The sequence below is a fragment of the Panthera tigris genome, chromosome B1, assembly GCF_018350195.1.
Source record: "Panthera tigris isolate Pti1 chromosome B1, P.tigris_Pti1_mat1.1, whole genome shotgun sequence".
NCBI lineage: Eukaryota > Metazoa > Chordata > Mammalia > Carnivora > Felidae > Panthera > Panthera tigris.
In genome coordinates, this window is record NC_056663.1 from 88,938,867 (window position 1) to 89,010,955 (window position 72,089).

The window sequence follows — 72,089 nt, forward strand, 5'->3', positions numbered from 1 at the left end:
GTCTTTTCAGAACCTGTGCTCTGTTGGTCAAACCATATACCTTGGAATTAAGAATACACACCTTAGTTTCTTTTACACTGAAGACTGTTTTGGAGGCAGAGTGTGTAACAGTAAATGTTTAGAATCTATGTAACCAAGAGTGTAACAGTAAATGTTCAGAATCTATGCTTAAAATAGTATAACTTGAAGGTAAACCTGAGTCACTGAATTTATATCCTTTTAAAATAGAAATTTAGCGCTATCTTCATGGGCAAACAGCGTCAATTCTAGTCCCTTCTCATGTAAAGATAGGAGTGACAGATGAGAGGGAGAAATTTATTTTCTGTGGTTTGATTTGGGTGGTTGGTTGGTTGTTCTTTTAACATTCATTTTAAAGCTATAGTTTAGTTGTTTCCTCTTTTCATAATTTTCTTTATTAGGGGAAGTCTAACTTCAACTTTTGAGGTAAAGGAAAAAAAATAGAAGAAACTTACATTACTCCTCAGAGCCATAAGCATAGGTCTTTACTCAAAAGCTTTCTGTTAGAAGAAGAAGTTGAGGACTATCTCCTCAAAGCCTTTAAACAACAACTAGGATTACAACCTGGTATCCAGCTAGAGGAAAAGAAGGCAGTGCAGGGGTCGAGAGCAAGCCACCCCAAGGTGGGGCACTTTGGAAAGATGATTATTCTGAGTGGAAGGCAGTGAAGATGCTACAGGGCTCAAGAGAAACTTCTGACCCTCCTTAACCACATAGAAGAATTTAGAAGAGATAACTATTATCTGAGTAGCCAATTTGTATGTCAAGGTGAGCATCTAACTGCCCAACAATTCTTCTTATGGCCCTGTGAGTACATTTTTTTAAGTTTATTTATTCTTGAGAGAGAGAGAGAGATTGAGAGCACTAGTTGGGGAGGGGCAGAAAGAGGGGAGACAGAGAATCCCCAGCAGGATCTGCCTTGTCAGCACAGAGCCCCACATGGGGCTTGAACTCAGGAACCGTGAGATCATGATCTGATGCAAAATCATTACCTGAGCCGAAATCAAGAGTCAGATGCTTAACCAACTGATCCATCCAGGCACCCCAAGTGCATTCCTTTCCTCTGAAGTCCCAGACCCTTATCCCCCCGCTCCTTAGTTCAGAATGACATGTATACCTCATTTTGCCTAACTGCCTTTGGAATTCCCATGTCTGTGTGGATTCCCCATACCTATGCTATTAAAGTTGGTTTTCTCCTATTAATGTGTCTCATGTCAGTTTGATTCTTAGTCTAGCTACAAGAACATCACAGGGTACAAGACATTCTTGCTCCCGACAGCAGCAAGTTTGGTAGAATGTGTTCAGTGCCTGCTTTAGTGGCAACAGTTTAATCTCTGTCCCTAGAAGACTGGTGTCTGTTGTGTCTTTCTCCAGTCCCTATGAAGGTACTCAAGGAATTTACACTTTCATACACCAAACTGAGGTGGATAACTCAGATTATTAAGCTGGGAGAATCCTTAAGGATTCCTTAAAGCATAGCCTTGTACAATGCCACACAGCTACTGATTACTGGGAAACCTTAAACAGAGAAAACCACATGTGCGACAAACACACATGGAGTAGATAATTTAGAATTGGGGCAAGGAATTCTAGTTGATGATTAACTTCATTTTATTCAAAACTCTTTGAATTTGTTTAAATGTCTGTCTCATACCCACTACTGCTTGATTTAAACTGTATTTTACACAATGAATGCTAAAGAACATTTTATTTGAAATGAGCATGTTGAGTAAATTTCCCAGGGAATATGTCTGTGGTGATAATGAGTGCTTGAAATTAGTCTTTTCTACCTACCATTACCTGACAATAATAGAGTACCAGTAATAAAGTTATTCGTTTTATGTTTGTCACCGGCTATTGTCAAAGCAAACAACATTGACATAATGCTTAATACTTATCCTAATCACTGTTTACCTTAAGCTGTCAAACAAGATTCGCTCCATTTCAACATCACTTTCTAGTATATTGTATTGTTTAATGTTCACATTTAAACATTTTATTTACTTTCTATACCCAAAGCCTCAGCTCTTTTGGTTTCAGTATATAAATTATAAATTTGAGTCTTGCCCTTGATTTTTTCTTCTCTCTCACTCTCCGTTCCCAATCACTGTTCTTAAATTTATCTATTTTGCTCTACCTGTTTAATACTACTGGAGATAATTCTAGGATAAATCGCTTTCAAGTCAAATTTCTATTAATGCCACAGTCGTCTGATTCCTTTTTCGCGCTTCTAGTTTTGTATTTTTCAAGTCTAGCTATCACACCTACACAAGAGCGATGGATGAATTTTAAAAATCCATTCGAGTGCTTTTTGTTTAGTCATTTGTAATTCAAGACAGGATCGTTGACCTGCTATTTTATAGTTTTTGGAAGTATAATTCATTTATCAGGGGGCGGGGAAGATGGGTAATTAGACAAACAAATTGGATTTGATTAAAGCTGTTGACAATATGAAATTCCATTGCATCAAATTGGTCCATATCTTTCTCTTTTTGATTTGGTCTTCGAGATCTCTCCCCAACTTGTTCACCAGTGCCACTCCCAACATACACACAACCACCACCCTGTCCCAGGAAACACACGCACTAGAATTACTGATCTGCTTTATTTCCCTGAGCGCATCTTGTCATTTTTACCCACCATATGTCTGTTCTTGCTGCTCCCTCCTCAGTCTGTAATTCTTTCACTATCCCTCACCTGACTAATGCTTCTTGACTTTTAAGGTTCAGATAGATAGTCTCTGATCCAGAAAGCTTTCCTTAACCACTGGAGAGTATCTATCATTAAGAATGAGATTAAAAGTCTTTTTTCGGGTGCCTGGGTGGCTCAGTCGGTGGAACATTTGACTTTGGCTCAGGTCATGATCTCACGGCTCGTGGGTTCAAGCCCTGCATTGGGCTCTGTGCTGACAGCTTGGAGCCTGGAGCCTTGTTCGAATTCTGTGCCTCCCTCTCTCTCTGCCCCAGTCCACTCGCATTCTGTCACTGTCTCTCTCAAAAATAAACATTTAAAAAAAATTAAGTATTTTTCCAGTGTTCAAATAATTGTTAGGGCATTCTCTATCACCGCATTCACCATATATTATGAGTACAGTCCTCATGTGTCATTCCCACTAACTGCAAGCGTTTTGAAGATACAGATGATTACTATTCATCTTGTCTTCCCTGGCATTGGCACTGTGATTGGCACATGGCATATGATTAGGATTGAATAAACTTTCCCAATTAATATGTATATAATACATATTGTATATATATACATGTTGTGTATATATACATATATATTGTATATATATGATGTATATAATATGTTATATATTTGTGTATAATCATGTATATGATTTACATAATGAAAGAAAATGTATAAATTTCTGCAGTATTACTTTATTCCTAACACCTGGTGATAGGAAGACATTTCATACATTTTGAAGGCACTTCTTGACAGATGTATTTCTTTTTCTAAAAATGTTGGTTGATGAATCATCCTTGCTTATTTAACAGTTAAAATACAACATAGAATATTTTAAAGGATTAGGGACAAGGAGAATGATTTCTCAAGTAAATTAATATTGTCTTTGGAATTCTTTCAGACTTGAATGGGTTCCACTTGTCTCCCCACATCTATTTACTAATTTCTAATCAAATGCCTGATTTCTGATTTGTTAAATTCTTTTTGACAGGATTTCACTTCCATTCACCCCTGGTCATACGTTTCTTTGTTCTCAAAAATTAATGCATCTTGCAGCTCACGATAAAGAGTTCCACTCTTGGCAAATTGAGGAGTTTTTGTAACTAACACTCTGATACGTATATAAATAATCATGATTTTTATATTATCATGATTTTTTTTTCTGGTGTTCCATGGCAAATCAAGCTTTTCTAATTATTTTCACATCCCAACATTATAAAATTCAAGCTTATTTACAGTTACGGATGTGATTTGTGTTTGCTTTTTAGTTCTTCCATATTAGTCTGTGTTTTAATTTTTAGTTGCTCTATCTTTTGAAAGCAGTGATTGTTTTGTTAAGCCTTTAGTTTACTTTGAAAAATCAGGTTATTACACATTCTTCAGCTTTGTTGCTGTATTTTAATGGTGTATACTCATTCTCTCTTGAACAATTATTTATTTCATCACTATTCATATCATAATTTATATGATATTAAACAAATTCTTTTAAATTTCCCATGTTTAAATGAGTTGGACATCTTTAGACTATTAGGAAAAGTAGTTAGGATTATCCTCTTTTGGTTTCTTTGTGGGTTTTTTTTTTCCCATGTGTACAATGTAATGATTTCCTTTCCTACTGTGTGTATTAGAAAATGATTGTGGAGTGCCTGGGTGGCTTAGTCATTTAAACATCCAGCTCTTGGTTTCAGCTCAGATCACAATCTCGTGCTTTGTAGGTTTGAGCTCGGCATCGGGCTCCACACTGACCGATTGGATCCTGCTTGGGATTCTCTCTCTCCCTCTCTCTCTCTGCCCCTCCCCTGCTTGCTCCCTCTGACTCTTAAAATGAATAATCTTAAAACAAAGTAAAAGAAAAAAAGAAAGAAAAGACAAGAAAATGATTGCCACAATAAGCCCAGTAAATAAGCATCACTATGCATAGTTACAAACTTTTTTTCTTATGAGAGCTTTCAATATCCACTCTCCCAGCAATATTCAAATACACAATATAGCATTATTAATTTTAATTACTATGCTGTACATTACATTCTCATAATTCATTTTATAACTGGAAATCTGTACACTTTGACCCTTTTCACCTGTCACCCCTCACCCACCTCCAGCAACCTCTATTCTCTATATTTATGAGCTTAGGTTTTTTTTTTCTTTGTCGTATTTTTTTTTTAATTTCACATTTAAGTGAGATCATATGGTATTTTAAGTGTTTGTTTCAATTCCAGTTAGTTAACACACAGTGTAATATTAGTTTCAAGAGTACATTATAGTGATTCAGCATTTCCATACAGCATCCTGTGCTTATCATAAGTGGCCTTACTTCCCATCGCCTAGTCTACCCATCTTCTCACCCATATCCCTCTGGTAGCCATCAGTTTGTTCTCTGTAGTTAAGAGTGTTTCTTGGTTTGCATCTGTCTGTTTTTCCCCCTTTGTTTGTTTTGTTTCTTAACCACATAAGCATGAAATCGAATGATATTTGTCTTTTCTCTAACTCATTTACTTCACTTAGCATAATACTCTCTAGCTTGTTCCATGTCATTGTAAATGGCAAGATTTCATCCTTTTTTAAGGCTGCATGATATCCCATTGTGTATACATATACCTTCCTTTCTTTATCCATTCATCAGTGGATGGACACTTAGGCTGTTTCCATGATTGGGATAAAGTATATATTGCTGCTATAAACATCAAGGTGTATGTATCCCTTTGAATCAGTATTTTTGTATCCTTTGGATAAATACCCAGTAGTACAATTGCTGGATCGTAGGGTAGCTCCACTTTTAACTTTTTGAGGAGCCTCCATACTGTTCTCTGGAGTCATACAGTATCCACCTTCTGTCTCTGCTTTAAGTGTGGAGTGTTTTCTTGTTTTCTTTCTGTGCAGACTTTCCTCTCTCTGTCAGAAATCTCTGCCTTCCACCCAGTGTTCCAGTGTGATGGCTCTACAGGATTTGTGTTTCAAGATGGCACTCTCAGTGTTACATAATTTTGCTGGTAAAATACTTTATGCAATTGCCTTCCTGTGGATGTTACTGTCCAATATCAAAATATTTTTATTTAATTTTTTTTTTTGATTCCCAGTGTCCCTGCCCTGTTTATTTTTCTGTTTACATGCAATGCCTTCAGGGTTACGCATCCTGGTCTGCAAGAATTCACATACCGTGTATTTCTGATGTTCTCAGAAGCTTACACTGTCAGAATTACACTTTATTTTCCCACAAAGCATCTTCTTTTTTTCAGTTTAGGCAGCACTTGAAGCTCATCAGGATTTTACTAAGTCTCCACTCAGAATTTGCTTTGCTTTTGGAGTGTGTGTGTGTGTGTTTTGCTTAGTTCTGCTTGTTTTGTTTTTGGTTCCCCAGAGTATAGAGTACATTAGTAATTTCCTTTTACTCTTTATCTTGGTTCCATTAAAAATGTCTACTTTATAATGCTATGGCATTGTGCTTAACACCACCTGTACTATCAAAGGAATTCAAGGATGACATATTTAATTAGAACTACATTCCTTACACACTTAATTTTATGCCTTTAAAATTGCAACACAAGTAGCATAATGTCCTTGCCTTAATATCAGAACAGATTTATATGCATTTAATATATCTATTTGTTCCTTAAGTGAAAAGTGATGCGACATAAACATCATTAATATCAATAAGTACAGACTACATATTTATCCTCTGGTTAAAAAATGCTTTATAGTTTCTAAAAATTGTGAGGTGCAAAGAAATAACTAATGTTGTATTTTATTAGGGTAAAGCATTATTTTACAAAGTATGTTCTGTGAAATATCCATTCAGTGAATACCAGTGAAAATTTAAAGTATTTCTTCACATTCAGAGACTAGACAAGGTGTTTTCTATCACTGATTACATTCGACATCGTATGCTGGAGATACTAACCAGCACTAGAAGAATTGTAAAGAATGGAAAGAAAGAACATTGCTTTTTGCAGAAGACAAGACATATACAGAAAATTTAAAAATCCAGACAGACAATGTGAGCTAACAGATTTATTTAACAAGTGTATTGGACCCAAAACCAATATACATATATCAATAGTTTTCCATTATATTAGTTATAAAAATTAGACATGTAATAATATTAGTATGAAATTTTCATTTTTGAAATTAGTAAAAAAACTATAGTGTACCTAAGAAAATATTTAAAGTAAAATGATAGTAGGTTCATGGGGAAACCTATTACTTCTTACTTAAGAAAACAAAATTAAGCATGCAAAGATACATACCATATAAAAGAAAAATTAAGTGTCATAAAAAAGATCATTCCTTTTTATATTGATTTATAAATATAATGCAATTCAAGTTGTATAAAAATGATTTTTTATATTAATTGTCAAGTTATTCTTGAATTAGCAAGTTAATCAATAATATTTAAGACAATTTTGAAAACAAATTAAGGAAGACTAATCTGCCATACCAGATATTAAGGTTTACAGAACTATAGAACATAAAACTGTTATACACATTGACCACAGTGTTGAAATTTACAGTGGCCTTGTGACCCTGGTTAACGACCATGGTTAAAGAAATTCCCCTACCATTTTGTGTACCAGGAAATAGCTTACTGCAAAGAAACAGACTGCCCTATATATGACTTAGGTCAGACTCATAGATGTCCTCATTGTTAACTCCAACAGGCCAGATCCTGAACCTCCAAATTTCCATTTTGGGTAGTATAAATGATTAATTGAACTGTATTGGCCCCAATCAGTTCAGACTAAATATTTGGTATCAAACTTTGGTTAAGTTACTATTCCTCCTAGACTTTCAACCAACGTGAACCAGTAGATACCTTATTAACAGCTTCTTCTAACAATAGGCTGGATCGCGGTAAAAGATTTTCTAATCTACTATCTGATTATACCACTTCATTCATATCACTTCCCTACCACTTGTTCTAGAAAGTCTTGTTTTATGCCTCATTATAAAAGCAAAACCTTTTTCTGCCTAATCTTTGAGATGCTTACAGAGCTTAAACTCAAAGTGTTCACTCTATTCCAATCGTCCTTATTTGTCTATTCTATTAGCTCCTTCTCTGCTCTTGCAATAACTCTTTCAAATAGAATCTCCCCCTATCTACATCTGGAACTGTTTATTATTTAACATTGACCAATAGAACAAAAAGGCAACCCAAAGACAGACTCAAGAATTTATACATTTTTTTTTTATTATAAGGAAGAAGGGATTACAAGTCAATGGAGAAAATAATAATTACTTAATAAATTATGATGGGAAAATGGACTAGTTACATGGAAAAAGTAAAATAGAAGCCTAGCTCATTATACATACAAATTACTACCAGATGTGTTGAAAGATGTAAACATGAAATGGAAAATTGTGAAGTCATGAGAAGAAAATACTGAATACATTTATAGCCACAGTTAAAGAAAAATTGCTTTAGACAAGTTCCAAAAAGTACAAATTATATGATAAAGGTATATATCTGACTTCATTAGAATGCATTTTTTTTTCTGGGAGACGGGGAAAGATATATTAAAGAAATTTAAAAAGCAAGAACCAGTCTAGGACAAAACATTTGTAATGTATAAAGCAAGAACAGATGGCATATTCAGAACATATGGAAAATCTACTTATTCTAGTCCTCTTGCCTTCTCCAAAATTTTCTAAACAATCCAGTCTAAAAGTCATTCAATCCTGGGGTGTCTGGATGGCTCAGTCAGTTGATTGTCTGATTCTTGATTTCAGCTGGAGTAATGATCCCAAGGTCATGGATTGACCCAGTTGGGTTGCCTACTGGGCATGGAGCCTGCTTGGAATTTTCTTTCTATTCCTCCGCCCCACAGCCCACTTGCACTCTTTCTCTCTTTAAAAAAATAATAGTAATAGTAATAATTAATAATAATAGGGGGACCTGGGTGACTCAGTTGGCTAAGCACCCAACTCTTGATTTTGGTCGGCTCAGGTCATGATCTCACAGTTTGTGAAATCAAGCCCCATGTCAGGCTCTGTGCTGACATTGTAGAGCCTGCTTGACATTCTCTCTCTCTCTCTCTCTCTGCCCCACCCCCCTCTCTCTAAATAAACTTAAAAAAAATAAAAAAGGAAATAAATTTAAAAAATAATTAAATATATATATGTATATATATGTATGTGTGTATACACACATATGTGTACATGTATACACACATACATATATGTATTTTAAAGGCATTCAGTACATAATTAAGGAGGACAGAACCTTGGTGACACAAGTAGAGCATTGGAGCCTGAGCACAAGATGGAAGGAGAATGTCCATGGTGGGGATGGGGGGCGGGGTATATGGCAGTGGAAAGGAGCTGACAAAGTGGAAATGGGCTAGCAGAAATCAGTCTGGGCATATTGAAGTATGACCCCCAAAAAAGTGAAACCCAAAAGATGGCCTTGGAGGGAACAGACACATTTGTCATTGGGATAGAAGGAAATATGTCCAAAATAATGTAACAATTTAATAATCATGTGTAACAAACCACTTTACAGAAGCTTGCAATAGTACACATTTATTTCTCAATGACAAGTATGTGGGAAGGTTGTGTCTATGCCTCTTCTTCTGGGATTGGCTGAGATTTATTCTAAGCTCTTTGCTGGGCTCAGGTCAAATCCAATCATCTCCTATTGGCTAGTGAGGACAATTTGTATCATGCTGAATGGAATGGCTGAAGAGCAAGAGGCAAAGCAAAACAAGGGAAATTATTTAAAACGCTGCTTAACATGGGTTTGCTATATCATATTGCCCAAAGCAAGTCAGTACCTGAGCCCAAAACAATGGCTTAGAGAATATTACTCCTTGTACTCTACAGGGAGATAGAGCAAACTGATACTTGTATCAAATGGTGTGGATTTATTCTACTGAAATTTGTTCAGGGGAGAGAATTAAATCAGTAATACAGTCTACCAAAATTAGGTACACACTAAATTTTGACTTTTTAGGTAAGGGGCAAAAAGATGAGCCTTATTTTTTTTTTTATAAAAGGTAAAGATACAAGACTTAGATGTATCTTTATAAAAGATACCTTTTATAAAAGGTAAATATTACCTTTTATAAGAGGTAAAGATACAAGATTTGTCTGTATTCACTAGAAGTAGTGAGATAGTGAGGTAAATTATTTGAGGAAAATAGTGAAAGCTTTAAATATATGATGAAAGGAATGAAGATGTGCACATAAAGATGCCCAAGCAATTTTGAGTCCCTGGTAGAGGTTGAAGACCATGCATTTGATAATGCCACCAACTCAACGAGGTTGGGACCATGGCTGTAAGAGTGGTTGCTGAAGGAGAATACAGGTAATGATGACTGCACTTGGAAACAAAAGAGCTTGAAATTAGGGTACTGATGGTAGTGCCTACATAGCAAAACTGGTGACAGTATTTTCATGAGTAAATAGCTTATGACGCAAGTATAAACGTTATGTTGTGAAATGATAATATCAGTGGAAAAAGAAAGCTTGAGAGCTTCAAAATAATGGGTGAATCTTATGAAATTGCCTTTTGTATAGGAGAAGCACAGTTAAATATTTTCTATTTCATATGCTGCAACCTATAGTTAGCTTCTTCCAGACAGGGAGAAATAATGGTTTGGAGCTACAAGAATCCATTACACTTCCATCTCTACTCTTCCTTTCTGATTATGTTAAGTTTGTGGAAAGTGGTGGAGAATGAGGAATTTCCACTAAAGACAAATGGGAAAAAAAGAAAAAAGAAAAGGAAAGAAAAGAAAAGAAAAGAAAAGAAAAGATAAGAAAAGAAAAGGGAAGGGAAGGGAAGGGAAGGGAAGGGAAGGGAAGGAAAAGGAAGAAAAGAATAAAGAAAAGAAAAGAAAAGAAAAAAGAGAAGAAAAAAGAAAAGAGAAAAGAAAAGAAAAGAAAAGAAAAGAAAAGAAAAGAAAGAAAAGAAAAAAGAAAAGAAAAGAAAAGAAAAGAAAAGAAAAGAAAAGAAAAGAAAAGAAAAGAAAAAAGAAAAAAGAAAAGAAAAAAGAAAGAAAAAGATCGAAGCTGCCAGGTTCATCTTTGGGCAGTTTTAATTTTCCACCTAATAGGGGCACCTGGGTGGCTCAGTCTGTAAAGCATCCAACACCAACTCAGGTCATGATCTCACGGCTTGTGAGTTTGAGCCCTGCTTCAGGCTCTGAGCTGACAGCTCAGAGCCAGGATTCTACTTTGGATTCTGTGTCTCCCTCCTTCTCTGCCCCTCCCCTGCTCATGCTCTGTCTCTCTTAAAAATAAATAAACAATAGAAAAAATTTTAATTTTCCATACAATAAAAGCTAAAATTCTTGGTCTGATATGGAACTATATTCAAAAGGTGATATTTCCATAATCTGCATGCCAAGTCTCATGATACCACTTTAAGTGATTTGAAACTGTGCTTGGGCATTGGGAGTGGGAATCTTGTGCTGATTGTCTCTTCACCTACTCCAGAACTCACATTATCCACTAGTTACATGTATACTGAAGGAATTAATCACTGTATGAATATTTTTTTAATCTTTAATCTTTATTCATTTTTGAGAGCGAGAGGGAGTGAAAGTGAGGAAGGGTCAGGGAGAGAGAGACACGGAATCTGAAACAGGCACCTTGGGGCTCAAACCAATGATCCAAGAGATGGTGACCTGAGCTGCAGTTGGACGCTCAACCAACTGGGCCACACAGTTGCCCCACTGCATGAATATTTAATAACACAAATTAGTTAGCATAACTCACTAATAGTGAGCATATTTAATGACATAAAATAATGAGCATAACTAATTGAGAGAATTACTCCAGAAAAGGTACTTTTACTGAAGTTCTTTTGAGGGATAAGTTTGACAATTATTTGAAAGAGATACATCTACATGGCCGTCAAATTGGAAGAATAGGCCTTAAGAAGAAACTCTTAGTCTCTGTTGTTTTGTTTTCCATTTGAAATGGTATAAGATACAGATTTATCTGGTGCAACTCTGAAAACTGTATCCATTAATTACTGTTTAGAATAAACATTCTTAATACTTCTTACCAAAATATTTGTAGGTGAGAAAAAATAATTTCCCTCTATCCTTCAAAATAGTGGGGCCCAGAGAGACAGATTAACAGGACACACACACACACACGTTTATTAACATGTATGCCTCATGCATGAATGGGAAACACCCAGTGAAAAATGAGTAAATCAAACTGAGGGTTTAGAACTCTGGTTTAGGTAGCATTTTCAACAAAAAAGCAATACATTTTTTGGAAAAATGATGTAACAAAGGAAAGCAGTCTTAGGCTTCTAAGAGCAGGGAACTGCAGGAAGATAAATATGTGCAGAGAAACTAATGGGTGATAAAAGCTAGCTAGTGAAGTTTGTGATTTAGATTCCACGGTGCCTTCTGCAGGCTGACAAGGTCCACAGTTGACTTCGGTGATTGATTAGCTTTTGTCTTTCCTGGTGGAGAGGGGAAGCAGGGCACCTTTGGAAATTTATGTCCTGCTTTTGGGCAAATACGGGAGGGCAGGTTTGCATTTGTCTTCAGCTCAAAAATAATCCTTAGGCCAAAGTCGTATATTTTGGGGTGGCATATTTTACTACACTTCTTGCTGGAACATGAATTCTAAGAAAAAAAAAGAAAAGAAAAGAAAACACTTAGCATAAGACACTCTAGTTCTGTACACGTTGTTGTAAATATCAAAACTTCCTTCTTTTTGATCACCACATAGTATTCCATTGTGTGTGTGTGTGTGTGTGTGTGTGTGTATACACCACATCTTCTCTATCCATCCATCAGTTAATGGACATTTGGGATCTAGACCGTGTGCTAGAGTGTATTATGCTATGTGAAATATGTCAGTCAGAGAAAGACAAATATCATATGATTTCAGTCATATGTGGAATTTAAGAAACACAACAGATGAACATAGGGGAAGGGAAGCAAAAATAAGAAAAACACAGAGGAAGGCAAACCATAAGAGACTCTTTTTTTTAAATTTTTTTTTAACGTTTATTTATTTTTGAGACAGAGAGAGACAGAGCATGAACGGGGGAGGGTCAGAGAGAGGGAGACACAGAATCCGAAACAGGCTCCAGGCTCTGAGCTGTCAGCACACAGCCCGACGCGGGGCTCGAACTCACGGACTGCGAGATCATGACCTGAGCCGAAGTCGGCTGCCCGACCGACTGAGCCACCCAGGCGCCCCAAGAGACTCTTAAATACAGAGAACAAACAGGGTTGCTGGAGGGGAGGTGGGTGGGACAATGGGTCAAATGGGTGATGGGCATTAAGGAGGGCACTTGTTGGGATGAGCACTGGGTGTTACATGTAAGTGATGAATCACTGGGTTCTACTCCTGAAACCAATATTATACTGTATGTTAATTAATGTGAAATTAATTTAATTCATTAAAAATTATAATAAAAATTTTAAAAAGAAAAAAAACAAAACACTTAAAGTACTGTGATATTTGAAACACCATAAAGTGCCTTACCTCCTAAGATTTAAAAGCACTCCACTATTATATTCTTTTTTTTCTATTTGAAAATTAACTACAATGTTAATGTAATAATTAGAAAAATACCATTAAAGAAATGATAAAAAATTATTCTGAGTTTGCTAATGTAAAATGAAATATTAATGAGTTCAAACCAGATTATGAACTGAAAGGATATCCAACTGAATTTTTTTTATTATTTTGTGACTTTTAATGCATAACAATTCATTCAAAGGCATTATGTATTCACATTTATAAATCATTTTTAATAAAGCAAAAGCTATTTTAGTTTTTTAATTGAACATTTACAAAGTAGACTTTGATGCTTCATGTGATATAATCCCAAATACAAAACGATTGCATGGCTTATACATATATTTGAATGCTAATTTCTTATATCTAATGTCTTTAGCTGGTTTAAAGTTTTGCAGTATCTTTTATCCTGTTAATATGTTTGGTTGATATCTTTAAAACTTCAAAGATAATATTTTGTCGATATTTGTAGAGCATCTCAAATTGTAGTATGATATTTAATGATAGATTTAGATTGATTCTTGACATATTTATGACTCCAATCAGCTTAAATTTTATCTGCTTTTCTGGGATAAAGTCATTTAGCTACAAAATATTCAAGTGGTTTGAAGATTATCAAACAGTATGTGTTCTTTTAGTTATATAGCTTAAAGTATTCCTATTTAGGGGAAAAAATCCTTGAGATGTAACAAGCCATCAAACAAAATACATAAAGTGCCTTATGTTTCATTTATTTTGTTGCATTGGTTTGTATCCTTCTTTAAGTTTTTATTGTAGCCCTTAGCATAAAAAAGTTAATATTAAGAAGGAAGAGATTAAAAATAATTTTGGATCATGATCTTCTCAGTTTCATGATTTCTGAACATCCTTTAAAATTGATATGCTGTGTTATTCTCACGATTTCCATTAAATAAGATATGTAAAGAATAGAAGTAGGTTTTTCAGGTATTTGAGAGGAACTTTTTATATAAATCACTGTGAAAACAACCTGCATTTACACAGGCAAATCATATTCTTTAAAAACTTGTAATAAATATTAAGAAAATTGTGCTCTTTTTTCATACTGAAAATTTTATCACTTTCCAAACATCAGAATTTTACATTATGAAGGAGAGAGAGAAATGAATATCAAAGATGAGGTTGTGCATGCAAAAGTTTTGTCTGGTGGAACTTGATTCACGTTATTTGAAGTCTTTAAACTCATTGTAGACAGTGGATATAAAAAAAAAGAGCAACATGAAAAGAAAGTCACCTTTGGAAATTCAAGTTTGAGAAAGTAAAATATTTGTAATATTGCAATGTATAAAATAAATTCTTTTTATCAATCCATACACTTCTGGTGGCTTTTTTTTTCCACTAAAGAATTAGCAAGTTCATGAGTTAGGACTCTCCACATTATGCCACAGGGACATAACAAAAGCTTGCTTTTTTATTCTGCCACATGTCCATTGAAGACAGGCAAGAGGTTCTGCTCCCTCCATCCTCAATATGGGAAAGTAAGTGTGGCCAACCACATGCTGTTGTTTTCAAAGTGTCACTCCATAAGTGACACAAGCCTGTCTCGCTCACATTTCATTGCTCAAAATGAGTCACATGGACACATTCAACTTCAAATGCAATGAAAACACAGTGGCATGGCAGACTAGATGTTAAATACTTGTGAAAGAACATGCATATGCTATTGAATATGAAACTGTGGAAATATATGACAGAATAAATATCAGTGATGTAAGTGATCCATGAAAAAGCTTTAAAAAAAGTAGATAAACAGCATAGAATCTCAAACAGGTAGTTCTTCCACCATAAAGATAGCTTCAAAAAAAAAGGAAATCTTTAAAATAATAAAATTCTATCTTAAATACATGGTTTGGATTGGGTTTCTAGTTTTTGGTCACGGGCTGCACTCTATGAATACAACTGTCATGTGAAAATAGTTTCAACAAAGTTAAACACTAATATACAGCTAAGTTATCATTTAGACATGTACTCTCCTTTGCTAGAATGAGAAGGGAAATTTTGGTTTCTAGGCTTAATACTATAGGGTGTAGGCAGTGGAATCTCTTGTTTGTTAATGTAGATTATTTGAGTCAGCAAAATGAAGTCAGCAAAATACAATGAAGCCAGATGTATTTTGACTTCTAAATAGACTGTAAAATTAAGTCTGGCATGAATTATTGCAAAAACTGTCTTCTCCCACATCAATAAAGGAAACAATCTCAATGTTTTAGTGAAGTCATTCTTATGCTTTCAGTATTTTTAGCATTGATAGAAAAATGCAGTTAATTGCTTTTAAATTATTCAGTTGTTGTCTTTTTAATACTTTATTTAAGAAAATTAAGTTTAGGGTTCCTAGGTGGCTCAGTTAGTTAAGCTTGACTTTCAGTTTCGGCTCAGGTCATGATTTTGCAGTTTGTGATTTCCAGCCCCACACTGAGCTCTGCACTGATAGTGGGGAGCCTGATTGGGATTCTCTCTCTCTCTCTCTCACTCTTTCTCTACCCCTCCCCTCCTCGTACTCCCTCTCTCCATCTCTCAAAATAAATAAATAAACTTAAAAAAAAAACAAATGTATAAACAGTTCAACATAAAGCTGTTTTCTTAGAGTTCTTGAATGAAAATTATAAAAGAATGCAGAGCTGAAGAATATTTGAAATTTGTTTTCAAATAAAGTCTTAAATACTTTTAGTTATCTCAAACTATCATTATGAGCATTATTTTTGTTTCCAAACATCAAATAAATAGGTTTCTCTCTTTTAAAAATATATATGGCTTGGAAATACCTTCACAGGCTTGGCAGGGGTAAATTATGTTATTTTCCCAAAAAAGTAAACTTTTCTTGGATGTCACTGTGTAGAATTCTGAGCACAGTTGTTCATGCTGGGTTTTCTAAGCTGAAAGATGTCACTGCCAGGTCTTAAACACATGGGGTGCAGTGCCAATAAGAACAACTTGCCCAGTATCTGTCAAGCCAGGCCGAGTATGGGGCAGTGCCCAGAATCCATGAAGAATACTCTGAAGGTCAGGACATCAGCTAACTGAAAAGAGTTCAGAATGAACTTTTAAAGAGTATAAAATGCCTTTATGGTTTTTAACATGCAGAACAAGAATCAGGATTTCTTGGCTATCAGAAATCAAAATGAATATCGATGGCTTGGTTAGAAGTCATACCCTTTAGGTAGTATTATGGCTCAAAAATAATGCTACCCATAATTAAAGAAGTAATATAATCAATTGTTCCTTCAGAATGACTGGAAAATTCTTCCAGTATTTAAAATCTAGAAGAATATTATTATTTGAAAATGCAGAGTTAATGAATCTTAGCTTATTGAATACATGAGAGATTACTCATTTAGCATTATAATCAAAAGAGAACAGGTACACCATGACTCAGAACAAGAATTTAAGTAAGGGGAATTTAATTTCCAATCTCTAGAACGGGCAAAGACGTAGACATCATTTTTTTTTCTTTTTTTCTCTGCAACATAAGCAAGGAATAAATGAGAGATATTTTTAAGCTGCATATTTAAAATGAAAGTAATAGACACGATTAAAGTATTTCTTTTTGAGTAGGTTTTCTCAACTGGATACTAGCAAACAAGAAACAAGACAAGGAAGCAGCTAACATAAAAAATATATACAGGACAAAGTAAGAAAAGTCAGTAAGGAAATCTCAAATAAATATATCAACTCAAACCAACTGAAATATACCGTCATGTAACACACATTGGGATTTTCTTCTGTTTCTTAATTTTCAATTGTTTTAAGTAACAACTTCTTTATAATAGATCGAGGACTTGGAACCATTTTTTAAATGATATTTCCCCTTTAACAAATTCTCCAACTACTATTATATTTTTAATGCCTGGCTAGCATTTGATTTATCCTCTATTCCCATGGGGACCAAGTTGCAATAAAATGTTGTCCATTGGATTTGCTAACATGTTTGACCTAGAGCATAAACTACTCATATTACACATTTGAAGGAATATACTGGATAACTATAAATACAGAATGACAAAATCAAGAGATTGTGTCCTTTGATTGAAAAAACAACATATGTGGTTTATATGTTTTCTTATTTGAATTTCTAGAAGTTATTAAAAAGTACCTTTATCATGAGAGCAATGGAAGTTGTCAAAAATTAATATATAGCTGAAAAAAGTGTTAAGGGATTAGTGTTCAGATATCTTAAAAATGTTAGCAGTTGCACAACAACCTTATATATGTATTTTTTTCATTAAGAAAAAGGTATGCTCACGTCTAGAGTAGGTGTGAAACTACAACTCTATTCTTGGAGAGGTCTTTAGGTAATTTCTCTGTAAGCTTCTTGTTAATTAAAAATGGTTTCTAATAAATAAATCAGATTTTGTCATATCAGTCAGTAAACAAGATAACATCTTTATTGACTAAGTGACTTACATTTTGTAAATGTGGAGAGGAATTGGCTTCAAATTTTAGAACTAAATTTGAAAATTAAAATTTTATATTGGAAACTTTAAATAACATGACATTAAGATTTGTTCTAATAAAAGATTTCCGTTTTTTTAAGATTGCACCTTTTATTTTTTTAAGTTTATTTTTTTATTTTTTTAAATTTACATCCAAATTAGTTAGCATATATTGCAACAATGATTTCAGGAGTAGATCCCTTAGTACCCCTTACCCATTTAGCCCCCAACTCCACACAAGCCCTCCAGTAACCCTCAGTTTGTTCTCCATATTTATGAGTCTCTTCTGTTTTGTCCCTCTCCCTGTTTTTATATTATTTTTGCTTCCCTTCCCTTATGTTCATCTGTTTTGTCTCTTAAAATCCTCATATGAGTAAAGTCATATGATTTTTGTCTTTCTCTGACTGAATAATTTCACTTAGCATAATACCCTCCAGTTCATCCACGTAGTGGCAAATGACAAGATTTCATTCTTATTAATTGCCGAGTAATAATCCGTTGTATATAGATACCACAACGTCTTTATTCATTCATCCATCGATGGACATTTCGGCTTTTTCCATACTTTGGCTATTGTTGATAGTGCTGCTATAAACATGGGGGGTGCACGTGTCCCTTCGAAACGGCACACCTGTATCCCGTGGATAAATGCCTAGTAGTGCAATTGCTGGGTCATAGGGTAGTTCTATTTTTAGTTTTTTGATGAACCTCCATACTGTTTTCCAGAGTGGCTGCACCAGCTTGCATTCCAGCAGCGATGCAAAAGAGATCCTCTTTCTCCGCATCCTCACCAACATCTCTTGTTGCCTGAGTTGTTCATGTTAGCCATTCTGACAGGTGTGAGGTGATATCTCACTGTGGTTTTGATTTGTATTTCCCTGATGATGAGTGATGTGGAACATTTTTTCATGTGTCGGTTGGCCATCTGGATGTCTTCTTTGGAGAAGTGTCTATTCATGTCTTTTGCCCAATTTTTCACTGGATTATTTGTTTTTTGGGTGTTGAGTTTGATAAGTTCTTTATAGATTTTGGATACTAACCCTTATCTGCTATGTCGTTTGCAAATATCTTCTCCCATTCTGTCGGCTGCCTTTTAGTTTTTCTGATTTTTTCCTTCGCTGTGCAGAAGCTTTTTATTTTGATGAGGTCCCAGTAGTTCATTTTTGCTTTTGTTTCCCATGCCTCCGGAGACCTGTTGAGTAAGAAGTTGCTGTGGCCAATAACAAAGAGGTTTTGCGGGCTGTCTCCTCGAGGATTTTGATGGCTTTCTGTCTTATATTTAGGTCTTTCATCCGTTTTGAGTTTATTTTTGTGCATGGTGTAAGAAAGTGGTCTAGGTTCATTCTTCTGCATGTCGCTGTCCAGTTTCCCCAGCACCACTTGCTGAAGAGACTGTCTTTATTCCATTGGATAGTCTTTCCTGGTTTGTCAAAGATTAGTTGACGATAGGTTTGTGGGTCCATTTCTGGGTTCTCTATTCTGTTCTATTGATCTGAGTGTCTGTTCTTGTGCCAGTACCATACTGTCTTGATGATTACAGCTTTGTAATATAGCTTGAAGTCCAGGATTGTGATGCCTCCTGCTTTGATTTTCTTTCTCAAGATTGCTTTGGATATTCTGGGTCTTTTCTCATTCCATACAAATTTTAGGATTATTTGTTCTAGCTCTGTGAAGAATGCTGGTGTTATTTTGATAGGGATTGCATTGAATATGTAGATTGCTTTGGGTAGTATTGACATTTTAACAATATTTGTTCTTCCTATCCAGGAGCATGGAATCTTTTTCCATTTTGTGTGTGTGTGTGTGTGTGTGTGTGTGTGTGTGTGTGTGTGTCTTCTTCAATTCCTTTCATAAGCTTTCTATAGTTTTCAGTGTATAGATTTTTCACCTCTTTGGTTAGATTTATTCCTATGTATTTTATGGGTTTTGGCACAACTGAAAATGGGATCGATTCCTTGATTTCTTTTTGTGTCACTTCATTGTTGGTGTATAGGAATGCAATTGATTTCTGTGCATTGATTTTATATCCTGCAATATTGCTGAATTCATGAATAAATTCTAGCACTATTTTGGTCGAATTTTTTGGGTTTTCCATATAGAGTATCATGTCATCTGCGAAGAGTGAAAGTTAGACCTCCTCCTGGCCAATTTGGAGGCCTTTTATTTCCTTGTGTTGTCTGATGGCAGAGGCTAAAACTTCCAATACTATGCTGAATAACAGTGGCAAGATTGGACATCCCTGTCTTGTTCCTGACCTTAGGGAGAAAGCTCTCAGTTTTTCCCCATTGAGGAGGATATTAGCATTGGGTTGCTTATATATGGCTTTTATGATCTCAAGGTATGATAATTCTATCCCTACTTTCTTGAGGGTTTTTATCAAGAAAGGATTCTGTATTTTGTCAAATGCTTTCTCTGCATCTATTGAGAGGATCATATGGTTCTTGCCCTTTCTTTTATTCATGTGATGAATCATGTTAATTGTTTTGCAGATATTGAACCAGCCCTGCATCCCAGGTATAAATCCCACTTGGTCGTGATGAATAATTTTTTTAATGTATTGTTGGATCCAGTTCACTAATATCTTGTTGAGGATTTTTGCATCCATGTTCATCAGGGAAATTGGTCTGTAGTTCTCCTTTTTAGTGGGGTCTCAGTCTGGTTTTGGAGTCAAGGTAATGCTGGCTTCATGGAAAGAATTTGGAATTTTTCCTTCCATTCCTATTTTTTGGAACAGCTTCAAGAGAATAGGTGTTCACTCTTAAATGTTTGGTAGAATTCCCCTGGAAAGCCATCTGGCCCTGGACTCTTGTTTTTTGGCAGATTTTTGCTTACTAATTCGATTTCCTTACTGGTTATGGGTCTGTTCAAATTTTCTGTTTCTTCCTGTTTCAGTTTTGGTAGTGTATATGTATCTAGGAGTTTGTCCATTTCTTCCAGATTGCCCATTTTATTGGCATATAATTGCTCAAAATATTCTCTTATCATTGTTTTTATTTCTGCTGTGTTGGTTGGGATCCCTCCTCTTTCATTCTTGATTTTGTTTATTTGGGTCCTTTACTTTTTGTTTTTGATCAAACTGGCTGGTGGTTTATCAATTTTGTTAATTCTTTCAAAGAACCAACTTCTGGTTTCATTGATCTGTTCTACTGTTTTTTGTTTTGTTTTGTTTTGGTTTGGTTTGGTTTGGTTTGGTTTCAATAGCATTAATTTCTGTTCTAATCTTTATTATTTCCTGTCTTCTTCTGGTTTTGGTTTTTATTTGCTGCTCTTTTTCCAGCTCCTTAAGGCGTATGGTGAGGTTGTGTATCTGAGGTCTTTCTTCCTTCTTTAGGAAGGCCTGGATTGCTATATACTTTCTTCTTATGACCGCCTTTGCTGCATCTCAGAGGTTTTGGGTTGTGGCATTATCATTTTTATCGGCTGCCATATACTTTTTAATTTCCTCTTTAACTTCTTGATTGGCCCATTCATTTTTTAGTAGGATGTTCTTCAGCCTCCAAGTATTTGTTACCTTTCCAAATTTTTTCTTGTGGTTGATTTCAACTTTCATTGCATTGTGGTCTGAAAATATGCATGGTATGATCTAGATTTTTTGTACTTACTTAGGGCTGATTTGTGTCCCAGTATATGGTCTATTCTGGAGAATGTTCCATGTGCACTGGAGAAGAATTTATATTTCACTGCTTTAGATGAAATGTTCTGAATATATCTGTTAAGTCCATCTGGTCCAATGTGTCATTCAAAGCCATTGTTTCCTTGTTGATTTTTCTGATTAGATTATCTGTCCATTGCTGTGAGTGGGGTGTTGAAGCCTCCTAATATTATGGTATTACTATCAATGAGTTTCTTTATGTTTCTGATTAATTGATTTATATATTTGTGTACTTTCACATTGGTTCATAAATGTTTACAATTGTTAGGTCTTCTTGATGGATAGACCCCTTGATTATGATATAATGCCCTTCTGCATCTCTTGATACAGTCTTTATTTTAAAGTCTAGATTGTCTGATAAAAATATGGTACTCTGGCTTTCTTTTGTTGACTGTTAGCATGATAGATGGTTCTCTACCCCCTTATTTTCAATCTGAAAGTGTCTTAGGTCTAAAGTGGGTTTCTTATATACAGAATATAGATAGATCTTGTTTTCTTATCCATTCTGTTACCCTATGTTTTTTGATTGGAGCATTGAGTCCATTGACATTTGGAGTGAGTACTGAAAGACATGAATTTATTGCCATTATGATGCTTGTAGAATTGGAGTATCTGGTGGTGTTCTCTGGACCTTTCTAATCTTTCTTTCTTTCTTTCTTTCTTTCTTTCTTTCTTTCTTTCTCTCTTTCATTTTCATCATTTCTCCCCTCAGAGAGTCCCCCTTAAAATTTCTTGCAGGGCTGGTTTAGTGGTCACAAACTCCTTTAGTTTTTCTTTGTCTGGGGAAACTTTTTTTTCTCCTATTTTGAATTACAGCTTTGCTGGATAAAGAATTCTTCACTGCATATTTTTCTGATTCAGCACACTGGATATATCCTGAAACTCCTTTCTGGCCTGCCAAGTTTCTGTGGATAGGTCTGCTGCAAACCTGATATGTCTTCCCTTGTAGGTTAGGGATTTTTTTTTTTTCCCTTGCTGCTTTCATGATTCTCTCCTTGCCTGAGTATTTTGTGAATTTGACTATGATATGCCTTGTTGATGATTGGTTTTTGTTGAATCTACTGGGGGGTCCTCTGTGCTTTCTGGATTTTGATGTCTGTGTCTTTCCCCAGGGTAGGAAAGTTTTCTGCTATGATTTGCTCACATAACCCTTCTACCCCTCTTTCTCTCTCTTCCTCTTCTGGGACCCCTATGATTCTGGTTGTTCCTTTCTAATGAGTCACTGATTTCTCTAATTATTAAATCATATTCTTTTGCCTTCATCTCCCTCTTTTTTTCTGATTCATTATTCTCCATAAGTTTGTCCTCTATATTTTGTTGATTCTCTGTTCTACCTCATCCATCCTTGCTGGTGCGGCACCCATCCATGATTGCACCTCAGTTATAGCATTTTTTATTTCATCCTGACTAGTTTTTACTTCTTTTATCTCAACAGAAAAGGATTCTACTCTATTTTCGACTCCAGCTAGTATTCTTATTATCGTGATTCTAAATTCTGGTTCAGACATCTTGCTTATATCTCTGTTGTTTAAATCCCTGGCTGTTGTTTCTTCGTGCTCTTTCTTTTGGGGTTAATTCCTTCGTTTCATCATTTTGAAGGAAGAAAAGGAAATAATGAGGTAGAAAAATTAAAAAAATAAAATTAAAAAATATTAAAATTAAAAAATTAAACAGACACACACACACACACAATTGAATAAATGATGCTAGATCCTAGATGTGTTTTGTTCTGGGTATTGAAAGTGGTTTGATAGATTAGGGAAAAAAAAATGGGAAAGAAAAAGAAATCATTTGAAAAAATGAATACACTGAAGTAGACTAAAATGAAATGATAGGAGTAAAATAGAATTTGAAAAAGTGTACATGAAAGTAAATAATATAGTAGAAAAAATTAAATAAAAATATTTTTAATAGAAATTGAAAGTAAAAATGAAGTCTTTCTCTTTCTGTATTCAAGAAAAAGAAAAAGAATGAAAAAGAGAAAACAGGGAAAAAAAAGGAAATCATTTGAAAATTTGAAAAAGTGAATACACTGAAGTAGACTGTAATAAAATGATGGACGTAAAATAGAATTTGAAGAAAATTACAAAAAATTAAAAAAATAGTAAAAAAATTAAGAAAAATATTTTTAATAAAAATTTAAAATAAAAATGAATTTTTTCTTTCTGTATTCAAGAAAAAGAAAAGAAGTGAAAAAGAGAAAAAAGGGAAAGAATGAAAATTGGATAGACCTGCTAACAGATTTAAATAGGACTGAAATTACTTCATTTTCCCCTAGAAGTCAGACTATGACCCAATCTATAGTCCACAAGCTAAGCAAAGGGCAAGACTTGTGTTCTTGAAGAGCGAGGTTGGCCTAGTTGGGTGGGACTCAGTGTAATGGCTCTGTTCTCCACTAGATGGCACTGATAGCCTACTGGGGTGAAGTGTTGTGGCGCTTGTAGGTGCATATGCACATCAGTGGGAGCTGTGAAAATGGCGTCACCCAGCTACCCAGTCTCTAGTATCCAAACTCTGTTCTCCCCCATCAGCAATCACACTGTCCTGTCCTCTGTCTTCAGCTTTCATCTACTCCCCACTTTTTCACTGTGACCAAGCCCCAGTACCTATCTCCCAAGTTTTGTCTCAGATGCGGCTGTTTTCCCTGGCCCCTTACTTCTGAAGGACTGTGGCTTTGATCTGCTCTGCCCCTCTGTGGAAGGGTCTCCCTGAGCAATGGCCAAATGTTGGCTGCACCCTGGAACACTTGCTGGACCCTGCTGCTGCCGGTGCCCCAAGACTGCGGCCAGGTGCCAGCCCACCCCAGAAACAGTTCATGAGATAATGTAGCAGCAGCGTTTCAGGGATTATGGAAACTCACAACACACATCTGGCACCAGGCATCACCTTTAACGACCCTGTTCCAGCACCAGCAAATGTGCTCATTCTCTGGGGTCTGCTGGGACCAGGTGGCTTCAACAGTCCCTACCAAATATCCTTCCAGCAGTGGAACCACTTTTCCCCGTGAGGCCCAAGAACCTCCTGGACCCCACTCTGCTCCTGGGATTCGCCTTTCCCACCAGAGCACCGCCAGGTATCAAGCTGTGGAGTTGCAGCCTTTACACTCCCCTTGTTTACAGTCTTAATGGAATATAAACCCTCTCCTTTCTCCTTTCTCCTTTCTCCCTTTTTAGTTCAGTCCCTGTGGCTGTTACCATTGTTCCACTTTCTCTCCAGCTGTTTTTGGGGAGGGGTGCTTTTCCCGTATTCTCCCTGCCCCCACCGTATCCATCCTCTCTCTGTCCGCAAAAATGGCTACCTGCCCGCTGTGGCTTCTCGCTCCCCAAGTTCACCTCTCTGCACTGTGTGCCTCCTGAATTCTGTGATTCAGGTTGTGCAGATTGCTGTGTTAATCCTCCAATCAGTTTTCCAGGTGTGCAGGATGGTTTAGTGTTGGTCTGGCTGTATTTCATGGATGCAAGACACACAAAAAACCTCCATGCTGTTCCACCATCTTGGCTCCTCCTGTTCTACTAAAAGATTTTTATGGGAGAGAAATGTGCCAGGATCAAACATTACTGCATTAGGCTTTTTTTTTTTCTAAACATATTTAAATGACTTTAAAATCACATTTGTTCATGTCTTCTGGTCATTATTTTCAATGTTAAAAAGAACAATTTCTACATTTAGAATTTCCCCAGAACAAGATTAATAAACTAAAAAGACAGCACCACTTTGTAACATTCAAAGTAGCCTAGTAGTAATAATAGAAATTTACTAATTTCTAGGTTAAATTAGTTTAAGTTTTTAAAAATGCTTACAATAATTATCCTAATTAATCTGAACATGTTTTCTTTTGGTGAATTTATAAGATTTTAAAACTCCATTTAACCCTAAAGAAAAGCCTTTTTTCTTAAAGCTCTTATTTCTTTTCAATTATACTTCCAATTATGTTAATAAATCAGACTTAGCTTCATAAATTAATACAGCTAAAGAAAATTTTCAGTAATGCATTGACATATTCTCAGTAATTTTAAATAAAAGTAACGTACTATTTAAGGATGATAGATTGAGCTTTGATAATGTAATGAATATACATATATATTAAAAAGAATCACACAAAAGCTTTTTTTTTGTTCTTCTGTGGTTACATGTCAATATCAAAATGTTAGTCTGCATTTTTCTAACTACTTTTATTAGAAGTATCAAAATATTTGTGAGGGGTGACATAATCTAATTTCAGTCAGTTGAATGATGAAACTACTTACATGCTTTACATCTTCAGTAAAAAATTTTTTAAAAAAGTCAAAATTGGAAGAAATTGAAACAGGAACACTGCAAACTATAAAATATTCATTTCAGGTTTTACTCATCAAACTACTCATTGTGTATGCTTTTCATGATTTTTCAAAGTATTTGCATTTTTTAAAATTATTTTTAAGCAAAATTTGCATTTATGAACACTTTCAAAATGTACTAAAACAATCAGCTTCCCCTCTCCTGCACAAATAGGTAATCATTGTATTATTCTGGGTATGCGGGAGGCTATCTGTAACATATCACTTAATTTCTCCCTTTTGAATGGTATTCTCTTTGCAGCTCTCTGGTCAAGGAGAATATCTGATTTTACACCATCAGTGTAACAAGAAATTTCCCCATCTCTACTTTTGCTGTTGACTGATGTACGATCACCGTAAATCAACTTGCTGCCTCTAATTGCAGATTGCTCTGTAGTAAAATAAGGAAGTCTGACTAAATCATCTTTAAGATCTATTCAGGAACTCATATTATATATAATCTCCATCCTCTGAAATGAAAACATGTCAGTTTCCATGCTCTTAGTGTCTCACCTTTCTTCCTCTTCATTTAGTTTTATTTATTTTGTTTTCAGTGTCTAGGTCTCTAGTGAAATAGGATATATGGGTATTATATTTTGAATGTGGAAGCCTAGTTTTGGGGCTTTGTTAACCCATATGGTATTATAGTAAATAATCTTCTTGTATCCCTATTTTTAGCTAATGTCTAAGATACCATTTGTCAAGTAATATAAATATGTGGTTTGAAAAATCAAATAGTGCTGTAAATTTATAATAATACGAGCCTTGTCTTATCCTTTTCTTACCTTCCTGGTGTATACCTTCAACTCCTAAGTTGTGTCTTTTGGAATTTAACTCCTAAGTTAATTAATTAACTAATTAAGTAAATATTAACTGAAAAATAGTCATGTATTTATCTTTTCATCTTGGAAAATATCTACCAAATTCCTATTCTCAAAGATAAAAGAGTTTTACTTTCTTACTATTGACCCTTTTTTTTTTCCTATTGAAACATGATTCATGCTAAATTTCAAGTGAGAGGAAGTAATCGTTAACAAAATGTGTGTAATTAAACGAAACTACAAGTCATGTTAAGGCTCCGTCAGTGTCCAGAATAGTGTAAAACTGGAATATGGTGTGCACTAACAACTTAACTGTAGTATGAAGTTTAAAAGACAAAGGCATTAAAATAGCTGTAGGTTTAACATGAATATAAAACTGATGATGTTCTGATACTGTTAACAGCAGTCATTTGGCAAGATAAAATATCACCAAATAAGAACAGTAAAAGCCTACTTTAAGGGAATAAAAGACATGTGTAGTATTCTATGTAGCAAAATGAAAATAACAAGGAACATGGATGTAAGAAGTAGAGCACCATGACCATCATCGTAAGCCTGTTCTGAAAAATAGATATGAATTACAGGGGGAGATAGGAGATCGCTGTGCATTTAAGAGATAAGTTCACTGCTAAAGATAAGGTGAGTGCTGGGACGCCTGGGTGGCTCAGTCGGTTAAGTGGTCAACTTCAGCTCAGGTCATGAACTCTCATGGTTCATGAGTTCAAGCCCCGCGTTGGGCTCTGTGCTGACAGCATGGAGCCTGGAGCCTGCTTCCGATTCTGTGTCTCCCTCTTTCTCTGCCCCTTCCCCATTCGCACTCTGTCTCTCTCTGCCTTTCAAAAAAAAATGAATAAATGCTAAAAAAAAAAGATAAGGTGAGTGCTGACTTCTGTCTTATGATCATTTATATCAGAAAAAAATGGTTATTTATAAATATTCCTTTACAAGCTCTAAAATCTGCTTTCATGCTGTTTTTTTAATGCCTACATAAGGTAGGTATGATTTTATTTTTAACACCACCCTGCAGTCTCAGAAAGTATTTATATGAAAACAATCACTACATATTTGAGACAAATGCTCTTGAAAAGATGAAGTGTTTGGATTAATCAACTCCTTATTCCCTTTAATATTTGTATGGTTACTTTCATTAATTAGGCTGTTTCAAAATATCCCTTCTTTTTTCTTGGTGTAAAGAAATGATAACTATTGACTGAAAGTTTCATGGGAATAGGTCTGCCTGAAACAGTACGCATATTACCCATAGTCCTTTCTGCAGTGAGCACATGTGGAGCTATTGCTCCCATTTGTGGCCACTGCAGTGTGGCCTCTGAGACGTTGCCTCTTAAATGTGTGGCTTTAATGAATTTTAAATTTAATCTTAGTAGAAAAAATCATACACAAAATAGAAAACAGAGTTCCAAGTAAGATCAACTTTGGTTTGAAAATTAGCTTATAAGTCAAGTTAAAAAATACGTGCAAATCTGATTTCCCTTTTAAATTTTTTTAATGTTTATTTATTTTTGAGACAGGGAGAGACAGAGCATGAACAGGGGAGGGTCAGAGAGAGGGAGACACAGAATCTGAAACAGGGTCCAGGCTCTGAGCTGTCAGCACAGAGCCCGACACGGGGCTCGAACTCACGGACCGCGAGATCATGACCTGAGCCGAAGTCGGCCACTTAACCTACTGAGCCACCCAGGCACCCCTGATTTCCCTTTTAAATAATAAGTATGTATACATAGCTGTCTAATGGTTAGCATGGAATATGTTCATATGAAAGCAATCACATATATTTAAACATGAGAAGTCTTTGTTCTTTTAGCATTTGTTGCATAAAAGAACGCCATGTTTGAGATAATATGCTTTTTGCCCAAAGTGCCTATTTTCTGACTTAGGGTTTTTCTAATTTAGGTTTTTCTCACTTAGGATTTGCATGTGAGTGTGTTGGAAAAGAAAATACAATAGTACACAGAGTGTGTGCATATGATTAATGCACTTTACTTTCATCCTTTAGTGTGTTTATTAATTCCAACCCTCTGTTATGAACACCTGTTACATACAGTTTGTCTTTGGTTAAAGCACTCCGTATATGTGTTGAAGACACAGAGATGATCAAATCTTCATCAAAACACTCAGAGGCTGACGTAGAGACTGACACTTATATGTGCTAATGAGGGAAACACAAGTGAAACAACACTTAACCTCAGGGATTGAGGTGCTGATTACAAATGAGTATACAAATGTTATGAAATCACAACAAAGGAGCAGCAGCTCCCTCGGCACCGTCTGTGACTGCTTCTGTCTCTGGTTCTTCGATCCATGGAAAAGCTGCAGTCGTCTATTCACTCCTAACCACTCTTCAGCTGGCCCATTTCTTTCTGTTGCTTAACAGCAGTTCATATTTATATCAGTTAAAGGATAAAATAGAAGTCTGGACTTGAGGCACCTGGGCGGCTCTGTTGGTTACCCATCTGACTTTGGCTCAGGTCATGATCTCACGTTTTGTGAGTTCTAGCCCTGAATTGGTCTCTCTGCTGTCATCGCAGGGCCTACTTCAGATTCTCTCTCTGCCCCTCTCCCACTAGTGTTATCTCTCTCTCTCTCTCTCTCTCTCAAAAATAAATAAACTTAAAAAAAAGAAGCATCAGTATGATTGATGGAAATAAAGCCCGTTTTTTAAATACATATATATGTTTGAACTCAAAGGCTCAAGGTATTTATGTATAGGAAATACTTAGTCTATCCCAATTTTGCCTGTTAAATTCATCACAGCAGACTTGTGCATGTACTAATTTTTTTTTTAAAGAATAGATAAAAATAAAAGCAAACTATGCAGGATTCTTGAAATATTTCTTATCTTTCTATTAAAATGCAAGATTAAAAAGCTACTCTTAATAGAGATTTTTATTCAAGAATACTTATGTTGTCAGATTTAAAATTACATTATTTTCTACAATTACTACTAATCATAAATATAAAGTTTTTGGGGGTAAAAATCACATATGCAGAGTTTATATTAATGTCCTAAAATTGTTAAATGTAGGTCTATGTTTTGAATAAGGTGTTTAAATATGTTTTTTAGCTAAGTAAAAGAGGTTTTGAATCTTTAAAACACACTTTAAATGTGCATGATTTAGGAATAAGGTTGGAGTTTGGAGCTTAGAAAATAAAAATATATGAGAAATCATGAGGTCAGTTAATTTAATTAAACTTAATTAATTTTCTGAAAACCCAAAATAAGTATTATAAACATGCTGAAGAAAGTGAATTAGAAGAGGATTAATAACAGGACTTTTAACAGTTGACATTTTCTTCTCATCTTTATTGCATGAAGTGACAAGGATTATGCTTTTGTCTCTGGCTTACATAGCTGGATGGGCAGTACTACCTTTTACTTAGATGTATAACTGGAGAGGGGCAAATTTGGGGGTATGAAATCATGAGTTCAGTTTGGTCAAGCAGAGGGTGAAGTGTTTTGAAGTTCTCAAGAAAGATGTAAAGCACACTGTTGTGGACAGTGGTCTGAATCTGAGAAGAGACATTTCCTATCTTTTTGATGAAGAATCTTATGCATCAGCTTAGCACTCACATCTATCTCCTTTAACCATACTTAATCCCCAGTGATGATAACAAAGCCATACTTCTGCCTAGCAGAAGACAACTATTCAGTGTACAAACAAAAATGCACAAACCCTCCCCCAGTGGAGGATACAAAGTCCTTGGGTGATGTTACTCTTTTTGATATCCTGAAACTTAAATATTACGATGTAAAGTTCATAGGCTGTAAATATTATGATATAAAGTCAACATATCTTATATATCATGTAGGCAGAATTATGACCTTGTTATTATCTTTATTTAGGGATTAAATATAGCTTAAGGAGATGTGTATGGGTACCAAGCTGACAAAAGGGGAGGCTTGTGATAGTGAATTTTGTGAGTCAACTCGGTTAGGGTGTGGTACCCACATATTTAGTCAAATATTTTTCTAGATGTTCTATGAAGGTGTTTTTTTAGATGAGATTAGCATTCAAATCAATAGACTTTGAGTAAAGAATATTACCCACTGTAATGTGGATAAACTTCATCCAATTACTCGAAGACCTTAAGAGAAAAAGTTAACTTCCTCCAAGGAAGAGAGAATTCTGTCTGCAAACTATCTTTGGACTTGAGCTACATTGTAAACTTTTCCCTAGGTTTCCAGCCTGCCAGTGTACCCTGAGGATTTTGGACTTACTAGCCTCCATAATTCTGTGAGCCAATTCCTTAAGATAAATACTGCTCCTCTCCTCTCTCTGTTTTATATTTTGTATTTCTGTGTGTGGGTATGCATGTGTGTGTGTGTGTGTGTGTGTGTGTGTGTGTACTTCTGTATATATACATACACATTCTATTTCCTATTTGTTCTTTTTCTCTAGGGAACCCTAATCCATCCTTTTCTCATTGATTTGCAACCCCACTTCCTCTATAGATCCTGTGGCATATGTGCTTGGAGGAGTATGAACTTTGAGTTCTATTTCATCTAGCCTAGTTTTAACTACTATGGCTTGATAATAGCCTTTTTTTTTTTTTCAAAAGTGCCCTCACTATTTTTGACTTTTACAGTCCTATTAGGATTATGGTATCAGCTTCTCAAGTTATGCTAAAATTCCTGGGGAGATTTTCATTAGAATGCCAATAGATTTTTTTTACTTGGAGAGGAAACTGTCCCATTTCTTCCATCTGTTAGCTTCTTCTTATTGCAGGTCTCCCCAATGTGGTTTGTAAGCATTGACTATGCCTTCATCCTCAGGGTAGTTTTCATGAGGGACCCACGTGTCTTGGGCTTGGGAAATATCTATAAAGGAAGGTTTTATGTTTTCCCCAGTATGGGACCTATAGTGCTCTCAGTTTTCAAAATCATAGGTTTGCATACTAATTTCTCAACTTATTCAACAAATATCACAGCGGCTTGAATTTAATACCCATATCTGTCTAAGGTTCCTGGCTTCTCAGGGGTCTTTAAATAGGGATACCTGGGTGGCTCAGTTGGTTGAGCGTCCGACTTCAGCTCAGGTCATGATCTCCAGGTTTGTGAGTTTGAGCCCTGCATCGGGCTCTGTGCTGACAGCTCGGAGCCTGGAGCCTGCTTCAGATTCTGTTTCCTTCTCTCTCTGTCCCTCCCCTGTTCACACTCTGTCTCTCAAAAATAAATAAGCATAAAAAAACTAAAGGGCCTTAAGTAAATAAGTAGGCAAATAAGTAAATGGTCTTTCTTATTTTAACCTAGCCCCATAAAGAAGTGCAAGATTCCTGTAGTTTCCTAAACCAGTGACCAGATTTATTTCAGATTCCTTTTAACATATTCTCTCTGACTTCTGATTTTTTTGTAGGTAGCTCAGCTTCAAATTCCTTTTTATTTGGCTTCTGATTCTTAGAATCCCTGGTCTATGTATATATACCAAAAACATAGCTTCCTGCCATTACCTGGTTCTGACAGTCTCCAAATACATCCAGCATACTAGATTTCCTTATTTTTTCTTTGATTTCACTGATCATAATTACTAACGATATACTTACCTTTTCAGTTTTGATTTTCCAAAATCAAGTTGGTTATTGGATTAATTATCAATTCCAAGGCTTTTGGAGCAGTAACTTGGCAGTGAAATGATCACGTGGACTACATAAAATGTCTGCACTCTAGTGAGGGAATATTATGCTATATCGTTGACCTGCATTTTTTTCATTCATGAAACAAATAATGAAATAACAACAGTTATGAGCATTGTTTTAGATACCATTTGTGGTACCTTCCAACTATTTATAATATAAACTTAACAAACAGGAAGCATTATAATATTTTACTTAATTCAACTATGTATGCATGCAAGAGGGGAAGAGAACAAAAAAAATTAAAAATAATAAAGAGTACAGGTAATTTTGCTGACGTTTCAATCATGGTGCTCATTCCCAAAATGTAGTTGAGATGACAGACATGAATCAAGTAAGCTCTTCTAAAGTAAACACACAGACATTCACACGCGCACACACACACACACACACACACACACAGAAAATGGCAACTAAAAGCAAATCACAAGTTTTTTTTTCTCATACTTAGCTGAGAATACTGATTTCTTACAATGCCAGAAGAAAAGAACAAAAAGAAAAGAGAAAAAAAGAAAACAACAGAGAAACTGTTGCGTCAGCACATGTCTATGGGAAGTTCAGATATATTTTAAACATGTCTGATATTCCCTTTATGTTATTCCACTTGGAAGAGGTTATTCCATTTTCAAAAACCCAAAAATGAGGTCCTACAGCTTTACCTATAAGCATTAATTCTTTCTGAAAATTTGAATAGTTCATTCTATTTGATAAGTTCATTCTAAATAAACACTGAGATGATTAGGTTAGATACATACAAAATTTGGACTATTGTGTCAACTGTGCTTTATTTTCTTTTTGTGTGTGTTATTTAAATCAGTTTTCTCTCCATAAATTACTAAGAAGAGGATTCTATGAATCCAAGGATTTCTTTCTTCCCCTCTCCCTCTCTCTTGTTCTCTTTGACTTTTTCTCTCACTTCATTTTGAATATCAGATAGTATCAAATACAGGTATATCTATATCTCTTTTTTTATGTATGTTGGCACTTTATTCAGTTTATAGTTTTTTTTTTTTTTACTTTTAAGTTTCTAACTTGATGAGTTTATTTATTTATTTATTCATTTATTTATTTTTACATTTTATTTATTTTTGAGAGACAGAGAAAGACACAGCACTAGTCGGAGAGGGATAGAGAGAGAGGGAGACACAGAATCTGAAGCTGGCTCCAGGCTCTGAGCCATCAGCTCAGAGCCCGACGTGAGGCTTGAACTCATGAACCGTGAAATCGTGACCTGAGCCGAAGCAGAAGCTTAACTGACTGAGCCACCCAGGCACCCCTCTAACTTGATGAGTTTAAATCTTACATCTTTTTTTTTTTTTCTTTAAACAAATAGCCATGTAAAACTACTGAATACAAATTCATCTATATTATAAAGTTTGGAAATTTTGTGATTTTATGATTTTTATTTTGCTAATAGTTAATAAAATTCATTTCTTATTTTAATCACAAATTGTGTTTAAAACAATATTTTCTCTTGGTTTGGTTGTTGTTGTTGTTATTTCTTTATTTTTAATAATGATATCTTTTTATATTTTTATCAAGTACTTTGTTTCTTTTTCAATCTCAACTTGAGAAAATAACTGTCTCGTGTCTCTATGCCACCTTTTTAAAAACTAGCTTGTGAAGTGATCCATAAACTCATAAAATAATATGATACATTCTCTCTTTGTAATGCTCAATTTTCAATATGTAGTAATAAAATCAGTCATATAATACCTTCTTATCAACTTTTCTATGTTCCTAACAGTAGATTCATAGATCTAAGGTGGTTGTTAAAGATGGAAATTACTGATCCCTCTTATATTCCTACTAAATTAAAATCCATAAATGCTAGTATGCTGTTTGTTCAGCTATTTTGTTTTTTGAATTCCACATAAGTAAAATATATAGAACACATCTTTCTCTGTCTAACTTATTTTACTTATTATAGTACCCTGTAGGTCCATCCAAATTGTCACAAATGGCCAGATTTGATTCTTTTTGGTGGCCAAGGAACATTCCATTATATTGGAATGTGTGTGCGTGTGTGTGTGTGTGTGTGTGTGTGTGTGTTCTCTATATATACCACATTTTCTCTATATATACCACATCTATTGGTGGACACTTAGGTTGTTTCCATATCTTGGGTATTATAATTAATGCTGAAATCAATGTAACGGTGCATATTATCTTTTCAAATTACTGTTTTCATTTTCCTTGGATAAATACCTCTAAGTAGAATTACTGGATCATATGGTAGTTCTATTTTTAACTTCTTGAGGAACTTCCATGCTATTTTCCATAGTGACTGTACCATTTTGCATTCCCATCAACAGTGCATGAGGGCTTTCTTTTTTCTGTATTGTCACCAACACTTTGTATTTCCTGTCTTTTTGATGATAGCTATTCTGACAGGTATGAGGTGATGGTAGTTCTCATTTTCCTGATCATTAGTGATTTTGAGCACCTTCTCATGCATCTGTTGGCCATCTGTGCATCTTCTTTGGATACATATCTATTCAGGTTCTCTGCCACTTTTAATTTCATTGTTTTTATTTTTTTGAGAGTTTTTTTTTTTTTTTTTTTTTTTTTTTGCTGAGTTCTGTGAGATTTTCTCTCTATTTTGGATATTATCCCCTTATTCAATATATCATTTGCAACTATCTTCTGTCATTCAGTGGGTTGACTTTTCATTTTGTTGGTCTTTTCCTTCACTGTAGAAAGCTTTTTAGTTTGAGGTAGTCCCATTTGCTTATTTTTTTGCTTTTGTTGCCCTTGCCTGAGGTGACAGATTAAAAAATATATATATATATATTGTTATAACCAAAGTCCAAGAATTTACCACCTACGTGCTTATGTTTTCTTCTAGCTTTAGGGTTCTTACACTTAAGTCTGATTTCCTTTTGAGTTTATTTTTGTACATGCTGTAGAAAGTGGTCCAGTTTCATTCTTTTGTATGTAGTTGTTCAATTTCACAACACTGTTTATTGAAGAGATTGAAGAGACTGCCTTTTTCCCCATTGTATATTCTTGCCTCCTTTGTCAAAGATTAATTAGGGGCGCCTGGGTGGCTCAGTCGGCTAAGCGTCCGACTTCAGCTCAGGTCATGATCTCGCGGTCCATGAGTTCGAGCCCCGCGTCGGGCTCTCTGCTGACCGCTCAGAGCCTGGAGCCTGTTTCAGATTCTGTGTCTCCCTCTCTCTCTGGCCCTCCCCCGTTCATGCTTTGTCTCTGTCTCAAAAATAAATAAACGTTAAAAAAATTAAAAAAAAAAAGATTAATTCACCATATAAGTGCAGGTTTGTTTCTGGACTCTATTCTGTTCCATCGACTATGTGTCTACTTTTATGCTAGTACCATACTGTTTTGATTACTGTAGCTTTGTAGTATAGTTTGAAATCAGGACATGTGATACCTAGAGCTTTGTTATTCTTTCTCAAGATTGCTTTGGCTATTTGGGGTCTTTTGTGGTTCCCTATAAATTTTAGGATTATTTGCCTTACTTTTGTGAAAAATGTCATCGGCATTTTGAAAAGGATTGCATTGAATTTGTGGATTGCTCTGGGTAGTATGAGCATGCAGCAATATTCATTTTTCCAATCCATGAGTATGGTATATGTTTTCATATAATTTGTGTTATCTTCTGTTCCATTCATCAATAATTTCAGAATACATGTCTTTTACCTCCTTGGTTAAATTTAGCCCTAGACTAAAATTTTAGACAAAATTTAGTATTTATGATGTAATGGAATTGTTTACCTAATTTCTTTTTCTCATAGTTCATTATTGGCATATAAAATGATTATATTAGGATATAAAAACAGGATTAGGCATATAAACCTTATATCTTACAAATATACTGAACTCATTTACTGAAAATTCTGGTTCTTTATATCTCTTTTATATTTAACAATCAATCAATCAATCTGTTATTTAAACCCTAATAATTAAACAAGACCAAGGCAGTAGTAGACACAGTAGATGTATTTTATTCAGTTTCCACAATAATCCTACTGTGGTATTGTTATTAAGAATTAGGGTGCTGAAGGGGCGCCTGAGTGTCTCAGTTGGTTAAGTGTCTAACTTCAGCTCAGGTCACCATCTTACGGTTCATGAGTTTGAGTCCTGCATCAGGCTCTGTGCTGACAGCTCATAGCCTGGAGCCTGTTGCAGATTCTGTGTCTCCTTCTCCCTCTGCCTCTCTCTCTCTCTCTCTCAAAAATAAATAAATATTAAAAAAAAAACAAACAAACAAAAGGAATTAGGGTGCTGAAGCAATTTACATATGGTCATAATTTCAGTAAACTTAAGGTTCAGTTGAATCTCAGGTCATCCAGCTCTGGCGCCCTTGATCTTAACCACTATGTGTAAGACTCCCATTTAAATAGAGGCACATTAGCCATGCCTCTAGTAAAATTGCATAGAGAGCTATGAATTTGTCCTATGAAGATGTTCCTAATTTTAAAACAGATATAGAAGCTCACGACTACAAAATATTCATTGTTAAGTGTGTGCTCAATTAAAATAACATAATCTCTTTTGCTCCATTTTATTCATTCCACACTATAGTGGGTATTTTATGTTACAATTTCTGCTATTTTGCCATTTGCTTTTGACTGATCTATATTCGCTCAAATTTCATTTGAGGATTTTGATTTCACTGTCTTGTAAAAAGAATATTTCAGTTTGGCTTCCTTTCCTGTGGTTTGCCAAAAAATGCATACTTTTAGGTATTTACATCTAGAGATTAGGTTAGTGGAGAAAATAGAAAGTATCTTAGTTTCTTTCGTACGGAATTTTCCAGAGTTTTGCCTTCAAGATTGAAGTACAATTTGAACGTGTCCTATTGTATCCAAGAGATGATTAGTCAATAACTTTTGTTAACAATACTCTTGAAATTTTATCTCTTTATTGTTTGGGCTTTCATGAGTTTATTAACAGGAAAATGAGAGAGAATAAATCAGAAACACAAATAGTATTATTTAAAGTGGTCTTAATAGATAGCTGTAAGTTTAATTTTGTCTGTTTTTAGCATAAAAATCACAATAGAGATTTAGTATTGGAGGGATATTTTACTAAGTAATAAATTTCCATCTCAAAATAAATTTAATTTTGAATGTAAGGGGGAGAGGGAATAGCTACTTCCAGTTCATAGGTAATGTAGAAACAATATGTAAATTGGGAAGTGAAGCAATAACAAGTTCAATTTTTAAATTACAGTATAAGGGGAAGCAGATCTCACTTCTCTGATGTAACATTATTGTCACCATTTCAGAAAAGTGAACCAAACTGACTGTGGAGGTTTCCTTTTTGTATGTATAGCCCTTTAGCTGATTAGGCAGATCCAGTACATTGTTAAAGTCTTTTAAGTAGAGATGTTTGCATTTTGGGAGCTTGTTCCTTTTTTTCATAAAAGCTTAGATAATATAAACACGAAATTCTTCATGTATTGATTTTTTTATCTATACCACAGAAGGTCATGTATACATTTTCTGTTTCCTGGCAGATTTAAATGACCTGGTTCCATTTGGTGTATGTAGCTTTCAAGTTACATCATGCGTCAACACAGAGCTGGATTTTAAATCCAAAATCAGAATTTTAAACAATTGATTCAAATCAGCTGCAAAACCACGAGCCAATTATTTTACCTCTATCTGGCTCTTATTGACGGAATTCTTCCTGTTTAGTGTTTAAAGCCACGTACTTCAGCCTCACCCATTTGATGTCAGGAACACCAGCGTAAATACCATTCCATAACCTAGCTTTTAGAAAAGCTACTAAGATAATACACTCTGTTATTCCATTAGAAAGACATTTATTTTTTTCAAACAAGTATATTTTGTATATTTATTTTTATTTGAGAGAGAGAAAGAGTGTATACGTGAGCAGGGGAGGGGCGGAGAGAGACAGAGAGAGCCCCAGCACAGAGCCCAGTGAGGGGCTCCATTTCACAAACCATGAGATCATGACCTGAGCCGAGATCAAGAACTGCTCAACCAACTGAGCCACCCAGGAGCCCCTAGAAATACATTTCTATCATCTTACTGCATTTTATTCATGAGGTAAGAAGTCAGTTCTGTCATTTAATAGACACACACAAAATAATTTTATCCCATAACATCTCACCATTTCTTTAATTTTAATTTTAACCATCTTCCACACCTCTGTGAATTCTCAGACCACTAAATGAGACCAAAAAGAAAAACAAAAAGGTCCCAACCTTATAGTTGGTATTATTTTATACATAAAATAACATGTTTTCTTTAGTACAGCTGCAAACTAGTATTAATCTGCCATTTGCAAGCACAGTGAACTCTCTGAGTAACAACAAATGTAACAAGTTAGATTGGGTCCTAATCTTTTCACTCTGATGAAGTGAAGATCTATTAAAAATAATGACACTATGATAACACTAATTTGGCTGGTACCGCTGTCCCAAATCAGAGCTGTAGCTGGAGGCAGCTGGAGGTATTTTATTGAAAGCCAAAGTAAATTGGGGCAGTTCCCCTAGCAGTATAAATTAGTCAGAACCTTGGAGACATAGGTATATTTTCGGAGTGAAGTACTGAACTCTTTTTCTGAGAATTATGTCACCTTAATTCAGTAATTTGGTATGCCTCAGGGTTTGCATGTATTTTAGAGATACTGTAATGAAGCGTGTGAGTATTCATTTAAACACAGAAGTCCCCCAAGAATAAAAGGCATGCCTAATTCACTGGAAATGCTATCATTCTCAGAATGTTTCCAGGAGTAATGCAAACTTGTACTAGCTAGGTTAGATAAGTTATTAGGAGCATATGGGGATGAAATGGGTAAAATGTGCTAAAGAGATCATTGAAAATTAGGTCATCCTCAAATGAATTAATAAAAACTCAGAGTTTACAAACTGAAAGACTATTGAGGGGTTTGCCTCTTTTTCTTTTCTTTTTTTTCCTTAATTTCTCCCCTATCTTTTTCCTTCTGGCCTCTGGTTTGGATGGACTTACATTCACCATTTCATTGACTTCAAACCTTTTGTTTTTAGGAACCCAACTTAAGTGCTATGCAGAAAAATGGAATTTTACAATTCAAAGTAATTTTTTGTCCTATATAGTAGATTTGAGAATTAGCAAAAATACTGTATGTTACAAAATTAAAACTGAATAAGCAGAGAACTATTGGTATAGAACAAAATATTTTTTCTTTTTCTTTTTTTTTTTTTTTTGTAACTACATTTTACTGGAAAACAGTGCCAGATGGGTTTTAAAAACTCTATAAGTTGCTTGAGTTACCTTTGCTCATTCTAGGATATGCTTCTTTTTATCCTTCACGTGACCCTTACACCACTCCAAGTGTTAAAATAATTACATATAACTTTAGATTTTTCTTCTGCTTATTAAAATTTAAAGTAACAAATGGAAATGTGGTGTAACTGAAAATCTTAAGTTTGGGAATTAGATGGCTCTATATTGAAACCTTGGCTTGTCTTTTTGTGTTGTTGTTGTGTAGACCTGGATATTTTTCTTTTTTTTTTAATTTTTTTAATATGTATTTATTTTTGAGAGAGAGAGAGACAGAGACAGAGAGAGAGAGAAGCAGACAGAGCATGAGAGGGGAGGGGCAGAGCTCAGAGAGGGAGACACAGATTCTGAAGCAGGCTGTGAGCACAGAGCCCAATGGATATTTTTCTTAATCTTCATGAGCTTTATTTTTCTCCTTTCAGACATAAATATTACACATATTATTACTATATATTTTTTAAATTAAATCTGGAAAATAAAATCTCTTCTAATAATGTATACCAGCATATTTAATGAGAGAAAAACATATTTTTGTCTCATTCTCATTATTTATATTTATGCTAAATACACATAGGTCCATCCTTTATAAACAATGTACACACTTTCCTCATCAGTTTTCTAAGTATGTTTTTATTAGAATCTAAACCGCATATTATCAAATGGATGTTAAATTGTGCTTTTGAAGCTCAGCTCAAAATGATTCCCGTTCTATGGTTTAGACAATAAAGATGAGGAAAAACATAATTTTGGGAAGAAAATCAATGACCATGTGTGTCACATTTACACATAGAAAACTGTCAACAGGAAGCATTTGCATCAGTGCCAAAATGATCCCTGATAGTCTGATATTTATGCTGGAAAGAAATGTATAATGCTGCTGGTAGAGAAACTTCAGTCTACATCCATACAATATAAACATTTAAGTAGTTGAAGTGCAAGAATATAAGACTAGCATTTTGATTTCCACTTAAATGACATGATAGTTGATTAATATACTTTCACTAATGTCATTGCTATTTGCATTATGTAGACACAGCATAAGCTAGGCAGGAAAAAATAATCACAGGGTTTTACTAGAAGCTTTTTCCATCCATTTTAATATGTTAGTTGGTTATAGAATATTTTTTCCTATGAGAATATATTATTAAACAGTACTAGAGTGAGATCAGAAAAAATTTACATTTCTTAGGAACTTCTCCAAATAATACAGTGGCCATGAATAAATTAATTAAGGTAGAGAGATGTTATTATGTTGGCCTCAAGTGACACAATCAAGGTCATGGTTTTATTGTAGAAGGCAAATAGTAATCTGTGTTCATTGGAATACAGTGATCCATCAAAATCTTGATAGATTGGTGTGAGGAAGAATATCTCAAGTGTTTGAGTACAACTCTGTTTATCTAAATTGTTTAGTACATATTTCTACAATCTAAAATTATATTTTATAAACTAAAGTTTAGCCAGTTATTTGTATAAACCAAATGTTCTACAGTGACACTTTTTAAACTAAAAAGACACATGCATATGTTAATATGATAAAATATGATATTTTTCAACATTATCATTATTATTATTATTATCATTATTTCTTATTCTACCAGAGTTTCCTCTTGCTGTACATAGTAGGACATTTGTGATATGCTGATGTTATTATTCTTCAATGATGGGAACAAAAACATGAAAATAAAAATACGCCACTGGAGAGAAAATTATTTTCAATCTCAGTGAATGACACAAAATATTAATAAATAATCCTTAAAAACCATTTCAGTTTTCTTTAATCATGTATATGTATTCAAAGGCAAATAAAGATTAGATTTATAAATATAATGCCATGTCCTCAGAGTAGGAAAATAATACATTCACATTTTTTTTAGTTCATGTACATGAATCTTAATCAATTTATTTAGGAAATGATCTTTGAACAAATGAAGAGAATTTTAGTTACTTTTAACTGCATATGTAATTACATGAAATTATGGGGAATTTATTTGGAATAAAATCCAATTTGGAATATCCTTTGTTGCCGCAAATAGTTTCATAGACTGAACTATTAAAAATCAATATCACTAAATGCAGGTATTTCAAAGGCATCACATTAAAACAAGCTCACTATATTCTATCAGTATGCTTTTAAACATGAGTTTAATTCTGATTATTTCAAAAGTTCTGAATCATATCCTGTGTATGTTAGGAGTAAGATTACTAAAATAAAGTAAAGGGAAATAAAACTATATCTATGCCTATGATTGTTCATTTAAACACATTTTTACTCCAATTCTTTGATAAACATTGCAACCAAGATGTCCCTCAGTTGGTTAGTGGATAGCAAAACTGTGACGCATCCATTCAATGCAAAATTCTTCAATTACAAAAACAAATGCACAACCAAGCCACAAAATGATATGGAGGGACCTTGGATCATATTGCTAAATGAAATAAGCCAGTCTGAAGAAACTATATGATGTATGATTCTAATTTTCTGACATTCAGGAAAAGGCAAAACTATAACAACTGTATAAGGGTCAGTGGTTGCTGTGAGTAGTGGGGGGTGGTTGAATGGGTGAAGCACACAAGATTTGCTTAGAGCAATGAGACTATTCTGTATGATATCACAATGTTGGATACATGCCATCATGCATTTGTCAAAATTCGTAGTACTTTATAGCACAAAGTATGAACCTTAATATTTGCAAATTTTAGAAATATCACTTAGGAGGTCAGGGGATCCCAGGATGGAATGAAGAAAACTGGTAATACTATCTAACCTCGTGAAACAACCTCACTAAAGGGTGAGGGATAAAATACTGACCTACCTAATTTTGGAAATGAAGTCTGTATGACGAAAGCAAAGGCACTGTACATAAACGCTGTACTCTAGTTGACAGAGTGGTTTCCTATAAGGGTATAGGTTAACAGTACTGATACTACTTTATATGTATAGTAGAATTGAACAATTAAGTAAATGGAAGATGGACAGGATGAGCCAGGTTTCCCACTGTTGGAGAGGGAGTCTGTAAAGAAACAAGGAAAGGAAGCTAGAATGATCCACATGATAATAATGGACTAGAGTTGGAGACATCAACAAGAACTCTTATTTAGTTCAAAATAGATACAGATCGTTAGACGTAGAAATATTTATGCATATGTGTACCTTATATGAATTAGTATGCACACATATATTTCCTTGTTTAGTCAGCTGAGAGAACCTAGAAACAATGGTACTCCAGTAGTGATGAGCACATGTGGCATCAAGATCTAGATTTCTTTTTTTTTAATATTTTTTCATTTATTTATGAGAGAGAGCAAAGACAGAGCGTGAGCAGGAGAGGGACTGAAAGAGAGGGTGACACAGAATCCGAACAGGCTCCAGGCTCTAGGCTGTCAGCACAGAGCCCAACACGGGGCTTGAACCTACAGACCGTGAGATCATGACCTGAGCTGAAGTCAGACACTTAACCAACTGAGCCACGCAGGCACCCCTAGACTTCTAACACCATTCTCCAATAGCATGGAAAAAGGCTTCTCAGAGAAATAGTTGATGTTAGGTTTGGAGCAGAGAGGATGCAAAATGAACCTGGAGCATCTAATAGTGCTAACACACACACACACACACACACACACACACACCCCGGTGGGTCTATGTCAAAGGGACATTGTAGTCAACAGAAAAAGTTCCCAGTAGCCAAAGCTGGAAAAAAATTGAGCAACACGTTGAATAAAGAAATACTGCATTATAGCACAAAGTAAAGAATAAATATCCATGAGCTCATACTAACCTAAATGAGTTTTTAATATATAAATGAGGGAGAATAGATAAATCTTCCATGCAGAATAATTCTAGATCATTTATATAAACATTAAGGAGTGAGAACATAAATTCCTTCTCCTTAAATATGGGCTACACATGTGAATTTCCTTGCAAAGAGTACACTGTAGAAGGGGCAAAGAGAGTAACTTTACAGTGGAGTAACCTGACAAACACTACCTCAGCCAAATGATTGTGTCAACATCAATAGTGTAGTTCATGTTGATAGTATGTGCTGTTGATAGTAGGTAATGATACTCATCATAAAGTTCTACTGTGTCTCTGTCATCTACAGAAAAGCCCCAAAGCCCATATTTAACCCCGAGGAAAAGAAAAAGATCAGACAAATCCCAACGGAGGGGCATTCTACAAAAACCCTGACTAGTATTGCTCAAAACTGGCATGGTCATCCATAATGAGGAAAATCTGAGAAATTCTCACAGCCAAGAGAAGCCTAAGAGATATGGTGACTAAACATTGTGTGGATAGAATACTAGAACAGGAAAAAGGGGATAGATAAAATCTATGAAGATCCAAATAAATAATAGGCTTCAGTTAATGGTCTAGTATCAATATTGATTAATTGTAATACATATGCCATATTGTGTGAGATGTTGATAATAGGGGAGACAGGATCAGGAGTGTGTGGGAACTCTGTAATATCTGAAAGTTTTCTATAGATCTGAACTGTTTTAAAATAAAAAAGTTTATTTAAAAAACGTAGCCTATCCTTTCTGCTTAATTTGTGACAACAATGAAATAGACTGAACAGGTAAATGTTTGGATTCTTTCCTTAATAATATGATTAAATAAAAATTTAAAGTAATATGCACCCATTTCCTTTCCTTTCTTCTTCTTCTTTTTTGTACAGACATAACATATTGCCAGTTGACCTAATTACTATTAGAAATTGAGCCAGCTTTTCTTTGGTGCTAAATTCATTTTCCTTCTAGGAAAGCTTTTAAGAGAAACTCATTAACAATTTCATTTCACTAAGTTTGTAGCACATGTGTAAGTTTCTCTTGCTTGCATATGCAAGCTCACTGGAGCAATAAAAAAGAAGAAAATATCTGGACTTGTGCTGTTTATCACCTGTGATATGACAACAACCCATCCAACCTGAGGAGATGCAGTGGTTAAAGCATAAACAAATGATTCTGATACAATGGGATTGAGTCACTATTTTGTCTATCTATCTATCTATCTATCTATCTATCTATCTATCTATCATCTGTCTATTTAACTTTATTTATTTATTTTGAGAGAAACAGAGACAACACGAGTGGGGGAGGGGAAGAGAGAGAGGGAGACAGAGAATCCCAAGTAGGGTCTGCCCTCTAAGTGTAGAGCCTGACACGAGGCTTGAACCCACAAAATGGTGAGATCATGCCCTGAGTTGAAACCAAGAGTCGCATGGCTTAACCAACTAAACCAGCCAGGTGCCCATGAAACAATGGAATTGAATCATTATTTTAATATATTTTATTAAGTACCTAAAAGATATCCAGGCATTCTTCTTTCTAGAAGAGTAACCCGGCTATAAATATAGGTTCCAAACATTGCCCATAAATGTAGTATATGTATATTATGAATTTATTCAACACATTAGTTGAACACCTAATGTGTGTCAGACAATTCCAGTCCTAGAGATGTATCAGTGAGTAAAACTCATACATATCACCATCTTTGTACTCATAGCACTGTGTATTCTTTATTATGGACTATTTATATATGGGTCTTAAATTCTAGAAGTTAAGGAAAACAATAGCATTTTAAGTTCTTGTATAGCTCCACTTCTAGGCTTCCTTGAGTCCTACCAATAAAGGAAATAAGTAATCAAAACTCCTTCCTCTAGGATGTAATGTGTTAAAATCTTAAACCAGAAGAATTTAGACACAAGAAAAAGTAGCTATAGGTTTGTTCGTGGTCTGTAGAGACTCAAAACTTTGAAAAAAAATTTTTTAAAAAGAATACTTTACCTCCACCTGCCCCATACCTCTGTTTTCCTCTCTCTCCAAAATTTGCAACATTTTTTTTTAAAGTTCTTTCAAGGAGTATTTATTAAACACCAACATCAGTTCAGTTTTTGCAACAGAATCTGGGAATAAAAGACTAACTCTAAAGATACTATTTCTACATGAGAAATTTTATGAACTAGATCATACCTATTTTATCCTATTGCAGACTTTAAAATGCAGTAAATTTTATTGGCTTTAAAGTCCATCCTAAATATTTTGAGGACCAAGAAAATAGGACAGACTGAGTCCCACATACCGCATGTCTAAAATTTGGAAGTTACAGTTACATAAATTAGCAGACTTAAATTGCAAAGTTGCATTCCTTTACCTCTACAAATATAACGTCAAAACAAGAAGCTAAAAAATATGTTACTATAGGTTGAATTGTGTTTCTGTCCCCAAAATTGAGATGTTAATGTCCTAACCGCCAGTACCTGTGGACCTTATTTGTAAATAGGGTCTTAGTCAAGATAAATTGAGGTCATAGGGTGGTCGTTAATCCAGATGACTGGTGTCCTCATAAGAAGAGGGGAATCTAACAGAGATACACAAGGAGAGCACCATGTGAAGACACAGGTACATGCAGACCTAAAAGGAAGATAGCTATCTGAACAGAGAGCCATTCGAACACTGGAGAAATGCTGTCACAAGCCAAGGAGCACGTGGAGTTACTAGAAATTTAGAAGAGGCCAGGAAGGATCTTCCCCTAGAAGCTTTGGAGGAAGTAAGGCCCAGCTGACACTTTGATTTTGGTCTTCTAGCCTCTAGAACTGTGAAAACAAATTTCTGTTGTTTTAAGCCATCTAGTTTGTGGTCCTTTGTAACAACAGCCTTAGGAAATTGATAAACATGTGAATAACTGCCATTTTTGTGAAATGAGAAAAATTTAGCCACTTATCAAAGATAATATAATTATTATTGTACAAGTTCAGCTGTTATGTTGATAGATAGGCAATGTTTATGTGAAAAAAATACTTTCATGATTCAACAACTACATATTTTTCCAGTTATGTATTATTAAAAATTATGTTTTTATCATACAATTTATATTTCTTGCCTTCATCTTGACAAAAATCACTATTTTTCATGGTCAATATTTTACTCGATTTGTCTTCTGTTGGCAATAATTACTGGCATATACTTTTAAAATGATAAAAATATCTTTAAAATATTTAGATGTAAAGAATTATAAACAATAGGTAAATTTATTTCCAGATTACAATATTTAAATATAGTTTCACAAACATGTAATTTAAATATATATATTAAAATATAATTACCAGGGACACCTGGGTGGCTCAGTTGGTTAAGCGACTGATTTTGGCTCAGGTCGTGATCTCACAGCTTGTGGGTTCGAGCCACGCATCGGGGTATGTGCTGACAGCTCAGAGCCTGGAGCCTGCTTCAGATTCTGTGTCTCCCTCTCTCTCTGCCCTTCCCCTGCTCGTGCTCTGTCTCTCTCTCAAAAATAAATAAACATTAATTTTTTTAAAAAGAAATAATTACATTTAAAGAAATATTTTTATGAAATTTGTTATTTTAAAATTATTTCTTAATGTTTATTTATTTTTGAGAGAGGGAGAGAGAGAAACACACAGAGAGTGTGAGTGGGGGAGGAGCAGAGAGAGAGAGAGAGAAGGAGACAGAGAATCCAAAGCAGGCTCCAGGTTCTGAGCTGTCAGCACAGAGCTTGATGTAGGGATAGAACTTGCAAACTATGAAATCGTGACCTGAGCCAAATTCAGCATTTAACAAATTGAGCCACCCTGGCACCCCTTCTCATTTTTAATTCTAATGTTCAAGGTGAATCTAACGTGCTAATGCAAAGAATCAGATTCAAGATAATATTGTTCTGCATGAATTGAAAAAGAGAAGGTTCGGCACATTTAAATAGAAATGTGTCTTTTGTTTTGGACCAGGGTTAACAATGTTTGTGAAGCATTTAGATGGTGCCATTAAATAAAAGATTAACTTATGACTACTATCAGGTAAATGGTTGGACTCTGTGTTAAGTGATCTGACGCATGGATTTACAGGGGCTGTCAAGGAGCATTCACAAGTTTCTCTTTCCCTATCCCTGTTACACAGTCTTCTAAATTAACGATTACCTGGTTTTAAATCTTGTAATGTTCAATATTTCATGACCCAGAATATGCTGGAAATCATTAACAATTCACCAATTTTGATCCTCTAAACATTTTAAAGGTTTGTCTTAGAATTTAAAAATTTTTACATTTTCTTTATTTTTACCTTGGGAGGAATTGATAAATTTCCTTAATAACATAGCTCAAATCATACAAAGAAAATCATTGTGGAATAGAATAAATATAGAAATCGACTTTATATGAAACTTCAAATATTTCTTTACTTTAAGCAGTGGTTTCTAAACAATACCTATGATAAACCAAATGGAAGAAATACTCTTTAAAGCAAATTTTTAACTTATCAGAAGAAACTATTTGAAAGCAGGCTAAATTTGGGCATTCTATAAGGTACACAGTTTTACAATGCAGCATTGTTCTAAATCTATTTCACACATAAAAGGAAAAAAATACATGGTATTATCTGGAGAGAAAGGGAATGACTAAGAACTTTTTAAAATGCTGTCTATTCAACTTTTGTCACTTTCAGAGCAACGAATAGTGAGCAATGATGCCAGAATCTTTAATTCATGGGTCTCCATTGGCTCAGCTTACACAGTAGAAAATATATCCCAAGTTCCTATAATATAGATATAATAATGGAAATGCATTTGTTATAAGTTCCTTGAAACTTCAATTGCCCTTATTTTTGCTTTCAAACTCATTCTGTGTCAGATATAAGAAAACAACAACAGTTACTACTGTATAGCCTGAAATGTGTTTACCTACATCTACACAGATAGGTGGGTAAGTAAGTAGGTAGATAAAAATGTAGATAAATCTTTATAGGAAAACCCATTTTGGAGGGCTCATGAGCATTTTTCTCAAATACTTTAACATGCTGTTGATTTTGTTTAATAAAACAATTGACACTCTATTTTTAACTGACACAATTAGAGATCACCCTGTGCAGGTAATGGCAGTGAGTCCTTAACTTAGGACAGTATGTTTAGACAACGGTTGAAGGTTATGGATGAGTACAAACATTTCCAATGTATTTACTACAGCTACATATGATGCCTGCCAAATACTACTTTAACTCTTATTCTTAAAATTATAATGATTCCAAGAATTTATTTTGTTCAATGGTTTGTTTATGGAAGTGGTACTGTCTGGCAAATGAAACCATTTCTAGGAAGAGTGCTCACTTATCTTTCTTGGATTTCAACCAAACACATTTCAGAGACAATGACATAATGTATCTACAGAAGTTTAACTTGGCTGGCATAAGGTTTAAGTAGAAATATTCCATCCAAATATCTATCTATATCTATTAGGCATGCTGCCCATTTTTAAAGACTCATGACTTACGATAGTGGATCTCAACTTTGCACATTGGAATCACTTGGGAGCTTAGAAGATACTGATATCTGGGTTCCATCATCAGAAGTTCAGATTTAATTGGTCATGGGCATTGGTTCCTGGGCATTGAAATTTTTAAAATCTCTCCAGGTGATTCTAATGTCTAGTGAAATAGTAGAACCACTGTGGTCTTAGGATTTTAAGAAGGCGTGGGTGAGAAAGGTAATATTTTAGGTTTTATAAATGTTCCTTTGAAATGATCATGCCTAAGCCCAAAGTACTCACTTCTTTGAATATATTTTAACTCATATGTGGAATTTAAGAAACAAAACAAATGAGCAAAGGAAAAGAGAGGGAGAGAGAAGCCAAGAAACAGACTCTTAACTACAGAGAACAAATTGATAATTACCAGCGGGGAGGTGGATGGGGGAAATGTATGAAATAGGTGATGGGGACTAAAGAGTGCAGTTGTCATGATGAGCACTGAGTGATATATAGTATGCTTAAATCACTACATTGTGTACCTGAAATTAATATACCACTGTATGTTGGGGTGCCTGGGTGGCTCAGTTGGTTAAATGACCGACTTCGGCTCAGGTCATGATCTTACAGTTTGTGGGATTGAGCCCCTCATTGTGCTCTGTGCTGACAGCTTGGAACACGGAGCCTGCTTCCGATTCTGTGTCTCCCTCTCCCTCTGTCTCTCCCCACTTATGTTCTGTCTCTTTCTCAAAAATAAACATTAAAAATATTAAAAATATATATGCCATTGTATGTTAACTATACTGGAATTAAAAATGTCACAAAAATGAATTAATTAAAAAATAGCAGTTTTGATGGCACAAGTAGGTTATTGCAAATACACGATTAAATAAAATATGATTTAAAACCATGTCCTTAATATTCTTTTGGTTCCCAATCCATGGTGTTTTTACTGTTAAATTTTCTATGTCTGCATAATGTACTCTTCGTAGTAGGGCTTTATTTATTTATTTATTTATGTTTATTTTTGACAGAAAGAGAGACAGCATGAGTGGGGGAGGGGCAGAGAGAGATGGGGAGACACAGAATCTGAAAAATTCAGATCATGATCTGAGCCGGAAGTCAGATGCTTAACCAAATGAGCCACCCAGGCACCCCTAAGAGGCATATTTATTAATGTAGATTGGAATTCAGTGATGTGCCGGTAAATGTTTAACAAGCGTATCTTTGAAGACAAATGGCCCTGATTTGTAGTATTTTCTGCTCTCCATGATATATTCACTTGTACGGTGGCCACTCTCAACTTACAACAGCTGACAAAGTTTCTGAAAATTGACTAGGTGTTGCACCTTTAGAGCTGGGTGCAATATCCCATTGCAACTCACCACCTGCACATGTTGAGCCTTTTGTATAACACTGGATACTCTTACGCAAAATGTCAGTTAATCCTCAAATCTACACAGTAATAGACTAACAGTGCAGTTTGTTCCAAATCAAAGGAAGGAAATAAGAGGCTTAAAGAAGATTTAAGTTGCTCAAATCAAGTCAGGCTGCAGCCATCAACATAAAATTTTGAACATCTGCCATGAATCAGGTGCTATACTTCCATCTGTAGATTCATGACAATATCCCTACCCTCAAAGGGCCTATATTCTACTCTGAAAAGACAGAAAAATCAATAAATCAATATTTAGGATAATCTTACTAGTTGATAAGAGCTAAGAGGAAAAAGAGATTGATGCCGAGGGTGAGAATGACTGTTTTAGGATTTTTTTAGGTTAGACCACAGATAAATTTTCTTAGGAATTGCCACTTGAATTAAGTTTTATATGAAAACTTATATAGGTAGTACAGCTCTGGGGGAAGTGCTATATGGAAAAGGAACAAATGAAAAATGTGCTAAAACTAAGATAAGCCAGAAGTTTCTAAGGCACAACTAAAGATGGAGCAGGTACCTAGCAAAGGTAGTAGAGATAAGAAGCTGGGAAGGGTTATGACTAGTCTTATAGTTTGGATTCTATTCTGTGATGGAAAACCACTTACGAGTTTTAGGCCCGGGAATGATGAGATCTAAAGCATGATGTATATGGTAACCCCACCTGCTCTGACCAGGGGATGAGTGGGGGCTGGGAGACCAACTCAAGGTTCTTGATGTAGTTCAGACTTTGAATAATGGTGACGTAGAATAGAGCAGAGTTTCCCAAGTTACGTGCAGAATATCAGCTTCTAAGATCCGAAAGTGCAGTTTTGTGGATCTAAGCATACTTGTCTTGATTGACCTATGACTTCAGCTCTGAGCCAGTGTTGATACAACATCAATGTCCCTCTGCCATGGCATATCAGAGAAAGCACTGGAAAGTGGTTAGAAGTGAATATGGTAAGATCAATTCAGATTATGGATAATTTGAAGGTAGGGATGTTTACATTTGCTGATCCCTTCACTGTGGGACTTAGAAGGAAAAATCAAAGACTATTAATCTGTCAGATAGGAAACGGATGGAACACTCAAAAGAGTAGACAAAACAAACTTTAATAAATGGACTCTTTACAAGGCAAAGGACAATTAAGGTGATACCAAAAGGAATGATGAATTACCCTGGGGTTCTCAGAAGCAGGAAGGTGTTTCAAACCTTAGCCCTAAAAGTGCAATGGAATGGTTGTTTTCACATTAAAATACTACTTAGAAAAGTTACAGAAACTTGTACATGGAAATACAGAAAACCAAAAATGCTTTGGATCTTATTTACAGTGCGGGAAAAAGTAATCTTATCACTAGTAACACAGCTTTTTTTCCTGTTTTCCTCATCCTGTTCCTAGGATTAACTAGGGTATGGAATATTTGGCACAATAATACATTGATGTCTTTATAGTAAAAGTAATCCATAATAGCAAGAGAAAATTTTCTTGTAGATTATTCACCCGAAGTATCTTAGAACCCTAAGTATACTTCTAGAACCCTAGAAGCAACCCTACTTCTAGAAAGTACCATAAGTATCTACTTTTTCTCTCCCTGATATGGAAGTTTAAGATTTCAACATCTTGAAAATCCTCAGTCAACTTTTTTTTATTCTGTGAATTAATTTTTGTTGTTATTGTCGATTTATTATTATTATTATTATTATTATTATTTAATTTACATCCAAATTAGTTAGCATATACTGCAACAATGATTTCAGGAGTAGTCAACTCCTTTTAATGTAGTATTTGAATTTCAATTGTTAATTACCCAAATCATGATCTTTCATTCTACATCTGGCATTTGTGTTCTGTTCATTTCCTTGCTCATTAGTGTAACTGTTTCTTTCCCAATGCCTCTCTCTTAAATAGAGGTTTAGGTAAAGGAGCTATCAGCTAATTTGAAATTACAGCCTGGTTAGAGATCAGTGGATTCTTCAGTGTAATGATGATTATCATGATGTTTTCAGTCCAAGAGTTACAGTAGGAAGACTTTGAGAATCGTTTTTTTCCCCGATTCTCACCTTCTTATAGGTTTATATGTGTTTCTTATCTTCCAATTTTTAATTGAACTTTCAGTGAACTAAATTTAGTTGTGAACATATCAGTACATCATATCAAATATCTCAAACATAAAGTATTCAAAATTTCCTTGCGTTTTTGTCTTAATGTTAAGAAGATAGATTAATATATACACTAATATATAACATATATATATATATATATACAGTATATATAACTAAACAAAAGGAATTCACATTATGTCAGGCATTAAGAAAAATAAAAATGTTAGAATTACAAACTTGCAAATTTAAGCATGGGGCTAGACAGGTTTCACAGATGGTTGAGAGAGAAAGAGACAGAGGAAAGATGGAGAGGTAGAGAGAGAGAAATCCTTTGAATTAATATTACTATCTTCAAAATAGAATGGTGAAAATAATGCAGACATTAATGGGTATGCTATTAGTGAAGCTTCCAGGTTCATATCATGGCCAGAATACCTAAATCTTACTTTTCCTTAGGTATTAAGGGTAATTGACTGTGGAGTCAAGGTTTATTGTAGCTTGACTATCATGTGTGTTATATAGATATTTCTGAGTTTAGGGTATTAATATTGTCGTGCATGAGATTAGCACACATATATGATAGCCTTGGGCTTTTACTATAAAATGAATAGATGATTGGCTAATTACAAAATAATCTTTCTTGGGGCACCTGGGTGGCTCAGTTGGTGAAGCGTCTGACTTTGGCTCAGGTCGTGATCTCCCGGTTTGTGGGTTCGAGTGCCGTGTCACGCTCTGTGCTGACAGCTTGCTCAGATCCTGGAGCCTGCTTCGGATTCTGTCTCCCTTTCTCTCTGCCCCTGTCCCACTCACACTCTGTCTCTGTCTCTCTCAAAAATAAATAAACATTAAAAAATTTTTTTAAATAAAAAAAACAAAATAATCTTTCTTTTAAAATAGTAATTTTGAGGGGTGCCTGGGTGGCTCAGTCAGTTAAGCGTCCGACTTCGGCTCAGGTCATGATCTCACGGCTGTGAGTTCGAGCCCCGCGTAGGGCTCTGTGCTGACAGTTCAGAGCCTGGAGCCTGTTTCAGATTCTGTGTCTCCCTCTCTCTCTGACCCTCCCCCACTCATGCTCTGGCTCTCTCTGTCTCAAAAATAAATAAATTAAAAAAAATTAAAATAGTAATTTTGAAATTGCTGGCTTAATTTAATTTATTCTTCTTAGGCTCTATTATGTGTTAACTATTTATATGTTATATCCGCTTTTCTTAGTTTTCTGATAAAAATATGACCACAACAGACATATAAGTTGGTAGTTAAATTACTTAGAAATTAAAATAATGATTTTAATGTCTATTATTAATTATTTGTAATGATAAACCCATTGCAAAGAGCCTCAGGGAACTTGTCAATTAAGTATTTCTAAGCCGTAACAATAAAAATAGCCATGGCATGAGAATTTTAATTATCAACCAATATCTCTTGGCCTAAAAATTTAGGGGCTACAATACGCCCTCAAAGTCAAAACTAGCATTTCTGGAAAATAAGTACACAAGTAATCAACAGCACTTACTGATTTCCCCTTCTGGGTGGAAGCTGAAGCCATGAACCTGGTGAGCTTTGATTCCTGAAAATGAGATTTTTGGTTCCTAAATCTTTCGCGGAATGGATATTGGAAACTCATATAGGAGAAATGCCACATATCACTGTGAAATGTGGCATGTATCTGTACAGACAGGCATAGTTTTCTTTCCTATTGAATCCTATTTTTTTTTCCATTGCTTGGATGGTATCTGGTACCACTAAAAACATACATCTCCACAATTCTTACTAATTTATTTAGTAGTTATTTGCAAAAATGACTAGTTGATCACAGTTGCTGAAACAGTATAACTAACTACAAATGTATGTCTAATGTCTTATATTTTCCTTGGACAGCTTTAGCTAGGGGGATTCCAAATGGGGTTTTAGTTTCTTCCATAGGAGCAAAAAATCCGAATCTAACTAAGTTAAGCAAAAATCAGTTTAAAAAAAAAGAATTGAAATATATAATTAGAGAGCTACCACTCACCAAATCAAAGAAATGCCTAAAAACTAGGCTTTGAGGAGGACAGAAAACCAAGTGAGCTCATCAATCTCAGCAGGAGAACTCAGTACTTCTTTTTCAGGGCACTGACATCATAATTAACCAGAATTAGCTGTTCATAACATTCTTTCCTTGTATTTTTCCATGTAAGATTTTTATGCCTAGGGATATAGTTTGATTATCATGGTTGGTGCACATGCCAAACATTTAATTGGGGCATGACATTGGAACAGGTCTGCTGATACTGTTCCCACAAGAACCATGTCTAAGTGGCAAATTTGCAATGCAAACTTCACCAAGCAAAGTCAAAGACAAGTGCTTCTACTAAAGAATAATAGAAGAAAAAATTTAGATATCCTCAGAATATATTATTTTTTTATCAGTATCATTTTCTTTCCACCAAAAACTGGAGTGACATAATATTTCTCTCAAGAGAAAAAATTTTCCATTTACTATGAATAGGCTGCCCGTGTTGAACATATTGTCAGTGTGGTTTATAGGATTAGAAAAACTAAAAACAATGAATCAATTCATCATTGTTTCTGAATAAATATGGATCATCCTTATTTATATTTTTTAAATAATATATTTGTGTATTTATTAGTTTCAGTTTAACCTCATGAAGCAGAGACTTAATTTTCTCTTCTTAATAGGCCTAGAGCTGGACTATATTTCCCAGCCTCCCTTGCAGTTAGGTGGGCCAAGTGATTGTATTTCAGTCAAGGGAACTTGAGTACAAGTGGTTGGAGCCACTGTCCGATTGACTTGTTTAAACCCTCCATATCTCCTCCATCTATACTCTTTCTTCTGCTAATGGACGAAATGAAGAGCTCACAGAGCAATTATGGAAAAACTACATATTGAAGATGGCATAGCTGCCAATCACCAGGATCCCTTAAACACTGTGTGGAAGGGATGCCCCGGTTGGCTTAGTAGGGTGAGCATCCAGCTCTTGGTTTTGGCTCAGGTCATGATCTTGCAGCTTTGTGGGTTCGAGCCCCACATGGGGCTCTGTGCTGGCAGCGTGAAGCCTGCTTGGTATTCCCTCTCTCTCTCTCTCTCTCTCTCTCTCTCTCTCCCTCCCCCACTCATGCTGTCTCTGTTTCTCTCACAATAAATAAATTAAAAAAAAAAAAGACTACATTGAACAACAAACTACCCTCCCACCACCACCTCCTTGGATTACTGTGTGAATAAGAAATTCCTAATACTTTTGTGCCTTTGTAGGAATATTCATTTCAACAGCTATAGTTAATCTACTAATTAGTCTCCATAGGATTTACTTTACACTGTAAATTTAGCCTTTTCCTAAATACTTAGTTTACTGTTGTATAGACTTCTAAAAATCAGAACCTTGTGAGTTATGGATTAAATCCAGTGAAAACAACTGATGCCCACACTGTAGTGTCCAGCGAGTACTTCCTGCAGGTTTCCTGAATGATGCTCATACTAGTGAGAAGGATGTATTACACATGAGTGAACAGATAAAATTTCTTATGAGCAGCTTTCAGTTAACAAATTTCCAGAACCCCTCTATAGTCAACAGAATCTCTTCAGTAATGTTAGATTCAATTATATCTCACAACTAGAATTCATTCATAAGGCAGAGTAAGAGAGTGAGAGGGAGAGATGCTCACACTGTATCTTGCAAACAAATGATTAGTTCTCTTACCCCTTTGTCCCTTCCACCCTGTAACACTTCCCCAATGGAAATAAGAAAATGCCCCCTTAGAATTACTACCTAGCTACATTGCAGTATAATATTATAAAAGCTAACTACACCATTTCTTATATTTCTTCTTCCTTTCTGTCCTACCTTCATCCCAATTGGTGTTAACAAAATGAGTAGGCCAAACATAAACCCTAGTAGGATAAAAGAGTTTGCACATATATTTTTTAACTGACTGGGATATTATTTATTTGACTATCTAAGGATATACAATGTTTATAAATAATCATATTTCATTACCTTATTTGAGTAGTAAGGTTTACTGGGAGAGAGACTCTGGGCAAAACATAAATCCTTAAAAACCATATCCTTTCCTTCTATATCTTGGCTTCCTCTTTGGGATAAGACAATAGCATTCTTAATACAAAAACTAGAGAGGGCATTTGAGGAACATGGCTCTTTCCAGATCCCCTAAAGGACAGGACTTCTTTGAGCTGAGCCAAGGAACAAAACAGGATTGCCTAATAACCAGTGATGGCTCAGCATTGAGATACTCAAGGATCCATACCAGCCTGCTCACATTCACTCTTGAGAAGACATGCTTGGTCTTTCTGGATTTGGCAAGGAGCTACCAAATTGAGGTAGCTGAGACTAGGAGAGGCCTAACAAATGTAGCTGGTGAGACTTGGAAGCAAAAAATAATTTTACTCTGGCCTCAGGAAACAATTGGCAATTAAGAGATGGTCTTCTGGTTTATCACATGCATAGAAAGAGCTGTGCCTTCTGGTGATCATTCCTTTGCCCAATCTGCTCTAATGACAATCTGATCACTAAGCATATGGAAGGAAAAAAAAAATCATACTATCCTTAAAAGCACATGGAACCAAATGAGAGACTAACAAACACAACCCAGAGATTGAGGTGCTCGCTTTGAAATATAGTCATTGAAATCATCAGCAGACAACAACCTTAACAAAATAACAGTATGAGCCCTTGAGGAGCACAATTGTGTTATTAAAATCATGATATTAGCATTGCGAAACTCATTTAAACATTCGGAAGACTAGGTCATCAGTATTCAGCACCAAGTTAGTGGCTTGGCAGATCATGTGAAATTAATAGCTCAGAACTCACAGGAAAAAGAAAAAAGAAAAAAAAATAAAGATGACATGTAATGGAAATAATTACGAAGTTTTTAGGATAGTTGCCAGAGATATAATATGAAAATAATATGTGTTTTAGAAAGGGAAAAAGAATATATGATATAGAAGAAATGATTACATAAATCAAAGGGGACAATTCATCTGATCCAAAGAATTAAAAATCTCATCAAGTCCCAGACAGAATTAATCAAAAAATCCCTTTACCATCAGAGTGAATACCTTGAATTCCAAGGATAAAGGTAATAATCCACAGACTCCAGTAAATTATAGTAAATTATTTCTGAAAGAAAATGAAAACATACTAACATCAGTTTCTCACTGGTAGTAATATGTGGTAGAAGTCAATGGGATAGAGAAAAATACTTAATTTGGCAATAATATACTTGCATAAGATATAATTTTTCTTTTAGGCCAAAAGGAAAATATCTAAACAAAGGAATTTGTGTGTGTGTGTGAATGTTTATTTATTTACTTTGAGAGAGAGAGACAGTGCAAGTAGGGGAGGAGCAGAGAGAGAGGCACACCCAGCACGGAGCCGATTGATGGACATGGGGTTCAATCTCACAACTGGGAGATTACAATCTAAGCATAAATCAAGAGTCAGATGTTTAACTGACCGAACCACCTAGGTGCCCGGAAAAGGAAATTATTTTAGAGAGTATGTTAATGGCATATACCATCAGAGGAAAATAGTTGAAAACTAATTTGACCACTGGCAATGGAACAAAACCAGAAATACAAAGTAGGGAAAAGAGGGAGCCAAAATAATTATGACCAATCAATTTCCACACATGTTTATCCTAGTATATGTTAATGAAAGTACAATTAGGCATTTAAAAACATATTCAGTGCTATGACTGTATACTAAAGGGAAAACCTAATAATGACTTACACCAATTATTAAGCAAGATAACAACACCTAGAAGCTGGGTTGGGGTTTGAGGTGAGGAAATAAAAACTCTCTATAGGTCCTTTGTGAAAAGTGGGCTAAAGAGTGGGTCAGAGACAAAAGGCAAATAGAGTATTTAGTGGAGATAAATAAATAACAGAAAGTTGCCACTTTTTGCCATGAAGAGCAGTAAATATTAAATGGAGAGCAACAATTCATGTTAGAAAGGATCTTGGAGAGGCTGTCATTACCATTGGAAATAGGAATTGTCCAATTTATTGGCAAGTGGTCTAGCAATAGCAATCACATTTAACAATGCCCAGTTTTTAGATTCACTAACATTCATTTTGTGGTTATCTATTCTTTAAAAAATAAAAGATTAAGAAGAAAAATATAAGAGTGCAGAGTTTTTTCAGCTGTGTTCATAGGAATAAATAATACCCGGAAATAATCTAAATGCCCAGGAAGAAGGAAATGGCTAAAATCATTGTGAAATCACCAAATTTTATTTTCATATGAAGTTCCTAAAATGATTAAATTATTTACCTGATGATATGTACCAGATACACGTTTTCATGGAGGTAAATCAAATATCAGAAGAAGGTATGAATGAGATTAAACAGGAACTGGGACTCCCAGATGTTTAAGTCAGTTAAGCATCCAACTCTTGGTATCTGCTCTGTCCTGATCTCGAACCATGGTTCGTAAGTTTGAGCTACACATTGGACTTTGTGCTGACAGTGCAGAGCCTGCTTGGGATTCTCTCTTTCTCCCTCTCTCTGCTCCTCCCTGACTCATGCTGTCTCTGTATCTCTCAAAATAACTAAACTTAAAAAAAAGGCTATTAAAAAAAAGATTAAACAGGACCCAAAATGTGTAAAACACATTTGCATATACTGTGTGTTTTGCTATCAAGGTATCTGAGTTCTATAAAAGGAAACTGATTCTGGAATGGTTTTCTGGCTTGCATACTTCTGGAATTTTCTGAAACATTATTCTGCTGCATTCCTACACAAATTTAGCACTAATAATGTGAAAAAAAGATTTTCAGATGGTTTTATGTTATCTGATTTTCAACTAAATTCTTAGTTATTGATTTCTTATTGTTTTGTTAAATGTGTATTTTTTTTAATCCACACACAACCAGGTTGTACAATTGATTTGGAATAGGTAAATTTATTTATCAGTATTCAGCAGGGTAAAGAGTATGTTTAATGTATGTGTATATATACATGTATGTATGTTTATATGTTTGTATGTTTGTATAAAATAACAAAAACAACTAAAATTACTGTTGTACTAATAGTAATACAAGATTGGATTAGACTCAAAGTCTTGGATAGCCCATTAAAATGGCCAAGAATTCGTTAAATCAGCAGGTAATTAATTACTATTGTGATTTTTTTCTTTCACATTTACATTTTTCAGCTGCTAAAAATTTTCAATAGACTCAATTACACTAATATTATTTGAGGTTAACCAAATGATCTGGAGCTGTTCTTAGGTTTCCAGGTGAAGGATTAATTAAAGTCTGTATTTCAATTGATAAAGTGGAATCTACACAATTCCACTTTCCATGTATAAGAGTAGCCCAAAGTAACCATTTCTAAATTTCAGTAACAATGACACATGCTTTAGCATATTGAATCAAATTGATTGGGCATGCAATTCAATTTTATGAAATACTATGCGTTGAATTCAGTAGAATTAGTTGTTATAAAATTTTCTGACAGGAAGTATTAGCTTTCTTAAACTCTTTATTTTATTGTCTCAAAATTAATTCATATTTTCCCACAAATCTTTTACAGCCTTTCTGTCTTCCTCCCTTTCATTCTGGAAGCATTTCATTAGATTTTGCAAATGAGTGAGCCTGTGAACAGTGAACTGAAATAAATGTGGTTTGATTCACTACTTCCCTTTCATTAAGCTAACATGTATTAGATTACTTCTGTTAATCCAAGTGTATAGAATTTAAAAAAGAAAAGGCTTCTTTTTAAAAAGGTGGTAAAATTAAACATAGATTTGAGCCAAATATCCATTATTATTTTTAAAAAATTAATGCAAGTATATAAAAGTGGTCTTTTCCAAAAATGTTTAGTAACATATTATGAGATCAAATATTTAAACTCCACTTGTTGGTTTAATGTTTGGTTGCATATTAATAAAAGACAGCTAAATCAAATCTCTCTTATTAGCAGAAACAATTTTTACATGTTAATTTAATTGCAGCAATAAATGACTATTTTAAGGCACATGTGAACATATATAATGTTTAGATATAATTAGGAGCAAATAAACCTTTGAAAGGGCAAAAGTGATTTTGCAATTTTTGAAAATGATTTAGCAATTGTGTTCAAGATAGAATATAAATCTATTCACAATATTGTGAATCACTATTCACAATAGTGATCTCAAAGTTAACTGAAGAAAGTTGAGTTTAGTCAATTTAGTATTTTTTTCCTGTTTACCTGATATTTCCCTCAATATTTTAGTGTTTAGGAATCATACCAGAAGGGTAGATGATTGGTTTCTAGAACTCTCTAGTTTGAGATAAATTGAGATATTTGTTGGTTATTTATTTTACTTTGAAAGTCCTTTATGAATGTTAGCGCATAATTTTATGTAAATTTATAGTGATACATATATTTAAGTTCAGTATCTTTTGTTTTTAGTTCATTATATTTCCCAATATTGGCAATATAATATTTAGAATTATGTAATTTTTTATAATGTTTATTTATTTATTTTGCGGGGGGGCACACAGAGAGAGAAGGAGAGCAAGAGGATCCCAAGTAGGCTCACGCTGTTAGCACAAAACCCGATGCAGGGCTCAAACCCACCAACCTGAGCTAAATCAAGAATCTGGCGCTTAACCAACTGAGCCACACAGGTGTCCCTAGAATTATGTAATTTTTTAATTCCATGTAATTTATAAAAACATTTATACTATAATTGACACTTACACTATTATATCATGTTCACTTATTCTGAATATATGGCTTATTATTTTTACATTACACAAATGCTACCTCACTATCTATATTTGTACATTTCAACTTTCTTTTATAAAATGGACATTTATTAAAGAAAACTAGTATATCTATCGGACATTTTTTATATGGCTACATGGTGTTTCATGGCATAGATATACTTTTATTTTCCTATGATTACATACATGTTTGTCTTTGTTCTCTGCCAAAAACACTGCTATTGTAAACATCATTGCATATATGTCCTTGCACACTACATTTTTTCCTGAGTAAAAGGCTTTTAATTTTTTAGTTAAATGTATAAAATTATAGTATTCTTAATTTCGTATTGCCAGATTACATGTAAAGTAGCTATAACACATTGCATTACCTATATTAAGTGAGAGTATTCCCTTCTTCAGTCTCTGACAGTAAGAGATGTTATAGCTCATTTTAACTTTTACCTTTCTGTTGAATGTTAAGTTATATGTCATCACCCTGTAAGTGGTATGTCATTATCAAATAGTCATTCTCTGACTAGTTGTGAGTTTAGTCTATTTTGGCATTTATAGGAACCCTTACTTTTGTCAGAAATGTAAAATTGTACTAGTTTTGGAAAACATTTTGACAGTTTCTTTAAAAACGAGCTGCAAACCCACCATATGTTTCAGCCATTTCTTTCCTATGTATTTACCACCACCCCCCAATGAAAGTATACCTCTAATGAACACTTGAACAGGAATGTTCAGTGCAGCTTTATATTTAATACTCCAAAACCTGAAATAACACCAAACTCCCTCATAAGTGAATGGATATGGGGCGCCTGGGTGGCTCAGTCGGTTGAGCATCCGACTTCAGCTCAGGTCACGATCTCGCGGTCCACGAGTTCGAGCCCCGCGTCGGGCTCTGGGCTGATGGCTCAGAGCCTGGAGCCTGCTTCCGATTCTGTGTCTCCCTCTCTCTCTGCCCCTCCCCCGTTCATGCTCTGTCTCTCTCTGTCCCAAAAATAAATAAACGTTAAAAATATATATATATATATATATAAGTGAATGGATATATTTTTGTATACTCATACAATGAAACACTGCCCAGAAATAACAAGAATGAACTACTGACACACACACAATATGAATGAATCCCAGACTCACTGTATTGAGTGAAAGAAGCCAGACAATTAAAAAAAAAAAAAAGCACATACTAAGTGATTCCATTCATATAAAATTCTAGAAAATGTAAACAAATCTATAATAACATAAAGTGGACTAGAGTTTGCCTGAGAACTGTGCAAGAGTCAGGGCCAGTGTAGATGGATTACAGTGAGGCAGCAGTTAATCTTTTGGGAGTGAGGAATATGCTTATCATCATGATTTTGGTGATATGTCAAAATTATCAGATTACACAACTTAAACAACACAATTACAATTACACCATTACAATTATACAATTATTATAGCTCAATAAATCTGTTTTTAAGAACTTAAAAAATATATAGGGGCATCTGGGTAGCTCAGTCAGTTGAGTGTCAACTCTTGATCTCAGTTCAGGTCATGATCTCAAAGCTCATGAGACCAAGCCCCACCTTGGGCTCTGCAATGACAGCACTGAGTCTGCTCGGGGTTTTCTCTCTCTCTCCCTCTTTCTCTATCCCTACCCTGTCACATTCTATCTATCCCTCAAAATAAATAAATAAGCTTAAAAAAATAAAAATAAAAGCAAAAAAAAAGAAAAACTACCTCTTTCAGTTTGTATGCTCAGTGTTGTAATATTCAATCATTATGAAATAGTTTATATTTGAAAAATGCAAGTTTATATATTTACATACAAAAATGTGCAGACTTTGAGCTTGAATGGATTAAACATTCAAAAAATATGTAAAATTTCAAATTATCTAAATTCAAAGTAAATTCATAAAACAATAAATGTATTAAGTACAATAAATTCATTACTATTTGAGTTATCTTGGCTTTGCAATCAAAGTCTTAGGACTAAAATCTCAGCTGCATCATTTCTTACTAGTTAAACATATATAGTCATTTAATTTTTCTGTGGCTCTTTGTAAAATGGGAATAACAAAAATATATACCTTATATAATTATTGTAAAGATTAAATGAACAAATATATGTAAATATTATTAGTCATTCCAATAAACAATAAATCAGTGCAATAAATATATAATTATTATTTTATTAGAACCTTCGATGGAAGCGTATCAAGGTAAAGAACTGCTTTGTTCTTTACCTTACTTGTTTTAAATGATTCTCTAACTTGAGAAGTTGGCTTTGGTCACCTCAAATTGTGTCTTATTGTGTACCTTGAGAGGAAAGTAAAATGAAGATATGTAACTTTAATGATAGGTTTATATATTGTCTCCTTTTGTTGTCCCAGCACAGTACAATGCAACATCTAGTAGAAAAAGGGAATATAGTTTTTATGTATAATTTAATGTACTTAATTGTCCTTAAGTACCTTAAATCAACTGAAAAGCTATATAAAACATTTAATTTAAATACTTTGTTAATTAAACTGCACAAACTATTAACTGTTATATGAAGAGATGCTTTTTTCTAACAACAACAAGAAAAAAAGAATGGTGATTCAGGAAATGTAATTTTTCCAAATCATGAATGACAAGGAGCAGAAATCAAGACAAAGTATAGAATATTTGTAAGAATTAAAAAAAACACACGTATATAGATCTTTTCAAGGATGATGGAGTTAACAACTCAGGAAACAGCAGACATTGGCGAGGATGCAGAGAAAGGGAAAACACTCTTGCACTGCTGGTGGGAATGCTAACTGGTGCAGCTACCTTGGAAAATAGCATGGAAGTTACTCAAAAAATTAAAAATAGAACTACCCTACCACCCAGAAATTGCACTACTAGGTATTCAAAGGATACAAAAATGTTGATTCAAAGGGGCACATTCACCCCAATATTTATAGCAGCACTATCAACAATAGTCAAATTATGGAAAGAGCCCAAATGTCCATCAACTGATAAATGGATAAAGAAGATACACACACACACACACACACACACACACACACACACACACACATTTACAGTAGAATAGTACTCAGCAACCATAAAGAATGAAATCTTGCCATTTAACAACATGGATGGGAATGGAGGGTGTTATGCTAAGTGAAATTAGTCAGAGAAAGATAAATATCATATGATTTCACTAATATGTGGAATTTAAGGAGCAAAACATATGAACATAGGGGAAGGGAAGGAAAAATAAGATAAAACAAGATAGGGAGTCAAATCATAAGAGACTAAAATATAGAGAATAAACTGAGGGTTGTGGAGGGGTGTTGGTGGGGTGTGGATAGGCTAAATGGATGATGGGCATAAAGGAGGACACTTGTTGAGATGAACACTGGGCATTATATTTAAGTGATTAAAAAATAAATTCTACTCCTGAAATCATTATTAAACTGTATACTAACTAACTTGGATTTAAATAAAATTAAAAATTAAATAAATAAATAAAGAATGATGGAGACCATCAAAAGAGAATTAATGTATTTTCTTATTCCATGCATGTGGCCATAACTTTCCTTTGGAAATATCAGCAGTATCTTCAAATGAGACAACATCAATTTATCAAAATATTCATGAACTTATTAAGCTATATTTATAAAATATTAAATATAATGACATTACATTCACCTTTCTCAAATTCTCTATAATAGTCAAATCATTCCAAGAGGCCAAAAGAGTTACTTGGGAAACTTTTTTAACTTTAAAAATTTCCGTTTGTACTTTGAAGACAGTTAAGGCTAGTTTTACTTATGGAAATGGTTTATTATGAAGACACTCTAAAGTATAGCCCTATATGAATATCTATGAAATTACCCAGAAAACAATTCCATCAATTAAATTTACAACAAAACTACTTTTAAATATTTTATTTTAGTTTCTTTCCAGATTCAAGAAACTTATGCAATCATTTAAAATATATACTGTTATTATTTAAAAATTTTTAAGTAGGGAGCCTGGGTGGCTCAGTCGATTAAGTGTCTGACTATTGGTTCTGGTTCAGGTCATGATCTCACAGTTTGTGAGGTGGGATCCCACAGTTTGTGAGGTGGAACCTCACGTCGTGCTCTGCGTTGACAGTACAGAGCCTGCTCGGGATTCTCTTTCTTCCTCTCTCTCTGCCCTTCCCTCACTTGTGTTCTCTCTCTCTCTCAAAATAAATGAATAAATATAAAAAATAATAAATTTTATGGGCCAAGCCAAATAGATGCATTATAGGATAAATACTCTGATAAATTTAATAATCATGTTGGGAGATGATGAAACAACGTGTCCAATTTTAAATATCATAGTAATTAAACTTTCCATTTATAGCTTTCAAATTTTAAAAATGTTGAGCCTATTATAATTATAATGAAATGTTGAACACAATTATATGAACTTTAATAATTGATATCAGTGTATCTTCCATGTGACTTTATGGAATGTTGAAAAGAAGTAATTACAGGAAAGAAAGAGTTTATTTGGGAGGTTGGTACATTTAAAACTATATAGAAGGCAAAATTTCAGGGCAGTTGTTCTTTGACCTTGAACATTAACAACGAAAACATTATTTTATGCTGATTTTAGTTAGTGGAAACAAAAGCTTTGTTTCTTTGGAAGATGATGTTTGTTCATTTTAGTAGCTTCCGGTGACAATAGAGCTTGAGTCTTACAAGAAAACTGTGTGCAATTTTAAGCATCATTTTACAGATCAACCTGCAAAATAAGAAATATCATTTAATAACAAGAGGTATTTGAAAGGAATATTGACTAAGTTCCTTAGTTTTTCTAGATAATATATATAGTGATTTCTCTGACACAAAAGGCACAGTCCAAGTGAATAGCAACAAGACGTGGTATCCATGCAGCAAACTCTCTAGAGACATTCATATTATTGTTCTTTTTTTCATGATTCTGGTCAAACAAAACATTCTTCAGGTTTGATTAAGATTGAATAAATCATAATTATTTTTTTATATATACAAAAAGAGCCCCAATGGTCAATGTACGACATTTTCAATTAAATTTTATAATTGGGATATGGAGTTGCTGTTAGCAATGGCATCATTGTGCACATGAATATAATTAATAGGAAATAGGCATGATCATAATTGTTTTCTTATATTTATTTCTAGTAAAACATAAATTAATTGCCAGTATCCTTCTATTGCATATCTTGAATATATTATTTAGCAATATGATTTTTTGACACAAGTGTCTTTAACACCTTCTCTATGCCCATATCATTCCCTTTTAGGTGAAATTCACTTGTTTTAATAGATGGTAGTATTTTGTTCAATGGATATAGCACCATAATTTGACTGCTTCAGCTTTCTCTCCTCTCTCTCTCTCTCTCTCTCTCTCTCTCTTTTGCTATTGCAAATAAGGTAAACATGAATTGTTTTGTACACATGTCTGTGAACAACTACCCAAAAAATAGTGTAGGACACAATAATAAGGCATAATGATGACAGTGTGTTGCATCTACTGGCATTGACAATTTGTTATAATTGCAAAGATAGGTTCTTATGTAAAATCTGGTTAGGAGAAACTATAATCTGTCCCTCTAGTTTTTATAAATTCCATTATATTCCTTTGTTTATAAAGACTAAAGAAGGAAACAAAGATATAGCCAGGCCCAGTAACTGAGAAATAATATCCTTTCTTCATAAAAAAATCATTATATAAGAGCAGAATAAAAACTGACATATAAAAAAAACCCTTTAATTAAAGAATTTATTTTTAAAAACCCTACTAATTAAAAGGACTGTGTTTCATTTAATTATATTGGATGAGGTAACCATGAACTAATAGCGCAGGGCTACAAGTGATCAATAAGAGGATTATGAAAGGTGTAACCTCCAAATTGGTGGGCAAAAGGATCGGTGAACAATGTATTAGATAATAATTTAAGTTCTTTTTTTAAAATGTTTTTTAACATTTATTCATTTTTGAGACAGAGAGAGACAGAGCATGAACGGGAGAGGATCAGAGAGAGGGAGACACAGAATCTGAAACAGGCTCCAGGCTCTGAGCTGTCAGCATAGAGCCCGACGCGGGGCTCGAACTCACGGACCACGAGATCATGACCTGAGCCGAAGTCGGATGCCCAACCGACTGAGCCACCCAGGTGCCCCAAGTTCTATAGAATTTTAAATTTAAACAAGGATGTGATTAGAGGTTTTGTTGCCAAAGATATCTGGGTGCTTAGTTCCCAAGAGAATTAGAGGTTAATATTATTATGACGACCTACCAAGATTCAAGGGTGTTTTGTTTGCCTGAGAATTTCATTTTGTGTACAGACAGAAGAATGAACTTTCTCAGGGAAAGGGCATATTAACCATATCCTTTAATAAATACAATCAGAATTCCAGTTTACTATTGTACCTGGGTAAATAAAATTGTGGACCAGAACACTAATGGTCACACACATAACTAGTTTCTTTCTTTTTCTTTCTTTCTTTCTTTCTTTCTTTCTTTCTTTCTTTCTTTCTTTCTTTCTTTCTTTCTTTCTTTCTTCTCTTTTCTTTCTTTCTTTCTTTCTTTCTTTCTTTCTTTCTTTCTTTTTTCTTTCTTTCATCTATCTATCATCTATTTCTCTATCTTTTATCATCTATATATCTATCTACAGGCATATATATGTATATATACATATATATACACATATGTGCATATACATGTATGCATGTATGTATACATACATGTGTATGTATACATGTATACATGTATGTATACATACATATATGTATATGTGTATATATACATGTAAATATATGATAATTATTTTAAAATTAGAAGATTACTTACTGAGCATTGAATCAGAGAAGAGGAGTAAAGTAGATAAGTAAATTATTTTAATGACATCAGGCCACAACATACCCCTTTCTAAAAGAGGGGTTGAGATACTCAAATTCTGTTGATTTATACTAATTTATTCTGGATAGTATTTGTGTGGGTGGTAAGATTTTTTTCAGTATCTGTACAACTATTTCTGCAAGGTTGACTAATCTTTGTGCATAATACATTTCTTCCCAATATGTTAACACATTCTATTGGGTTAAATTAGATGCCGTCTTCTTATCAAGGAACTTCTCCTATGTCAACTTTTGTTTATAATGCTCATTTATATTTATTTATAGCTCATATAATGAAATCTTTATCTAATGTTAGGTCCCATTGAAAACCCAAAGTACCGAAACAGATGAACACTCATTCAAAGATGAAAGCAGAATGAAAATTTATTTTACAGATAGACTTAATAGATATATTTCTGCTTGCTTAGGATATCTGGATATGTAAGGAAGATGAGAAATAGCAGAATATCTTATGTTAGATTTTCTTGTTCATGATTTGTAATATTTTGGAATTTAAACAATGGGTTGGCCATGACTTTATTAGAGAGCAATATGTATAGTGTATCCATTTATTAAGATATGGACACTTATTTCATTGAATATTTGGTTCCTTAATATTAAGATGTAGGATATGTATGTTAATGAAATTTCACTAAACTGGGAAGTATGAACCACTTTGCAGATTCACTCCTTCACTGGGAGCCTAAGACATTGGAGAAATAAATCATCATGTGCTCAGAATGACCTATGGATTTTAGTGGATCACAATATAAATAGAATTTGCTCAAAATATAGATGTCACAACAAGATTAAATGATAGCAGAATTACGTGTTACAAAGGAAACATCTACATTTTTCTTTAGACTAGAGGTGACCACAAATGCTCATTATGAACTTAGCTCCCACTGCCATTTTATCCATAAGCTTTAGCTTTACTAAACAATTTTCTATTCCTCAACACAATATGATCACATTTCATACCTTTTAGTTAAGTGATCTATGCTTGAATGTTTTACAAACTCTCATCTACTTCTCCTTTGTTACGCTAAAGTTAAGCTGTTATCTATCTTGTCTCTGGACTCTATTCTTGGATGCTCCTTCCCATTACAGGATGCTTTGCATATATGCACTGTATTGTAATTAGTTTGAAATGATTAAGAACAATTTAGGTACAAAGATGATCTTCCCCTTTATTGTTTCCTAGAAAACATCACCATGCCTAATATATATTTTTCACTCATTAAACCAAAGATTTAAATAAATAAACTAAAAGAATGGACATTATTACTGGCTCCCGACTTTTCAATTTTCAAGACTTTGGTTTGATATACATGGCTATTAGTATGGAATCCCTTTCTTCTTTATTTATATATGTAATTACACTCTTCTTTGTCAGATCAAATGAGACATTACAGGAGATTAAAACAGATTCATGCAAGATCACGATTCCATGTCAGAATTGTGTGCTCTATTTTAGTACACTTTAAGTATATTGTCGTATAACTTCCTTTATTGCTAGTTTAGTAACAATTTTGAAACTATACAGAATTATACAGAGTAAAAATTTTCTTTTACTAATATGCATTATATTTAACATAGGTTTTGTTAGCTGTTATAAACGAAACATTATCCAAAATCATAAGTTTAAAGTAAAATATATTGCATGACTTAATTTTTCTCTGTAAAATTTGCAGAGTAAATTGTATAGCTTCAGATGAAGTTTCTAGGAGATCATGAACAACTTCTAAGAGTATTATGAATAATATTTCCATCATAGGAAACCTTTGGAACTCATGAACTACAATATACAGTTGCCTAATACAATATGTATGCATGTTGTGTGTGTGTGTGTGTGTGTGTGTGTGTAATGGAGGTTTTCTTTATCTATTGTAGCTGACTTCCATTTAATATTTCAGGAACTAGACTCATTTCTTCTTCATTTCTTCTAGTGGTCCTTTAAATACCTAATATTTTTATTTGTTATTTCGCAAGAGAGACAAACAATATTCAATAACAGATACTGCCCATTGCTTTTATTTCAAACTTAACTATTTTTTTTCTTCTGCAAATTGAATTTGTCTTTAATCACATCCGGTATATTTTTCACCTCAGATATTATGGTTTTTATGTCAAGAATTTGAATTTGGATCTTTTTTGACAACTTATGTGGCTCTACTTAAGTTTTGAATAAATGAAATTCAATCTAATGCCTATTTTGATGTGCATGCCTGATAATTCTAATATTTGTGTCAGTTATGGGTCAGTTTTTATTGTTTAATGTTTACTTATTTTAGAGAGAGAGAGAGCATGAGCAGGGGGGGGCGGGGAGGGGCAGAGAGAGAGGGCAGACACAGAATCTGAAAGAGGCTTCAGGCTCTTAGCAGTCAGCACAGAGCCCAACCCAGGACTCAAACTCAAAGACTGCGAGATCATGACCTGAGTCTAAGTCAGACACTTAACCAACTGAGCCACCCAGGTGCCCCAGTTATGGGTCAGTTTCAACTGTCCAACTTTTCTCCTCATTATGGATCGTATTTTCCTATGCCTTTAGGTGTCTTATAATTTTTTATTGGTTCCTAGTCATTATATATTTTGCTTTGTTTTTGCTGGATATTTTTGTAGTCCTATATTCTGAAGCTTTGTTCTGATATGCAGTTAAGCTACTTGCAAACAGTTTGACCATTTCAGGTCTTGCCTTTAAAGAAATGTTAGGCAAGGCAATAACAATATTTAACATAGGGCTAATTGCTCCTGCTACTGAAATAAGACTCTCCTATGTGCTCTACCCAAGCCCCCTTGAATTATGAGGTTTTCCAACTTGGTGAGTGGGAATAGGCAGAGTTCCTGGACCTGTGTGAGTGACATATATCTACCCTTTAATGCTTTTGGATGGTTCTTTCTCAAGCCACAGATAATTTCCCCAAAGAGGAGTGATTTTTCTTCTCTAGTCTTTATCTTTCTCACATGTCAATATAGAAGGTTGAATTTTATGATCTGAGATTCCATATCAGTTTTAAATATTCTACTAATTCTGACAATTTCCCAAAGCTTGTGGTTGCAATATCTAAAACAATTCTGTTTAGAAATTGTGACAGTTTTTTAATTGCCTTCAAATACTTTGACACAGCTATCACTGAAAGGCAGTGTCTATGTCTCCTGCCTTTGTGCATGCATGGACTTATAACTGTCAAGCAGTAGGGTATGACAGAAGTTTTACTGTGTGACTTGTGAGGCTATGTCATAAGAGACTATGCAAATTCCATTTAATTGTGGTAACATTCAGGCTGTAGTCCCTTAGCTGCCATGTAAGATATTTGACTGTCTACAAGCTGACATTCTGTGAGGGGTCCAGGACACGTGGCAAAGTCTTGGATAGATACTCTTGTTGAGAATTATAGCTGAGCTGCATCTCTGTGTTATTCCAGCCTGGGCACTAAATATGTGAATGAATCAGACTCCAGATGATTTTGGATTTCATATACTCCCAGCTGAGGATTCCAATTTAATGGAGAGGAAACAGGTATTTCTTTGGTTCCCTGTACCAGTTTCAGACACATAGAAATGAGCATGATAAAATGGTCGTTTTATGCTAGAAATTGTTAGATGTTTTGCTATGTGGCAAGAGTAAGCAGATGAACAGTTATGAAAGTAATTTGTATTATTACTTTACTAAATTGAGATGACATTCTATAGAATTAAATTTTAAAGTTTCTTGTTTCAACTGAAACCTGCATATTTTATGTTCAATGAAGATAACCTCCCTAATACTCTTTAGTTGCAAAATGTAAATGTTTATTTTTAAAGTTATACTAAAAACAACCGTATAATGAAAGGGAAATAGCTTACTTACTTTATAGGGAATTTTTGGCATAAATCTACAAGACATGATAGTACCACTAAATATGATATTGTGTTCAGCAGGAAAGTGCAGGATATACTACAGCTATCATGAAAGTTTGGAAGAGCTTTAGCTGGAAACTCTTAGGAAGAAAAGATTAAATTGTATATTATTACAGATATTATCATGATATGATAAACAACTGGTGCTTCATTGAAAAACACACACACACATTGTATAAAATAGAACCACATCAAGGCAACAGGAAAACATGGAACACAATTACTATAACATAGTCAATAGAAGATGCATTGATTATGCATTGGCAATTTTTTATTTAATTCTTAGATTTTTTTTTCATTTGAAATTTGTATAATGTTTCACAATAATTTTTTCTAGTAAGTGCACATGGGAATTTAAAATGAGTCATTTAATTCGATGAGTTTCTTTTAAAATTAGAACTCACAAAATTTGTAAGTTTATAGTGACTTAAAAACTCTATATGGTGATATATAAAGAGTTGAAAAAAAATAGCAAC

General features: G+C 34.4%; 1 long non-coding RNA gene across 1 annotated transcript; it reads right to left on the bottom strand.

Annotated features, from left to right (window-relative positions):
• Positions 1-24,771: 24,771 nt before the first annotated feature.
• Positions 24,772-54,197, bottom strand: LOC122237669. The gene is made up of 5 exons (XR_006216267.1): positions 54,126-54,197; positions 53,628-53,681; positions 31,994-32,145; positions 28,495-28,601; positions 24,772-24,809 (listed from the first exon to the last, which is right to left on the bottom strand). It is a non-coding gene; the product is annotated as an uncharacterized LOC122237669 (long non-coding RNA).
• Positions 54,198-72,089: the final 17,892 nt, after the last annotated feature.